General features: G+C 39.1%; 3 protein-coding genes and 1 pseudogene across 3 annotated transcripts in view; 2 read left to right on the top strand and 2 right to left on the bottom strand.

The window, feature by feature from the left end:
* LOC103117369 (HLA class II histocompatibility antigen, DQ alpha 2 chain) overlaps window positions 1-6,772 on the top strand; it is a 9,820-nt gene extending 3,048 nt beyond the window's left edge. Inside the window, exons 2-5 of the mRNA XM_007527409.2 lie at window positions 4,878-5,126; window positions 5,546-5,827; window positions 6,080-6,254; window positions 6,456-6,772. Coding sequence (XP_007527471.1) covers window positions 4,878-5,126; window positions 5,546-5,827; window positions 6,080-6,234 — 686 coding nt within the window. The 3' untranslated portion in view covers window positions 6,235-6,254; window positions 6,456-6,772. The remainder of the gene's footprint in view (window positions 1-4,877; window positions 5,127-5,545; window positions 5,828-6,079; window positions 6,255-6,455) is intronic.
* Window positions 6,773-30,018: 23,246 nt separating this feature from the next.
* Window positions 30,019-36,486, bottom strand: LOC103117418 (H-2 class II histocompatibility antigen, A-F alpha chain-like; annotated as a pseudogene).
* Window positions 36,487-39,755: 3,269 nt separating this feature from the next.
* LOC103117417 (DLA class II histocompatibility antigen, DR-1 beta chain-like) lies at window positions 39,756-54,247 on the top strand. Its single transcript, XM_016190117.2, has 6 exons — window positions 39,756-39,935; window positions 45,122-45,391; window positions 50,826-51,107; window positions 51,966-52,076; window positions 52,516-52,539; window positions 53,274-54,247. The coding sequence occupies exons 1-6, from the start codon at window positions 39,836-39,838 to the stop codon at window positions 53,285-53,287; spliced, it is 801 nt and encodes a 266-aa protein (XP_016045603.1). The 5' UTR covers window positions 39,756-39,835; the 3' UTR covers window positions 53,288-54,247.
* Window positions 54,248-68,318: 14,071 nt separating this feature from the next.
* The window catches only part of LOC103117368 (mamu class II histocompatibility antigen, DR alpha chain), a 5,679-nt gene continuing 1,908 nt past the window's right edge, over window positions 68,319-72,089 (bottom strand). The window contains exons 2-5 of the mRNA XM_007527407.3: window positions 71,354-71,599; window positions 70,494-70,775; window positions 70,071-70,236; window positions 68,319-68,726 (exon numbers count right to left, since the gene is read on the bottom strand). Coding sequence (XP_007527469.1) covers window positions 70,082-70,236; window positions 70,494-70,775; window positions 71,354-71,599 — 683 coding nt within the window. The 3' untranslated portion in view covers window positions 68,319-68,726; window positions 70,071-70,081. The remainder of the gene's footprint in view (window positions 68,727-70,070; window positions 70,237-70,493; window positions 70,776-71,353; window positions 71,600-72,089) is intronic.

Genomic DNA, 72,089 nt, shown 5'->3' with positions numbered 1-72,089 from the left:
CTGAAATAGTGCAAATGAAGGTTTGAGGGTCTCTGTTTTGTAGATAGTTAGTAGGCTTATTTTAGTTATATACCAAAGAGCCCATGACTTTACTAGTTTTTTTTTTTTTTTTTCTGAGCCTGACATCTGATATGTAGGTGGATCCAAGTTATTGTCTGGGGAGATTATGTCATGGCTGGAAAAAGGACCAGAAATCTGGATCAGGGAAGAGGGTAGGTCCAAAATATGGGAAAGGTGTATAAATATTATTGACTGTAACCCCCAGAGATTTGATCTGATCTGGGGCTCATATTTAGTTTAGGAGACTATATGACCTCTGCATCCCTGTAGATCTGAATTCACATTCTGTGGTCATGAGTAGGAACATTCCAAGCTGTCCCAGTTTCAAAACCCATCTTCCTCAGGTGGAACATAGAGTATGTTGTCCAGCCTCCCTTCAGAGGATGGGACATTCTCTGCCATTGTTGATCCATGTTGAGGGCAAGGTCCTATGCGGGATTACAAAGGGGTGATAGAGATGACCGGTAACAATGGAGAGAGGGATTTATTTGAGGTTTAGGCCCATCATGTCTGTTTGGGAATCTCAGGACTCCCTGACTAGGGCCCCAGCTGATGAGGTGGCTTATAGTGACTAAAAAGTCGTCCTTAAAGTATGACAGTCTCTTCACCTTATTCAGCTATTGCAGTCCTTATTTTGATAAGGTTAGCTTTGGAGTGAGTGAGGGAAGTACAATATGAAATAAGTGAGGAGGGTATCTAAATCTAAGTAGATACTATTTTTACAAACTTTATGGTATCTTTTTAGGTTTTTCTACTTGCTTGCTGCACATATTGACTCACTGCAGACTATTGTGCACTTTTACCCTAATTTATGGTTTCATATGAACATATGCCCTATCTCATGAGACCTGCTCTATATCTGGGTTTTGGGACTTTGTTAGGAAGAGAACTACCTGGAATGGAATTACAGAATACTATGAAAGGAAAGGTCTCACCTGAGTAATGAGGCTGAGGGGTTGACATTCCATGCCTGACGTCTCCGAACACAGTCTGAAGTGAAGCATGCTGAGGTGGTACTCGTTGCATTGACTAGGATGGGGTTGGTGGATGCAAGATCATTTGGTCTGAATTGAGAGAAGCATGAAGGAAAGTGAGCCCCACCCTAGAGGTTCCAGGACTGGGGGAAATATAGTTTCTATAGAGGAAGCGGAGGTTCCTGCTGTCTTAGGGTTTAAGAAGGCAATAGATAGTTATTGCTATAACCAAATTATTTGGGTTAACTTTGTAAAGTCCCATTATTAGGATTTGCTATATCATACACAACATCACCATAATTTATGTGCTGTGGCATTATTTATATATAGCTGTGTCTTATAGAGTAATGTCACTGGTTGCTTCTGTTCTCACTGGTCTAAGCTTTTAGGAGAGTCAACATTTCAAAGATTTAGCCTATGGTCTATGCATTAACAAGTTTGAGACATTCAATTAAGTTTTACCCTCTCATATTAATTAAATAGTAATTTATATGACGACAAGTTAATAGAAGTGTACAGAAACACCATTTCCACCACCAAAAGACTGTGTTCCATCCCATCCCCCACCCCTGAATATCTGCCCTCACCCAGAGATTTTTACTTTGGTGCCCTATTCCAAACTCAGCCAGATCCTGCTTTAGTTTCCCTTTCTGTTCTTCTTTCTCAACTTATGTTTATGAGTGGGATCATTCCATACTCGTCTTTGTCTTTCTGACTTAGGTCACTTAATATAATTCTCTCTAGCTCCATCTAAGATAGGTCAGAGAAGGTTGTTTCTTAATAGCTGTGTAGTAAATGTTTTCATTTTTAATACAACCTGGATTATATTTGTTTTATGTGAATATGACTGAAATGTATCTTTTATGATTTTTTAAATTAAGGAATCCACAAATATCACAGTGGTGAGGACTTACAGGTGATAATGCAACTTTGGTCACCTCTGCTCCCATCTTTTATATGATTCTACCACCTCTGTGTCTGCCATTATTCTCTTATATCTCTGTGATCCTGAGAATATTAACTGATAGTCTGTACTCTTCTTGAAATTTTTTTTCTCAATTTTATCTTATCTATAAAATGTATGTATTTGTATATATATTTATACAACTTTTGTTATTTGAGATATTTCTCCAATGATTTCCTCCATAATATTCAAGTCAACATTATAACAAAACTGAAACATCTGATATAGTAAATATCTAGTAATTATTTAAATGTGTAATGAATTTATTAATAAATCTCATTTCAATACATTTTTTAAATACACAGAAAATTAAGTTTTAGGGGTTCCAAGAAGAAAAGACATGATGTCTGCCTCCTAGAAAATGCTACAACTAGTGATGTAAACATGGCATAGGAAAACAAAAGGACATTTATTGAGTAGATAGTGGTCCAACTGAGGCTAAAACTATAAAAATGAGTTAGCTCTCTCTGGTCTAGCAGTGTGACATTCTTCATCAATAGATGATAGCCTAAGATAAGTACTAAATTAAAAAATTAACTGTGTGCATTTGTATTTGAGAAGAAAGTCAAGAAGATTCATTATAAGGATAAGGGATTTCTTTTGAGTGACCAACCAAGGTGGGTATTCTGGGTGGAGAAAAGCACAATATGGTGAGAAATTGGAGTGTAAGACACTGGGGTGTTGGAGGTAAATATGTGATTAGTATGTTTAAGGGGGAATTTGACTAAAAGGTTTATAAGTAGGGCTAGGTGGTGGAAAATCTGATTGAGCACACACATTATAGTGCACACGAACCTGGGTTCAAGCCCCTGGTTCCCATCTGCACTTAATTAATTTATTAAAATAAATAAAGTTTATTTTAGTAACAGAAGAGAAACAGGGGTGGGGGAGAGAGAGAAAGTTGAAGAGAGCTTTATGAACAGCGAAGTTGTGCTGCAGGTATCTCTCTTCCTCCTTCCCTCTCAATTTCTCTCTGTCTTTATCTGAAATAAATAAGTATGCATTTTAAAACAGTTTATAGCTAATCGGAAACATCAAGAATTAACTTAATATATTTGGGAAATCCTAAAAAGATAACTTCTTTTTTTTCAGGAATAAAACAGACTCCTGTAAAGAGCAAGGAGCATGAAAGGGCAATACGGTTTGGTTGATTGACAGATGAGGTATTTCTAGGGTATAATATTGTAATACTGTCAATAGCTTCATCACAGAACTCACCATTCTGAACTATTTTTGCTCCTTTACTTGTTGGGCTCTCCCAATATTCTATAAGTTCCTGCAGTGCTGACTGGTGTTTCTTGTCTTCCTCAATGTCTTGTTAATGCTCAGTAAGCAAGGAAGAGGAAGTAATAACAGTATTCTGACAGAGTTGTCCAAATAGGGTCATGTGGGTGGAATCATATTATACTGGCTGCCATTCTACTTTGACATCCTTGGGTTAGTATATTTTCCACTTGAGAAAAAGAGCCAGAGTTTACATTGAGTCTTCAAAAATATAAGTATTCAGTAGAAAGAGAAAATAAGATCAAAGAATAGAATAGTTCAAAGAAAATAAGATCAAAGAATAGAATAGTTCAGTATATAATAAAAATTTCATTTTAATTTATTCTTTAAAATTTATTTTAATGACAGAAGAGAGACTAGAGTGGGGTGGGGGGAGAGTCTAGAGCACTATTCAGCTCTGGCTTATTGTGGGGCTAGGGATTAAAACCGAGACCTCAGAGCCTCTTGCATGAAAGTCTTTTGCATAGCTATTATGCTATCCATTTTAGTTGCATAAAGAATGTAATCTGTTTTTCCCTCGTGTTTTTTTTCCCACTTTTTTAGTTGAAGTAGTGTTATACTACTAAAATGCTGTGTATTTTACACAAACCATTTCACTTCTCTTTAAGTTGTATATAGCCACAGAACCACTACTGTTAACAAAATAGAAATTGTAGAAGCACTGTTTAATATATATATGTATATATTTAATATTATTGTGGTCCTTATACTTTTTACTTATACTCTGTAGTAGTTAAAGAAAACAGCTTTAAAACCATAAAGTCTGAGGAATTGGAAGATGTCTTACCTGGACAAGCACACACTTCACTATATGAAGGAATCTGGGGGTGAGCCCCCAGCCACCTGCAGGGGAAGTACCTGCAGGGGAAGATTTCACAAGTGGTGGAGCAGTTCTGTAGTGTCTCTACTTCTCTCTCTCTCTCTCTCTCTTTCTCTCTCTCTCTCTCTCTCTCTCTCACACACACACACACACACACACTCTCTCTCTGTCTAAGCAATAAAATAAAATAAAAATAAGGGTTTGCCAAAGCAGTGAAATTGTGCTGGTGTGGAAACCCAATAGTAACCTTGGTGATAAAATAAGAAATGAAAAAGAAGATCCAATGTACTTTTTCTGTGTTTATAAATAAACAATAGGAAGAACTTCCTATGTAGAAAATGTTGTGCTCTGAGGCATTCAGAGAAGAAAATAATCATAACAAAATGTTAACTACCAATGAGATAAGCAAAAGAGAAAATGGACAAATCAGAGAGAAATAATTCAGATCTCAGGGGAAGAAAGATAGAGTCATTATAGTTATTTTTTCCCCTTTCCTATCACTAAAACATTTATTATGAGTCTACTATGCACTAAGTTCTAGGTACTCATGAGTAGCAGACAATAAGAGTCTCTCATTGTAGAGCACATATAGTAGTAAAAAGACAGACTAGAATCTAGCTACTTTTTTAACAACGAGGGCAGAGAAACATATGTAAGTTTGTCTCAAGACTATGCCAAAGATGAAGTCCACAGTGTTTGAAATTCAGTTTCTTATGTCATTTGGTATAATCAGTTCTTTTTTCTCCCTCTGCTTTCCACCTTTCTTACCCATCAGCTGATCACATTGCCTCCTATGGTGCAGAATTCTATCAATCTTATGGTTCTTCTGGACAGTATACCTTTGAATTTGATGGAGATGAGGAATTCTATGTGGATTTGGAGAAGAAGGAGACTGTCTGGCGGCTGCCTGGGCTTAGCACATTTGGAGGTTTTGACCCACAGGGTGCACTGTCAAACATAGCTACATCAAAATATAACTTGGAAATCATGATTAAACGCTCCAACTCTACTGCTGCCACCAATAGTATGTATCCAGCCTATCAAATTTTGTTGAACTTGTTCCTTCATACTAGGCTTATTCCATACTTCTTCAGTGACAGAGTCACTATTCTATAAAGTTCTTTCCTTCAGAAGTTCTCAGATCTCTTAGAACTGCTTACCCTCTCCCACATCAAAGTGTATATTTCTGTGTAACATAAGTTTTTTACTTTTGTAATACAATCCTTGAATCCTTTAAAGTGAAGTCCCTACTTCTTGCCGTAATAAGAATGACTACAAAAAGAAGGATATGGAGCTAAAGTATAGGCAGTTTAATGGCATTTACAAAACAGAAGGAAAACATTTTTTTCATTGTCCAGTAGGGAAATGCTGATGGGACGTATCTGCCAGGATTCCTGGGCATAACTGTTTGCAATTTAAATCAGTTTTATTTCTTTACCATAGAGGTTCCTGAGGTGACTGTGTTTCCCAAGTCTCCGGTGACATTGGGTCAGCCCAATACCCTCATCTGTTTTGTGGATAACATCTTCCCTCCTGTGGTTAATATCACATGGCTCAGCAATGGACACCCAGTCAAAAAAGGTGTTTTTGAAACCAGCTTCCTCACCAAAAGTGATCATTCCTTCTTCAAGATTAGCTATTTCACTTTCAACCCTTCTGCTGATGATATTTATGACTGCAAAGTAGAGCACTGGGGCCTGGATGATCCACTTCTAAAACACTGGGGTATGCGTGAGTTCTAATTATTTTTGTATCCTCTTTCATATATCATATCAAAAACAGACAGAAGTTTAGGACATAACCCCTTATGACTCAGCTCTTGGTTCCCACTTCAAATATTTCAATGATGGAATTTACTCTCCATTTTAAAACTAGTGCTCAGAGCCTGTAGAAACAACATCAACATTCCCCTCCCATCCCACACATGTAGAGAAACCAAAACTCTGTAGTCTTATCCCTACAATTTCATTTACACAGAACCTGAGATTCCAACCCCCATGTCAGAGCTGACAGAGACCGTGGTCTGTGCACTTGGTTTAACTATGGGCCTCGTGGGCATCATGGTGGGCACTGTCTTCATCATACAAAGCCTGCGCTTGGGTGATGCCTCCAGACAGCAAGGGCCCTTATGAGATGCACCTTAAAAGTGAAGGTAAGGGTCATGGTTTGTCAATACTGGGAGACAAAGACACAATACTAGAAGAAAGAAAGTAGGGGCAGGCTGTGAATATAAACTTCCTTGAAAAGTAGAAGGTTGAGGATTTAACAGTGGCTAGAGGGAAACTGGGAAAGAGTATGATGATAGCACAGGTGTTGTTTGGGATCCATTAATCTCATGCCTTCTCTGTTTTAGGTACACTGCCCATCTGCAAGAGTGAATGTGCTTTGTGAAACCATTTTCTGACTCAGTTCATCACATTTATTATCTTCTCCAACATTCTTCTTACCTTTTCTCTGGGAATTAAGATGCTATGACCTGTGGGAATTAATATGGCCCTTGGAATTCTGCCTGACTCTTGATTTTTTATTTTTATTTTTATTTTTGGTTGTTCTTAGTTCTTGCCTACTTTGGGGATTCCTGTATATTCCATTTCATTTACCTAGTCTTCATGATTCAATATCTGATGCAGCATTTGAATGGAAACAATAAATACCACTTTTATTAAAAAATTGCCTGTTCTTTCTTTTACCATAAGAATCAGTAGGAACATGTCCCTTATGTTTCAGACACACTTAATGTAATTTTTCCAGATCATGTTTCATACCAAGATACAGGAAATGTCATAGATTGATAATATCTTTTTATCATAGCTGTGATTAATATTTCTCTTTATCTTGTTTTCCCACCCTTGAATACTCTCATCACTTTAATTCAGAAACTTGATAAAATCTGTATAAATCATTTCTCCTTGGTACAGATTTGCAATAACAGACATTTAAAGATAAGAACTATGTCTGCACTCAATACAGATTTAAAAAGTTAAGGTAGAGAAATGTTAGGAGAAAGAAAATTTGAATCTTAAGAGTCAAAATAGAAGTTTATTCTTCCAAATTTAAATTTATGAATAATTAATGATGGTCATAGAAGCCTTGCTATCTCCTCATCTTTGAGGAGATAAGAATTCTCTATGTAGGAAAAAAAAAGAAAGATTGGAAAGTATCATAAAAGAATAAATAGATGAGGTTTACAGTCAACAATATTTATACCCCTTTCCCATATTAGGGAGCTACTCTCTTCCCTGATCCAGCTTTCTGGTCCTTTTCCCAGCCATGACATCATCTCCCCAGACAATAATTAGGATTCACCTGCATATCAGATTTCAGGCTCAGGTAAAAACAAACAAACAAACAAAAACACTGTATAGCTATAGGCCCTTTGAAATATAACTAAAATATGCCTAGTATAGCTATAGACCCTTTGAAATATAACTAAAATATGCCTACTAGCTATCTACAAAATGGAGGACCCCCCAACACTTCATCTGCACTATCCCAGCCTTTAGGCCCATGATTGTTCAACAATTTGTTTAGCTTTGTATGTTAACTCTCTTTTCAGCCACTAGGTTCCAGATGCTAGCAGGATGAGATCAAACTTTCCTGGACAGACAACCCCACCAATGTGCCTTGGAGCTCCGCTTCCCCAGAGATGTTACCCACTAGGGCTGGGAGTATGGATTGACCTGTCAAGGCCCATGTTCAGCAGGAAAGCTATTATAAAAGCTAGACCTTCAAGCTTCTGCATCCCACAAGGATCTTGGGTCCATACTCCCAGAGGGTTAAAGAGTAGAAAATTGGAGGGGTTGGTATAAGGACGTCTGATGGCGGGAATTGTTCAAAACTGTACCCCTTTTATCTTATGGTTTTGTCAATGTTTCCCTATTATAAATAAAAAATTAAAAAGAATAAAGACTAGATCATACATGCAAAAAACCCCCAAAACATTTAATAATAATAAATAAATAAATCTGAATGACCTTGAAAAAAAAAGAATATTGCCCTTGTCTGAGAAGGACTAAATACTTTGTCTTTACTTAGGATAGTAATTTTGTTTTTTAAATTTATTTTAGGGGGTATAAAGGTAGGATAAAAATTTTGTCTTATATATGTTGCCTCAGTATTTTTATGCTTCAATAACTAGGCCCCTATATTAATTACATCTGGGAAAGTATTGTGAAATAGCAGTAAAATGTGCCATTGTCTATGCTATCTACATAAGTAAACTTATAACTTAGTAGGAAAAAAAGATTCAATGTCAACATGATAATGATACACTATAGTTTTGTGCAAAGAACTCTAAATCCACATATAAGACTCAGCACTTTTTATCTAGTAATTTAAATGTTAGAACACTGGGTAGAGTATCAAGCAACCCTGAACCTTATTTTCCTTAACCATAATGTAGAAGGTAGTAATACTTATCTTGCAGAGTTATTGATAGAATTGAAATATCTCGATAAATATGAAATGACTTAAACATGGTACAAAACACATTGCAAACATTGTTAATTCTGTTCATAATTATCTTACTTAAAATAATGAACTGGTAGCAAGAAATAGCTCAATGAGTACAATCTATACCTTCCTATGAGTGATCCCCTCATTATCAGTACTTTTGTCTTACCTAAAGTGAAGCAATTCTTGTTTCTTAAAAGCTCCTACTTTGACATTCTCTGAATCTACTACCCTCTCAGCTTCATGCACTTAACTTTGAATTTCTTATTTTTGATAAATTTCTTTTTTTCTTTCTCTTCTTTTCTTATCTTTATAAAAAGGAAACACTGACAAAACCATAGGATAAGAGGGGTACAACTCCACACAATTCCCACTGTCAGAACTCTGTATCCCATACCCTCCCTTGATAGCCTTCCTATTTGTTAACCCTCTGGGAGTATGGACCCAAGGTCATTGTTGGATGCAGAAGGTGGAAGGTCTGGCTTCTGTAATTGCTTCCCCACTGAACATGGGCCTTGACAGGTTAATCCATACTCCCAGCCTGTCTTTCTCTTTCCCTAGTGGGGCAGGGCTCTGGGGAAGTGGGGCTTCGGGACACATTGGTGGGATTATCTGTCCAGGGAAGTCTGGTTGGCATCATGCTATCATCTGGGAACCTGGTGGCTGAAAAGAGAGTTAACATAGGCAAAAAAATTGTCTGCCAATCATGAACCTAAAGGCTGGAATAGTGTAGATAAAGAGTTGGGGAGGGGGTCCTCCATTTTGTAGATAGCTAGTAGGCATATTTTAGTTATCTTCCAAAGGGTTTGTGGCTGTATTAGTTTTTGTTTTCCTGAGCCTGAAATCTGATTTGCAGGTGGATCCAAGTTATTGTCTGGGGAGATGATGTCATGGCTGGAAAAAGGACCAGAAAGCTGAATCAGGGAAGAGATTAGCTCCCAAATATGGGAAAGGTGTATAAATATTGTTGATTGTAAACCCCATCAATCTGATGTGATCTGGGGCCCATATTCAGCTTAGAAGCCTGTGTGACCTCTGCATCCCTGTAGATCTGAGTTCATATTCTGTGGTCATGAGTAGGAATGTTGCAAGATGCCCCAATTTCTGGACAACATAGATTATGTTATATAGACTCCCTTCAGAGGATGAAACATTCTGTTGTTGTTGATCCAAGTTGAGGGCAAGGTCCTATGGGGGCCCACAAAGGGTTCTATTGTGTTGTTCCTGATAGAGATGACCAGTAACAATGGTGAGAGGGATTTATTCAAGGTCTAGACCCATCATGTCTGTTTGGGAATCTCAGGATGGAGTCATAGTAGCATCTGCAACTTAGTGGCTGAAGGGCAGTAAGATATATTAAGCAGGACAAAATGATTAATAAACATGACCCAAGGAGTAGGAATAGAGCAGATGAGAATAGGTATTTTAGGGTGGAAAGAAGCTATGTTAGGAGCCCATGACTTTATTAATTCTTACTTAATCATGGTATCTAACATAAAAGTGGATTAGAAATATTGTCTTGGAGGATGGTGTCAGAGTTGAGAATAGAACTTGAAAGCTAACTACTCAGCTACAGAAAATGATGAAAAATCACCTTTTTCAGCCGATCTTGGATGGACCTCGAAAAATTCTTGTTAAGTGAAATAAGTCAGAAACAGAAGAATGAATATGGGATGATCTCACTCTCAGGCAGAAGTTGAAAAACAAGATCAGAAGAGAAAATACAAGTAGAACCTGAACTGGAACTGGTATATCGCACCAAAGTAAAAGACTCTGGGGTGTGTGGGGGGGTTGGGTGGGGGGTGGATACAGGTGGATACAGGTTCAAGAAGGATGACAGAGAACCTAGTAGGGGTTGTATTGTTATATGGAAAACTGAGAAATGTTATGCATGTACAAACTATTGTGTTTACTGTTGAATGCAAAACATTAATTTCCCAATAAAGATATTAAAAAAAAACACCTGAAATCTAGATTAGGGCAAAAAGTAACTCCCAAACTTGAAAAAATATATAAATATAATTAACTGTTTTATCCTGCAATTTTGTAAATCAGTATTAAATCATTAATAAAAGAAAGTTGGCTAAAAATAATTAACTGTTTATTACATGAATTTGACTCAAGGCCCACATATATTCATAGTGAGCATAGGATTCAGTAAAACCTCTAAATCCCTGTCAGTGTGAGATCACAGTTCATGATCACAGCTGAGAACCTTCTAGGCTACACTCATTGCAGGGCCAGTTTTCTTTGAGTGGCAGGGTAGGGTTACCCAGTCTTGCTTTGGAGAGTGAGTTAGTCCTTACCATTCCTTCTTTACAGTGAGAGTAAATTCCTGGTGAGCCCCACAAAGGACTTATGGTGACATTCCTGATGGAGATGACTAGTGATGTTAAACAAAGAATCTGGTAGAGCTCTAGGCACATAGTATCTATGGGGAAATGCAAATGATTTGGATCCCTGGTAATGGCCTCGTACTGGCCCAAATGACCATCATTAAGCAAGTCAGTTACTTTCCCTTCTTTAGTTTTTGTGGTCTTTTCTTTGGCTGATAAGCTTAGATTTTCTCCCAGTAGTTAAAGCCTTGAATGCTATTTGTTATATCCAAGCTGGTATTATGTTTATGGAGTCTGGCTTTGAGTTAGGGAGAAGATAGACCTAGGTTTGAGAGTAGTTTAAATTAACCTGAAGACTTTTTAAAAAAATTTTCTCTTTCCTTTTAAAAAAGAATTTATAAAATAAAAAATATCAACAAAAATATGTTTATGGAGTCTGGCTTTGAGTTAGGGAGAAGATAGACCTAGGTTTAAGAGTAGTTTAAATTAACCTGAAGACTTTTTTTTTTTTAAATTTTCTCTTTCCTTTTAAAAAAGAATTTATAAAATAAAAAATATCAACAAAAATATGTTTATGGAGTCTGGCTTTGAGTTAGGGGGAAGATAGACCTAGGTTTGAGAGTAGTTTAAATTAACCTGAAGACTTAAAAAATTTTTTTTCTCTTTCCTTTTTTAAAAGAATTTATAAAATAAAAAATATCAACAAGACCATAAGATAAGAGGGGCACAATTTCACACAATTTCCACTACCAGAGTTCCATATGCCACCCTCTTCCTTGAAAGATTTCCTATTCTTTATCTCTCTGGGAACATGGACCTAGGGTCATTATGAGGTGCAGAAGGAGGAAGGTCTGGCTTCTGTAATTGCTTCTCCACTGGACATGGGCATTGTCAGGTCAATCAGTACCCTCAGACCATTTATATCTTACTCTTTGGGGAAGGGCTCTGGAGAGATGGGGTTTCAGGACACATTGGTGAAACTGTCTGCCCAGGGAAGTCTGGTGGATGTCATGGTAGCATCTGCAATTTGGTGGCTGAAAAAGAATTAAGATGTAAAGCAGAAGAAATTTTTTAATAATTAGAAAACTAAAGGCAAGAATATAGCAGATGAGATTTGGGGTCTCCATTTTGGAAAAAGCTAGTAGGTGTACCTTAGGTATATTACAAAGGGCCCATGACTTTAGTAATTTTTGCCTGAGCCTGATAGCTAACATGCAGGTAGATCAAAGGTATTATCTGGAGAGGTGGTGTTAGGGTTGGAAAAAGGACTAGAGAGCTAGATCAGGGAAGAGAGTAGCTCCCAAATATGGAGAAACTATATAAATGCCATTAACTATAAACCATATAGATTTGATTTGGGCCCCATATTCAGTTTAGGAGCCTGTGTAACCTCTGCATCCCTGTAGCTAGCATTCTGAAGTCATAGCTAGGAACATTCTAGGCTGCACTCATTGCCAGATCTATCTTCCTGGAGTGGTGAAGTAAGTTGACCCAACGTTCCTTCAGAGAAAGAATGAGCAGTCTCTACTATTGTTGATCCACATTGAGGGTAAAGTCTTGTAGGGGCCCACAAAGGGGACCATTATGTTTTTTCTGGTGGAGGTGACCAGTGACCATTGAGAGAGGGATCTGTTAGAGGTCTAGGTCCATCATGTCTGTGTGGGAATTCCAGGATTCCAAGACTAGGGTCCCAGGAGATGAGGTGGCTTGGTAGTAAGCAAAAGAGCCATCAATCACTAAAGTATGCTGGCCGCTCTTATCCTGCTTTTGTAGTCCTAACTTTGCCTGACAAGGTTAGCCTTAGAGTGATTGAGGGAAGTGAAATAGGAAGTAGGTAAGGAGTGTCTAAATAGAACTAATTAGAAACTTTGATTAAGTACTTTATGGTGTCTTTTTAAATTTTTTTTTTTTAGGTCTTTCTATTTACTTGCTACACTTACTGGGTCACTGAAAACTACAGTGCACTTTAGCTTTAAGGTATTTATTCCTCCTAACTTGTGGATACATGTGCACTTGAACTCTTATCTCTTGGACCTTGGCCTATATCTAGTTTCTGAGGCTTTGTTAGGAAGTGCACCAACTGGAATGGAATTAAGGAGTCCTGTGATCTAGGAACGGTCTCACCAGCATAATGAAACTGAAGGGTTGACATAGTTGTATACATATATTTATTATTATTATTTTATTATTATTATTTTTGGCCACCAGAGTTATTGCTGGGCTCAGTCCCTGTACTATGAATCCATTGCTCTGGGAGGCTGTTTTTTCCCTTTTGTTGCCTTTGTTGTTTATTGTTGTTGTTATTGCTGTTGTTATTGTTGGATAAGACAGAGAGAAATAGAGAGAGGATGGGGAGACAGAGAAGGGGAGAGAAAGATAGACACCAGCAGACCTGTTTCACTGTGAAGTGACTCCCCTGCAGGTGGGGAGCCAGGAGCTCAAACCCCAATCCTTATGCTGGTCCTTGTGCTTTGGGCCATGTGCACTTAACCCATTGCGCCACCAACCACCTCAGGTATACACATATCTTTTAGGATAGATGTGATTAGTCCATAGGATATGTCCCTAGGAGAGGTATTACTGGGTCATATGGAAAATCTATTTCTAGCCTTGTGCAGGTTCTCCAGACTGCTCCCCATAGGGGTTGGATCAATTCACATTCTCACCAGCAGTGTAGGAGAGTTCCTTTGTCCCCATAAACTCTCCAGTACTTGTTGCTGCTACCTTTTCTGATGTATGACACTCTCACAGAAGTGAATTGATATCTCATTGTTGTCTTTATTTGCAATTCTCTGACAGTCAATGACTTGGAGAATTTTTTCATATATTTTTTGGTCTTTTGTACCTCTTTTTAAAATTTTTATTTATAAAATGGAAATATTAAAAAATAGAAATATTGACAAGACCATAGTATAAGAGGGGTAGAATGCCACACAACTCCCACCACCATAACTCCTTCCCTTGAAAGCTTTCCTATTTTTTATCCCTCTGGGAGTATGGGCCCAGGATCATTATGGGATGCAGAAGGTGGAAAGTCTGGCTTCATTTATTGCTTCCCCACTGAACATGGACATTGACAGGCTGATCCATACTCCCAGCCTGTCTCTTTCCCTAGTGGAGCAGGGCTCTGTGGAAGTGGGACTTCAGGACACATTGGCGGGGTTGTCTGCCTAGGGAAGTCTGATTGGCATCGTGGTAGAATCTGGAACCTTGTGGCTGAAAAAAGAGTTAACATATAAAGCCAAATAAACTGTTGACTAATCATGAACCTAAAGGCTAGAATATTGGAGATGAAGATTTGGGGCTCTCCATTTTGGAGAAAGCTAGTAGGCCTATTTTAGTTATATTCCATAGGACCCATGACTATACCGTTTTTTTCCTTTGCCTGACATCTAATATGCAGGTGGACCCAAGGAATTGTCTGGGGGAGATAGTGTCATAGTTGGAAAAAAGACCAGAAAGCTGGATCAGGGAAGAGAGTAGTTCCCAAATATGGGAAAAGTATACAAATATTATATACCTTTCTGGAGCTCATATTCAGCACAGGAACATATGTAAACTCTGAATCCCTATAGGTCTGAGTTCACATTTTCTTGTCATAGCTAGGAATATTCTAGGCTGCACTAATTTCAGGACCTATCTTCCTGGGGTGGTAGGTAGAGTATGTTATCAAACCTCCTTTCAGGGAATGGATCAATCTCTTCTATGGTGAATATTCTGTTCATATCCTCTCCCCATTTTTGGATGGTGTCACTAGCTTTCTTGTTGTTGAGTTTGTCAAGCTCTTTATATATTTTGGTTATTATCCTGTTGTTTGATGTGTGGCATGTAATGATCTTCTCCCATTCTGTCAGTGGTCTCTTGGTTTGGGTAGTGGTTTCTTTTTCTGTGGAGAAGCTTTTCAATTTGATGTAGTCCCATTTCTTTTTTTTTTTTTTTTTTTTTTTTTAGTCTTCTTTGTAATTGTATTCATTTCATTGAAGATGCCTTTAAAATTTATATGGAAAAGAATTCTGAAAATGTTTTCCTCATAGTTTCTGGTCTAATACCCACGTCCTTGATCTGCTTTGAATTTATTTTTGTGTTTGGTGAAAAATAGTGGTTCAGTTTCATTCTTCTGCATGTTCAAACCAGTTATTCTGAGCACCATTTATTGAAGAGAGCCTCCTTCCTCTTTTCAATAATTTAGGTCCCCTTGTCAAATATTAGATGTCCATAGGTATGGGTGTTTATTCCTGGGCTTTCAATTCTTCTTTTCCACTGGCCTGTGTATCTATTTTTGTTTCCTTACCAGGCTGTTTTGATTATGATAACTTTATAATTTGATATCTTTGAGTGTGACACCTCCATTTCTGTATCTCTTTCTCCAGAGCCACCTGGTCCTGAACTTTTATTGTTCTAAGATTCTAAACAACTGTTTCTATATCTTAGTATGTGATTGTTCCATTTAGGTTCTGTAGTTCTTCTTGGTTCAGTTTTGGAAGGGCATAGGTCTCTAGGAATTCTTCTATTTCTTCCAGGTTCTCTAGCTTGGTGGCATATAATTGTTCATAGAAGCTTTGCATAGTTTTCTGGATCTGTAGTGTCTGTTGTGATAACTCCCATATCATTTACAATTCTATTTATTTGAATATTCTCTCTCTCTCTCTTTTTAGTGAGTTCGGCTAATGGTTTACCAGTTTTGTTTATTTTTTTCAAAGAACCAACATTTGGCTTCACTGATCTTTTGTGTGGTTCTCTTATTTTTGATGTTGTTTAATTTTGCCCTAATGTTAGTGATTTAAGTCCTTATGCTTGCCTTAGGGTGCCTTTGTTACTCTTCTTGTAATTCTTCAAGACATGCAGTTAGGTTGATTACTTGAGCTTTTTCTTGTTTTACTTGTTTTTTTTTTCTCTAATATTTGCTTGTATAGCTATGAGTTTACCTCTCACTACTGCTTTAGTAATATTCCAAATATTTTGATAGCTCATGTCTTCATTTTCATTTGTTTCCAGGAACATTTGAATTTCTTGCTTGAGGTCCTCTTTGGCCCAATGGTTCTTTTTTTTTTTTTTTTATTTAAGAAAGGATTAATTAACAAAACCATAGGGTAGGAGGGGTACAACTCCACACAATTCCCACCACCCAAACTCCATATCCCACCCTCACCCTTGATAGCTTTCCCATTCTCCATCCCTCTGGGAGCATGGACCCAGGGTCATTGTGGGTTGCAGAAGGTAGAAGGTCTGGCTTCTGTAATTGCTTCCTCGCTGAACATGGACGTTGACCCATACTCCCAGTCTGCCTCTCTCTTTCCTGAGTAGGGTGTGTCTCTGGGGAAGCTGAGCTCCAAGACACATTGGTGGGGTCTTCAATCCAGGGAAGCCTGGTCAGCATCCTGATGGCATCTGGAACCTGGTGACTGAAAAGAGAGTTAACATATGAAGCCAAACAAATTGTTGAGCAATCATGGACCCAAAGCTTGGAATAGTGGAGAGGAAGTGTTAGGAGGGTACTCACTGAAAGCTCTAGTGTACTTCTGCTTTCAGGTATATATTTTGCAGTAGTTTATAGATACGTGTGAAGATATGCTCTCTCTCACAGAAACTGGTGTATATCTAGGTTTTGGGACTTTGTTAGAAAGTGAACCACCTGAGATGAAATTAGAGTATACTATGAAAGGAAAGGTCTCACCGAGTAATGAAGCTGAAAGGTTGTCATTCCACACCTGAAGTCTCTGGACACAGTCTGAAGTGAAGCATGTTGAGGTGACAATCGTTGCGTTGGTTAGGTTGTGATCGGCGGATGCAATATTATTTGGTATGGATTGGGAGAGGCATACGGGAAAGTGGGCCCGATCCAAGGGTTCCAGGACTGGGGGATGTAGGGGCTCTATAGTGGAGATGTGAGGTTCCTCCTGTCTTAGGGTTCAAAAAGACAATCGATAGTTAATGTTGTCATCACATTATTTGGTAATTGGGTTACTATGAAAAGTCCTTTTGTTATGGTTTGCTGTACAGTACGCAGTATCTTGTATATAGCTGTGCTATTGGATGCTTCTAATCTACTTGGTCTAGGCTTTTGAGAGAATCCGCATATCAAATACACAGCCTATATATTAAAAAGATTCAGTTTGTGTTTTGAAAAACTTTGAGAAATACAATTGATTTCCCCCCCTCATACTAATTAACTAGTGATTTATATGTCTACATTTTGCTAGGAGTGTACATAAACACCATTCCCACCACCAAAAGACTGTGACCCATCCCTCCCACCCACTCCCACCCCCCACTGACCCAGGAAGCTGCATGTCTACCCCTCACCACAGGGTTTTTACTTTGGTGCCCTACTTACAATTTGATCAGGTCCTGCTTTGAGTTTACCTTTCAGATCTTCTTACTCAACTTCTGTTGATGAGTGGGACCATCCCATATTCATCTTTATCTTTCTGACTTAGCTCACTTAACATAATTCCTTCTAGCTCTGTCCAAGAAGGGTCAGAGAAGGTGGGTTCATTATTCTTGATAGCTGCATAGTACTCCATTGTGTATATATACCACAGCTTTCTCAGCCACTTATCTGTTGTTGGGCACCTGGGTTGCTTACAGGTTTTATCTATTATGAATTGTGCTGCTATGAACATAGGAGTACACACCTCTTTTTGGTTGGGTGTTATGGAGTCCTTGGGGTATAACCCCAGGAGAGGAATTACTGGATCATATGGAAGGCCCATGTCTAGCCTTGTGAGAGTTTTCCAGACTGCTCTCCACAGAGGCTGTACCAATTTACATTCCCACCAACAATGTAAAAGGGTTCCTCTGTCCCCACAGCCTTTCCACCATTTGTTGCTGCTGTCCTTTTTGATGTATGCCATTCTTACAGGAGTGAGGTGGTATCTTAGTGTTGTCTTAATTTGCATTTCTCTGACAATCAGTGACCTAGAGCAGTTTTTCATATGTTTGTTAGCCTTTTGGATCTCCTCTGAGGTGAATGCTTTGTTCATATCCTCTGCCCATTTTTGGATGGGGTCATTTGCTTTTTTGGTGCTAAGTTTGCTGAGCTCTTTATATATTTTGGTGATTAGTTTCTTGTCTGATGTATGGCATGTGAAGATCTTCTCCCATTCTGTGAGGGGTCTCTTTGTTTGTTTAATAGTTTCTTTGGATGTGCAGAAGCTTTTCAATTTGATGTAGTTCCATTGGTTTGTTTCTGCTTTAGTCTTCCTTGCAATTGGGTTTTATTCATCAAAGATGTCCTTGAGGTGTAGGTCGGAAAGTGTTTTACCAATGTTTTCCTCTAAGTATTTGATTGTTTCTGGTCTGACATCCAGGTCTTTGATCCATTTGGAGTTGATTTTTGTTTCTGGTGAGATAAAGCGGTTCAATTTCATTCTTCTGCGTGTTACAACCCAGTTTTCCCAGCACCATTTATTGAAGAGAGCCTCCTTTTTCCATTTAATCCTTTGGGCCCCCTTATCAGAGATTAGATGCCCATAGGTGCTGGGATTTGTTTCTGGGCTTTCAATTCTATTCCACTGGTCTGTGTGCCTATTTTTGTTCTAGTACCATGCTGTTTTGATGATGACGGCTTTATAATATAGTTTAAGATCTGGGAGTGTGATGCCTCCACTTCTGTTTCTTTTCCTCAAGATGGTTTTGGCAATTCTAGGTGTTTTCAGGTTCCAGATAAATGATTGTAGTGTTTGTTCTATTCTCTTAAAGAAGCTTGGTGGAACTTTGATGGGTATTGCATTAAATTTGTATATGGCTCTGGGGAGAATATTCATTTTGATGATATTTATTCTTCCAATCCATGAGCATGCGATATCTTTCCATTTCTTGGTATCAGTTTCTATTTCCTTGAGTAGCGACTCATAGTTTTCAGCATACAAGTCTTTCACTTCTTTGGTCAACTTTATTCCTAGGTATTTGATTGATTTTGCTGAAATAGTAAATGGGAGTGATTTCTGGATGTCTTCTTCTTCATATTTAGTGTTTGCACAATGAAATGCCACTGATTTTTGTACATTGATTTTGTAGCCTGATACCTTGCAATATTGCCTAATAACTTCCAGTAATTTTCTGCTGGATTCTTTAGGTTTTTCTATGTATACTATCATATCATCTGCAAATAGTGAGAGCTTGACTTCCTCCCTTCCAATCTGTATTCCTTTGATTTCTTTCTCTTGCCTGATTGCTATGGCAAGAACTTCCAATACTATGTTGAAGAGTAACGGCGACAGTGGACAGCCCTGTCTAGTCCCCGATCTGTGGGGGAATGCTTTCAGCTTCTGTCCATTGAGTATGATGTTGGCTGTAGGTTTGCTATATATAGACTCCACTATCTTGAGGAATTTCCCATCTATTCCCATTTTTTGTAGAGTTTTGAGCATGAATGTGTGTTGGATTTTGTCAAAGGCTTTCTCTGCATCTATTGAGATAATCATGTGGTTTTTGGCTTTGCTTTTATTGATGTGGTGAATGACATTGATTGACTTACAGATGTTGAACCAACCTTGCATTCCTGGGATAAATCCCACTTGGTCATGATGAACAATCTTTTTGATATGCTGCTGTATCTGGTTGTCCAAGATCTTGTTTAATATTTTGGCTTCTATGTTCATCAGAGATATTGGTCTGTAGTTTTCCTTTTTTGTTCTGTCCCTATCAGCTTTTGGTATCAGGGTGATGTTGGCTTCATAGAAGGTGGAAGGGAGTATTCCTGTTTCTTCAATCTTATGGAAAAGCTTAAGAAGTATGGTACTAACTGTTTCCTGAAAGTTTTGTAGAATTCGTTTGTGAAGCCATTCTGGTCTAGAACTTTTGTTGTTGGGGAGATTCTTAATAACGGTTTCAATTTCTTTGTCTGTGATTGGTGCATTTAGATTTTGTAGTTCTTATTGGTTCAGTTTTGGAAGGGCATATGTCTCTAGGAATTTCTTCCAGATTCTCTAGCTTGGTGGCATATAGTTCTTTATAGAAGTTTCGCAGGATTCTCTGGATTTCTGTGGTGTCAGTTGTGATATCTCCTGCATCGTTTACAATTCTATTAATTTGAGTCTTCTCTCTTTTTTGTTTGATGAGTCTGGCTAGGGGTTTGTCAATTTTGTTTAATCTTTCAAAGAACCAACATTTTGCTTCATTGATCTTTTGTATGGTTCTTTTATTTTCGATGTTGTTTATTTCTGCTCTAACTTTAGTGATTTCTGTCCTTCTGGTTGCTTTAGGGTTCCTTTGTTCCTCTTCCTCTAAGTCCTTGAGGTGTGCAGTAAGGTCGTTCATTTGGGCTTCTTCTTGGTGTTTAATATGTGATTGTATGGCTATAAGTTTCCCTCTCAGTACTACTTTAGCTGTGTCCCAAATATTTTGATAGGTTGTGTCTTCATTTTCATTAGTTTCCAGGAACATTTGAATTTCCTGCTTGAGTGAGTCTCTGACCCAGTAGTTCTTAAGGAGAATGTTGTTTAGTTTCCAAATTCTGTGTCTTTTAATAATTTTCTGTTTGTTGTTAAATGTTAGTTTTACTCAACTGTGGTCTGAGAAGATACTTGGGATGATTTCAGTGCTCTTTAATTTATTGGTGCTGTCTTTGTGGCCTAACATTTGGTCTGTCCTTGAATATGTGTTATGTGGATTTGAAAAGAAGGTGTATTCCAGGTTTTTGGGGTAGAGGAATCTGAAAATGTCCAAAAGGTCTAGTCTGTCAATCCCTTCATTCAATTCTCTTGTATCTTTATTGGTTCTCTGCTTTGTTGATCTGTCTAAGTGTGAGAGTGGGGTATTGAAGTCTCCCACTATTATTGTATTACTACTGATGTATTTTTGAAATTCTTTCAGTAGGTGCTTGACGTATTTAGATGGTCCCTCATTGGGTGCATAGATGTTAATAATTGTTAAGTCTTCTTCGCTGATTGATCCTCTAATCATTATGTAATGTCCTTGCCTATCTTTTATTACTTTATTTAATTTAAAATCTATTGTGTCTGAGATGTGAATGGGTGTTCCTGCCCTTTTTTTGTGGTCCGTTAGCCTGTATGATAGTTTTCCATCCTTTCACTTTAAGTCTGTGTTTATCTTGTTGTGACAGATGGGATTCTTGCAAGCAGCATATGGTTGGGTTATGTTTTCTGATCCATCCCCCCACTCTGTGCCTTTTGATGGGTGAGTTTAAGCCATTGACATTTATTGATATTATGGATTTAATGTAATTTAGTGCCATTGTTCAAAAAAAATTGTTTGCTCTGATATATTGCAATTATTATAGTAATGTTCTTATTTATAAAAGGTCTTTCAGAACCTCTTTCAGGGCTGGCTTAGTGATGGTTGCCTCCTTTAATGGTTGTTTATCTAACAAGGTTTTGATCCCTCCATCTAGTTTGAATGAAAGTCTAGCAGGATATATTATCCTTGGTTGAAACCCTTTTTCGTTCAGGGCTCGATAGATATCTTGCCATTGTCTTCTGGCTTTTAGAGTTTGAGTGTAGAAGTCTGCAGATAATCTTATGGGTTTTCCCTTGTATGTGACTTTTTGTTTCTCTCTTGCAGCCTTTAGGGTCCTTTCTTTATCCTTACTTCTTCTCATTGTGACTATGATGTGTCTTGGTGTCTTCAGGTCTGGGTTGATTCTGTTTGGTACCCTCGGGGCCTCTTGAATCTTGATGTCCTTTCTGTTATTCAGGTCTGGGAAGTTTTCTTCTATTATTTCCTCTAGAGTGTTTGCTTCCCCTTCCTCTCTTTCTTCCTCTGGCAGGCCAATTATGTGAATGTTACTTCTTTTGAGATTATCCCATATATCTCTGTTGTTGTTTTCAGTGTCTCTCAGTCTCTTTTTAAGCTCTTTCACCTCTTTCTTCGTTTTCTCTAACTCATCCTCTGTCTGACTAATTCTGTTTTCTGCTTCTGTTAGTCTGCTTTCCCTTGCCTCAGCTTATTTCTTCATTACAGCTATTTCAGCTTTCAGTTCTCTAATTGCCTTAAGATAATCAGTATTTTCCTTGGGGGTCTCAACTGTTGTTTCCCTAATACTTCCATTCCTTTCCTCCAATGTTGTTTTCATTTCTGTGATTAATAAGTTTATTATTGCCTGCATACTTTTCTTATCTATGGTTACTTCTGGCTGATTTGTAGTTTCTTCTGGGCTCTTGTCATCATTCATTGGAGTAGCAGTTTTATTTGTTTTTGATCTACCCATTTTTTTGATTTATGTGTTTCCTTTTTTTATGCTCTGTTGTTCCTCAGTTGTTGTGTCTTGAGTACAAGTAACACTGTACTAAATACCTTTATGACAATTGCACTCACCAACCTCAGGAATTACAGTACCAACTGAAGCAAGTATTGAAGTAGTTTAATCATTACCAGTTAGCCAAACAATTTCTCCAATCTGTGAAGAAATAGTAACCAAATCTCAGTGAAGTAAGAGAAAAGAAAGAAAGGATAGCAAGAATAGACAGTTATGCAAATCTACTATCCACTGTATATTCTAGGGTAACAAGAGGAGAAAGGGAAGTAGAGCAGAGATACACACATAGAGAGTCCACTCAGAGTCAGATTTCTTCCCCAAAATAATTCACAAATTCAGAAAGGCAAAGAAGAAGGAAGAAGTGTATGACAAGATTAAAAAGAGAGAGAGAGAGAGAGAGAGAGAGAGAGAGAGATAAGAGAGAGAAAAGGGAAAAGATAAGAAAAAGAGCTGTAATTAAAGAGCAGTGAGAGGAAATTCCCAAATGTGTATCAGTGAATTAAAAAAAGCACACTACGGTGTGGGGGCTGGGTCTGTGACTTTGGAAGCTGTAGGATTAAGGAAGAAGGGATGACAAGAATGAGAAAAAGAAAAAAAAGAGAGAGAAAAAAGAAAAAGATAAGAAAAAGAACAGTCATAAAAGGGCAGTGAAAGGAAAGGTTTTTTTTTTTTGTATTTATTTTTAATTATTTAATTAGCTATTTGGTGTGAGTTGGGGGGGTTGGCTACTTAGAAAGAGAAAAGGCCAGAGGTTTCAGAAGGGTATAGACCTAGAATTAATGATACTCCCTGGTGGGGCAGGAATTTGGTAAAGAAAAGGAGCTCCCCTCCTCTGCTAGGAGCAGGTCCCCAGGGACCGGTTATGGGGGGGGGGGGGCAGGAAGGAGGTATGCTTGAAAATTAAAAGGAAGAAAAAAAAATTTTCCCCCCTTTTTTCCCTACTCTAATTCTTAACCCAAATTAAGTTATAGTCACCACTAGGACCCCTTATTGGCTGGCCTGCTAAAGGCAGAAAATCCTACCATTTCCAGGAGATATGGTCAGAGCTCAGCCACTAGCAGCTTCTCAGTCCACCATCTTCCGGGAAACCCCCCCCCCCCCGAAGCTTTTTTAAGGATTTCTCAAAAATGAAAACTAGCTCCAAGTCCTTTTGATCCAATGAGAGCTGTACTCAAGGATGTCCTCGGATCCACCCTCAGGGTTGCAGTGGTCCCCGGAGACTCCCAAGAGAAAGCCCCTGAGCTACAGTGCTCCCTCCCGGTCCTCTGCCGGCTGCCCAGCAGCACTCTGCAACTGGCGGAGGAGCTGCCTTCCCGGGCTGAGGACAGTGCCCGGCACACCCGCCTTGCCCGCCACCACCTGGGAAGTCTGGAGCGGCCCGCCCGTTAGTCCACGCCACCTCTACTCTAATTCTTAACCCAAATTAAGTTATAGTCACCTCATTGGTGTCACCACTAGGACCCCTTATTGACTGGCCTACTAAAGGCAGAAAATCCTACCGTTTCCAGAAGATGTGATCAGAGCTCTAGCCACTAGCAGCTTCTCACTCCACCATCTTCCGGAAACCCCCCGAAATCACCATTTTTAATATCTGAGTAGTATTCCATTGTGTATATATATATATACTATAACTTGCTCAGCCACTCATCTGTTGTTGGACATCTGGGTTGCTTTCAGGTTTTGGCTTAAACAAATTGTGCTGCTATGAACATAAGTATACACAAATCTTTTTGGATGGGTGTATTTAGTTCCTTAGGATATATCCCCAGGAATGGAATTGCAGGGTCATAGAGTAGGTCCATTTCTAGCCTTCTGAGACAGTTTTCTGGACAACTTTCTACAGGGGTTGGATCAACTGATATTCCCACCAGCAGTGCAGGAGGGTTCCTTTGTCCCCACAATCTCTCCATCATTTGTTGCTGCTACCCTTTCTGATGCATGACATTCTCATAGGACTGAAGCGGTATTTCACCGTTGTCTTTATTTGCATTTCTCTGACAATCAGTGACTTGGAACATTTTTTTCATATGTTTGTTGGCCTTTTGGGTCTTGTCTGTGGTAAATACTCTGTTCATGTCCTTTCTCCATTTTTGGATGGGATCATTTGTTTTCTTGTTATTGAGTTTGGCAAGTTCTATATATATTTTGGTGATTAACCTCTTGTCTGATGTATGACATGTAAAGATACCCCATTTTGGAAGGGGTATCCTTTTGGGGGGTAGTGATTTCTTTTGCTGTGCAGAAGCTTTTCAATTTGATGTAGTCCCATTGCTTTATTCTTGTCTTAGTATTCTTTGTAATTGGATTCAATTCACTGAAGATGTCTTTACAATTTTTATGGAAAAGAGTTTTGCTGGAGGCTGGGTGGTGACACACTTGGTTGAGCACTCAAATTATAGTGCATAAGAACCCAGGTTCAAGCCCCTGCTCCCCACTGGTATAACTTCCAAGTCCCTGCTAAACTGGCCTCACATTTTTAAATATTTTTTTATTTCTTTATTGGGGAATTAATGTTTTACATTCAATAGTAAATACAATAGTTTGTACATGCATAACATTCCCCAGTCTCCCATATAACAATACATGCCCCACTAGGTCCTCTATCATCCTTCATGGACCTGTATTCTCCCCTCCCACCCACCCAAGAGTCTTTTACTTTGCTGCGATATGCCTCACAATTTGTGGTTGTCATAATTAAAAATTAAAAGGGGCTTTGGCTGTGGCACATAATAAATTAGGCTGAGGGATGGCTGGGAATAAGTTTAAAGGATTTATTAGCACAGTACAGAGGTATGGGACAGAATTTTAGGTACTGAAAAATAAGTAATTATCATTAGGGGTTAAGAATATGCTAGGTCCATAAAGTCTCTGAGTAGTTATCAAAAGTTCTGTCCCATGAGATAAACATTTATCGGCTGAGCTGCAGTTTGCTGAAGGCTGTAGAGGTGTCTTAGAAGTTACCAGCTGAGTCAGACATATTCAATTTCCAGGAGAAGTATCCATGGCAGTCACCTCAAATAGCCTCAGCCAAGATACATCTGTCCAGGAGAAGAAGCAGCAGCCAAAGAGACGGAACTTCTGGCTGGCTGCGCTTTTAATCTGTTAGGTCCACCCACAATGCTTTGTGCATTTGCACAGACCAGATCCAGCCACAGTCCATTGTGCATTTGCTCAGATCACTGTATGCTTTGTTGCCAGGGTTGACATCAGCTGCGTGTTATGGTTGGCTGGTATACATCACAACAATTCCCCACTTCTTAGTATAAAGACAGACAGAATGCTAGGAGTCTGTATGAGTACTGAAGAACCAGTGCATCGTCAATGTTTTCTAGGGTTTCTTCTGTAAGTCCTGCCTTTGTTCCCAAAAGTGTGGGCACAATAACTGGTTATAAGATAAGGCCCTGTTAGCCTAACGACCTGTGGTCTAGAATCTGTGTCTAACCCAGAGGTGTTCCATAACTTAAGGAAACTCAGAACAGAGACTTACAGAGGTGTCCCCAAATTCAGATGGCTATGTTCCATAACTTAAGGAAACTCAGAACAGAGACTTACAGAGGTGTCCCCAAATTCAGATGGCTATTGGGTGGTGACCATGGCATATCTAGAGTTTTGGACTGTTATAATTCAGACTTCAACTTGTTGCATTCTTATGAGGAATTTTCAGACAAAGAGGGTTTAACTGCTCAGCATGGTCCAAACAAGACTTATGAATGATAAATTAGAACAAACATACCCTATGCCTTAAATTAGTAATTTTGTTGACTTAAGTCACAAAGGCTAGACAAATCACAAGGCATCCTCTGGAGAAGGAATAGCTCAGTGGAGAAAAGTTAATGCTTACCAGCTGTCTGATTAGAATTATGCAGTACAAAATTTAAAATATATAAAGCTCTCTGTATTCTTCTGTTTATGACCGAGAAATAGCTCTTTAATGGTGTATTATAGCATTCCACAATTACTCATCTAGTTAGATAGTAAGGCATGCCTGTTACATGCTAGAAGAAACAAGCTATACTCTAGAAATACATTCAGGTCTGTTGTCATTCTAATATTATAATGAATACCCTTAGAAGCAAAGGCAGGAAGTTGGGCTGTAGTGCAGCTGGTTAAGTGCAGGTGGTGCAAAGCTCAAGGACTGGTGTAAGCATCCTGGTACAAGCCCTGGCTCCCCACCTGCAGGGGAATCTCTTCACAGGTAGTGAAGCAGGTCTGCAGGTGTCTGTCTTCTCTCTCCCTCTCTGTCTTCCCCCTCCTCTCTCCATTTCTCTCTGTCCTACCCAACAACAGTGACAATAATAATAACCACAACAATAAAATAACAAGGGAAACACAAGGGAATAAATAAAATAAATATTAAAAAAAAGAAGCAAAGGCAGTGGAGTATGCAAACATGCATTACCTTTTATGTGACAGGTAGTATGTATAAAGTATATAATAGTTTCCACAGAGATAGGAGCAAATTTCAATTTAGTAAACTGAGGGATGTGTGAAACATCCATATTTCAGAATCAATGCTAAAAAGTCTTCTGAGTAAAACACCCATAAAAGAGGGGAGGAAAAGCTAACTTTATCAAAGCAAGGACTGCAATAGCTTAATAATGGCAAGAGACTGGCATACTTTAATGATGACTCTTTAATCACTATCAGGCCACCCCATCAGCTGAGGTGCTCTTCAGGGAGTCCTGAGATTCCCAAACAGACATGATGGGCCTAGACCTCGAATAAATCCTTCTCTTCATTATTACCAGTCATTTCTATTAGGAAGAACACAACAGATTCATTTGTGGGCCCCCCATAGGACCTTGCCCTCAACTTGGATGACCAATGGTAGAGGATGTTCCATCTTCCGAAGGGAGGCTGGACAACATACTCTATGCTACACCTGAGGAAGATGGGTCGTTATTGGGGCAGCCTGGAATGTTCCTACTCATGACCACAGAATGTGAACTCAGATCTAGAGGGATGCAGAGGTAACATAGGTTCCTAAACTGAATATGGGCCCCAGATCACATCAAATCAATGGGGTTTACAGTCAACAATATTTATACCCCTTTCCCATATTAGAGATCTACTCTCTTCCCTGATCCAGCTTTCTGATCTTATTTCCAGCCATGACATCATCTCCTCAGACAATAACTTGGATCTATCTGCATATCAGATTTCAGGCTCAGGGAAAAAAAAAAAACCTCATATAGCCACAGGCCCTTTGGAATATAACTAAAATATGCCTACTAGCTATCTACAAAATGGAGGACCCCCCAACTCTTCATCTGCACTATTCCAGCCATTAGGTCCATGATTGGTCAACAATTGGTTTGGCTTTGTATGTTAACTTTCTTTTCAACCACCAGGTTCCAGATGCCAGCATGATGCCAATCAGACTTCCCTGGACAGACAACCCCACCAATGTGTCCTGGACCTCTGCTTCCCCAGAGCCCTTCCCCACTAGGGAAAGAGAGAGTCAGGCTGGGAGTATGGATTGACCTGCCAATGCCCATGTTCAGTGGGGAAGCAATTACAGAAGCCAGACCTTCCACCTTCTGCATCTCACAATGACCTTGAGTCCATACTCCCAGAGGGTTAAAGAATAGGAAAGCTATCAGGGGAAGGAATGGGATACAGAGTTCTGGTGGTAGGAACTGTGTGTTGTACCCCTCTTGTCCTATGTTTTAGTCAATGTTTCCTTTTTATAAATTAAAAAAAAATTAAATGAAAGAGGGGAGGAGTCATACCAGTCTAGGTATCAAAGAACAATGACTCTGTGCTTATACCAGAGAAGTATCATTTAACTAGAGCTTAGCACCTCAGTGAGAATATGAATGGGAATTAATAACTAATTTGTATGCACCATCATCCTAGGAGGATTATTAATGGTCTTTGCAAATAGGGTATAGGAATTATACTGTGCAACTCAGATGCCATGGAGTAAATGACAAATTTTATTTTACCCTACATGGTCTGTATCAATAATTCAAGAATGTGCTTAAACACCAGAGAGGTTAATTAGAGCACAGTGGCAAAACATCAGTAAAACCTTTGGGGAGAAGACACCCAAATACTGGAAGGTACAGTTTCTATTTTTTCTCTTTTGGTTAAAAGACACAGAAATGTATAATAGCATGCCATAATCAAAATGACTTATTGGAGTCAATACATACATATATATCTTATATTCTAATAAATAACTTCCTCATAGAAAGACTAGAAGGTTAAATTCATAAGTGACACAGTGAGGCTATACATTAAGATTCATGCTTGTATTAAGAGGCTATCCTTCAGAGTCATCCAATAGTCCTCATTGCTTTGTGGGCTGGAGGGCCAGGACCCTGCTTTTTGTTTTCTGGCAGAGAATATCTCCTACATAAGTTCTGGATGGACAGTGGATTGCCCAGTGCAAGCCTTTTTTTACAGAGTGGGCATTTGGTTAAGGGAGGTTTTGAATATCTGTGATCTCCAGATACCTTATAATTAAAGCCTTTGAGATTAACCTTGCAATTTCTGTACAAGTAACCTTCATTATTACATTATATATATATATATATACATATATATATATATATATTTATAAAAAGGAAACGCTGACAAAACCATAGGATAAGAGGGGTATAGCTCCATAAAATGTGGACAAATTCATCAATCCTTGGGTGATCACCTAAGCAGAGAGGGAGGCTTTGGCCTCTCACAACACCCACTGACCTCTGGGAAACCATGGAGTTGTCAACCTTTACAGAGTAATTGATTAAATCACAGTTTGTGCTAGTCTAATACATGTGTAAGTCCAGAATATCATGATACAGTATATATTGTATTAGATGTTCCCCAACAGTTACTACTTAGACCTAGATACCATCATTGCCTACTCTCTATTTTACTTTCCTCAATCATGGTAAATCTAACCATGTCAGATACAGTAAGGACAACCAAAGCTGGAAAAGGGCAAGACCAGCAGACTTTAATGATGGCCCTTTTGGTCACTACCAGGCCACCCCAACACTGGGGGCTCTAGTCAGGGAATCCTTGGATTCCCACATAGATATGATGGGCCTAGACATCTAACAGATCCCTCTCTCCACCCTCACTGGTCATCTTCATCAGAAACAACAGCATAAGCCCTTTGGTGGTCCTCTATAGGACCTTGCCCTCAATGTGGAACAACAGTGGTAGAAACTGCCCACTCTCTGAAGAAAGGCTGGGTCAACATACTCTGCCACTCGAGGAACGTGAGTGCTGAAATGAGTGTAGCCTAGACTGTTTCTAGCTGTAACCATGGAATGTGAGCTCAGGCTGACAGGGATACAGATGTTACACAGGCTTGTGTGCTAAATATTGTCATTAATGCTCAGGGCTCCAGCAGGCCGGGCTAGCTTCGTGGCGGTAGACAGAGATGACCAGAGACACACGGCTGAGCTGAGAACGCAGTTTAATCTTTATTCATGAGCGGGTCAACATATGCTCTCCTGTCTTTCTCCTCCAGCGGCAGAGAGAGACTCTTAAGCTAATCACCACACAGATCTGTCCTGCATCCTTCTTCTCTGGTGGCTGCGGCCATAACTCAGGAACTATGTAGCATAGGAGGCGGGGAAAAAAGAGAGGCGTGAAACTAGCAGGGGATAAACCACCACTTCCCAGAGGCGGGGTGGGGGGGAGGATAGGGGGTTGTGGGGGGGGATGACAAGACCAAACCAATGTGAAGCATAGCAACAAAATATGAACAAACATGGGCCCAAGGTCAAATAAATTGGGTTTATATACTTTCCTCATATTTGGGAGCTCCTCTATACCCTTATTCAGCTTTCTAGTCCTGTTCTAAACTCTGACACCATCTCCCGAGAGTATACTTTTAGCCCACATGCATTTTTGCTGCAAGGCTCAGCCAAAATGATTAAAGTCCTGAGCCCCTTGGAATAAACCTAAAATAGATGTTCTAGCTCCTTCCAATGTGAAGACCTCAAATTCCATCTGCTATATTCCAATCCATTTTTGAGCCATGTGATGTTGATTATGGGAGGGGCAATGTTGTCCACAAGACAAATGAGGATGTTGGGCTGACCCAGCGTCACAGGAGACTTGGGAAACACAGTTCTGACCTCAGGAACTTCTGTGGTGAGGAAAAACACTGGTGTGAATTATGAAGAAATTTGCAAGGTGACTCTGTATTTTCTGTTCTCATCAATATTTTCCCATCTGGTAATGGAAAAATCATTTACTTTCTGTTTGAGGAGTGCTATTACATTGCCTTTGCTTTATCTACATGCTTGTCTCCCTGTAGGCATGCTTATTATTATTATTATTATTCTATTTTATTTTACTGAAAGAGAGATACAGAGGGAAAGATAGGGAAAGAGAGACTGTAGCATTGCTCAGCTATTAATGGTGGTGTTGGGGATTGAGTCTGAGATGTCAGAGCCTCCAGAGTGACAATCTTTTGCATAACTATTATGTTGTCTCCCCAACCCAGGCATACTTTAAGATAAGAGGTAGGGATTCCTTTTAAAGGACTCAAGAATTGTGTTATATGAGTAAGAGTCTTATATTACATGAAAAGATATAATTTTTGAAATGGGAGTGGGGCTGGGGAAGTAGCATAAAAGTAGTATAACAGACTGTCAGACCTCAGGCCCCAGAGGTCTCAGGTTTAATCCCTGGTACCACCATAAATGGTTGCTGAGTGGTCTGGGAGCTAGTACACTAGATAAAACATTGGAATCTGAAGCATGAGGCTGCAGGCTTGATTCCTGCCAACATATATGCCAGAGTGATATTCTGGTTCTCCCTCTCTTCTTCACTCTCGTAAATAATAAGTAAATAAATCAGTTAATAAATACTTATGTATTTTTTTTGTATTTTATTTTTTCTTTAAATAATTTATTTCTTTATTGGGGAATTAATGTTTTACATTCAACAGTAAATACAATAGTTTGTACATGCATAACATTCCCCAGATTCCCATTTAACAATACAACCCCCACTATGTCATTCATCATGTTTCATGGACCTGTATTCTCCCTACCCACCCACCCACCCCAGAGTCTTTTACTTTGGTGCAATACGCCAATTCCATTTCAGGTTCTACTTGTGTTTTCTTTTCTGATCTTGTTTTTCAACTTCTGCCTGAGAGTGAGATCATCTCATATTCATCCTTCTGTTTCTGACTTATTTCACCTAACATGAAGTTTTCAAGGTCCATCCAAGATCGGCTGAAAACGGTGAAGTCACCATTTTTTACAGCTGAGTAGTATTCCATTGTGTATATATACCACAACTTGCTCAGCCATTCATCTGTTGTTGGACACCTGGGTTGCTTCCAGGTTTTGGCTATTACAAATTGTGCTGCCAAGAACATATGTGTACACAGATCTTTTTGGATGGATGTGTTGGGTTCCTTAGGATATATCCCCAGGAGGGGAATTGCAGGGTCATAGAGTAGGTCCATTTCTAGCCTTCTGAGAGTTCTCCAGACTGTTCTCCACAGAGGTTGGACCAATTGACATTCCCACCAGCAGTGCAGGCGGGTTCCTTTGACCCCACACCCTCTCCAGCATTTGCTGCTGTTACCTTTTCTGATGTATGACATTCTCACAGGAGTGAAGTGATATCTCATTGTTGTCTTGATTTGCATTTCTCTGACAATCAGAGACTTGGAGCATTTTTTCATGTGTTTCTCAGCCTTTTGGATCTCTTCTGTGGTGAATATTCTGTCCCAGTCCTCCCCCCATTTTTGGATGGGGTTATTTGTTGTCTTGTAAACTCTTATCTGATGTATGTCATGTAAAGATCTTCTCCCATTCTGTGAGGGGTCTCTTGGTTTGGGTAGTGGTTTCTTTTGCTGTGCAGAAGCTTTTTAATTTGATGTAGTCCCATAGGTTTATACTTGCCTTAGTCTTCCTTGTAATTGGATTTGTTTCATTGAAAATGTCTTTAAAATTCATGCGGAAAAAAGTTCTGCCAATATTTTCCTCTAAGTATCTGATAGTTTCTGGTCTAACATCCAAGTCCTTGATCCACTTGGAATTTACTTTTGTATTTGGTGAAATACAGTGATTCAGTTTCATTCTTCTGCATGTTTCAACCCATTGTTTCCAACACCATTTGTTGAAGAGACTCTGCTTTCCCCATGTAATAGTCTGGGCCCCTTTGTCAAAGATTAGATGTCCATACATGTGGGGCCTCATTTCTGGGCTCTCAGTTCTATTCCACTGGTCAGTGTGTCTGTTCATGTTCCAGTACCAAGCAGTTTTGATGACAATGGCCCTATAATACAGTTTGAGATCTGGGAGTGTGATGCCTCCGGTTCTGTTCTTTTTTCTCAAGATTGTTTTGGCAATTCTAGGTCTTTTCTGGTTCCAGATAAACATTTGTAGCATTTGTTCTATTCTCCTAAAAAATGTGCTTGGGATCTTGATGGGGATAGCATTAAATTTGTAGATGGCTCTGGGTAATATATTCATTTTGATGATGTTAATTCTTCCAACCCATGAACATGGAATATCTTTCCACTTCTTTGTGTCTTTTTCAATTTCTTTGAGTAGTGACTCATAATTTTCAGTATACAAGTCTTTCACTTCTTTGGTTAGGTTTACTCCTAGATATTTTATTGTTTTTGTTGCTATAGAAAAAGGAACTGATTTCTGGATTTCAATTTCTTCTAACTTAGTGTTTGCATAGAGGAATGCCACTGACTTTTGAATGTTAATTTTATAGCCTGACACATTACTGTATTGCCTGATGATTTCCAAAAGCTTCTTGCTGGATTCCTTAGGTTTTTCCATGTATACTATCATGTCATCTGCAAATAAGGAGAGTTTGACTTCTTCTCTTCCAATCTGTATGCCTTTCATTCCTTGCTCCTGCCTGATTGCTATGGCAAGAATTTCCAACACTATGTTGAATAGTAATGGTGATAGTGGGCAGCCCTGTCTGGTACCTGATCCTATTTGTGGTGGTCTGGTTGTTTATAGGAGACCTTTCAGAACTTCTTTCAGGGCAGGCTTGGTGATGGTTGCTTCCTTCAACTGTTGCTTGTCTGAGAAGGTTTTGATGCTTCCATCTAGTCTGAATGACAGTCTAGCAGGATATAGTATTCTTGGCTGAAAGCCTTTCTCATTGAGCACTCGATAGATATCTTGCCATTCTCTTCTGGCCTGTAGTATTTGTATGGAGAAGTCTGCTGCTAATCTTATGGGTTTTCCTTTGTAGGTGACTCTTTGTTTTTCTCTTGAAGCCTTCAGGATCCTTTCTTTATCCTTATTCCTTTCCATTCTAAGTATGACATGTCTTGGTGTCTTTAGGTCTGGGTTAATTCTGTTTGGGACCCTCTGGGCTTCTTGAATCTTTATGTCTTTGGTGTTGTCTAGACTAGAGAAATTTTCAGCTATTATGGCCTGGAGAATGCTTTCTTCCTCTCCTTCTCTTTCTTCCTCTGGTAAGCCAATAATGCGTATATTGTTTCTTTTGAAGTCATCCCATAGGACTCTGTTGTTGTTTTCAGCATCTCTTAATCTCTTTTTGAGATCTCCTACTTCTTTTTTAGTTGTCTCTAATTCATCCTCAATCTTGCTAATTCTGTCTTCAGCCTCATTGATTCTATTCTCTCTGCCCTCTACTGCTTTCTGGAGTTCATCTATTTTGTTGCCCTGCTCTGATACTGTTTTAGCTTGTTCAGCTAGTTGCCTTCTTAGCTCAGAGATTTCATCTTTCAGCTCTCTAATAACCATGAGATTATTAGAATTTTCTTCCATATTCTTATTTGTTGTTCCTGCAGTTCTGATTACAATTTTTTCAAATTCTTTACTCACTCCTGTTATTATTTCCTTAGCTAATGTTTGGATGTTGAACTCGTTGTTTTGTGCTTCACCCTCTGGAGGACTTTTAGCTGGACTCTTGTCCTGGTTCGAGTCTCCAATATTTTTTCTTGTTGTTTTAACCATTTTAGATATTATGTTATGAGTTCCCTTTATCAGTACTTTTCAAATTATTGATCACTATTGCCTGGATTGACTTGTGTCTAAGTAAGTTAATTAAAGGGTTCACAGTGGTGGAAGTTAACAGTTTTTTCAATCCCTGAGTTGGAGCTCAGTGGTGTAAAAGCCTCTTTTTTTTTCTTCCCTGTAGGCTATGGGAGCCTGAGGGCTTTTAAACTCTCAATAGGCTTCTTAGCTTAATCACTGACTCCTGACCAAGAGATAAAGCAGGGTGTGGCAGAGATAATCCAGTGGTTATGCAAAGAGACTTTCATAGCCCCTCAGCTATGCCACCGAGGCATAGGTCTTCTCCTGCGTTTCCCGGTTAGATCTCTGTGCCCTGGCGTCCCTCCCTGTTGCTGCTCCAGATTCTGAGGGTAGTAGCAATGGAGACTCAGAGTTACACTTGGTGAGTCTCTGGGGAGTCCTTTCCTCCCTTCAGCTGTCCCCTTGTTGGTGGAGAAGACTGGAGGTGGTGTCTCCACTGATAAACTGTTGAACTGTTAGCAGTCACTTAATCTCTCCTTAGCCCCCTCTCTCCTCTCTGTCCCCAGCCACACGTGTTTGTACTCACGGGTGATTTACTGGGTTCCTGTGGTCATTGTAGTCCTGTCTTGTTTCAGTCCGGGTGGTCTCCTTTGGTATTCCTAGTTGATCTGGGAGAGGAGAGGAGAGGAGAGAAAGCAATCTGCTGCTCATAGCTCCGCCTCCGGAAGTCGAATCTACTTATGTATTTTTTAAAAAAAGTTGAAGAGTGATTTGTTTTTTCTTGCTACAAATAAACAAATCTTTATAAAATAAAACAAGAGGGAGTCCTGCGGTAGCAAAGTGCAAGGACCTGTGGAAGGATCCCGGTTTAAGCCCCAGGCTCCCCACCTGCAGGGGAGTCACTTCACAGGCTGTAAAGCAGGTCTGCAGTTGTCTATCTTTCTCTCCCCCTCTGTCTTCCCCTCCTCTCTCCATTTCTCTCTGTCCTATCCATCAACAACGATATGAATAACAACAGCAATAACAACTACAACAATAAAAAACAAGGGCAACAAAAGGGAAAGCAAATAAATAATTAAAATAAAAATAATAGAACGAGAGAGGATAAAGGTACAATAAATACAATAATTATGAGAAGATCTAGGGACTTAAAGGAAGTACTTTTATAGGGCAATGAAGGCTATGTATCTCTACATAAAAAAGGAATCAGACCAAAGATAAATAAATTCAGTAAAGAGAAGGAGAATGGTGGGCACATACTATTGGTAATAGCAGTAGAATTAGAACATTGAATCAGGGGGAGTCGGGCTGTAGCGCAGCGGGTTAAGCGCAGGTGGCGCAAAGCACAAGGACCGGCATAAGGATCCCGGTTTGAACCCCGGCTCCCCACCTGCAGTGGAGTCGCTTCACAGGCGGTGAAGCAGGTCTGCAGGTGTCTAGCTTTCTCTCCTCCTCTCTGTCCTCCCCTCCTCTCTCCATTTCTCTCTGTCCTATCCAACAACAATGACAGCAACAACAATAATAACTACAACAATAAAACAACAAGGGCAACAAAAGGGAATAAATAAATAAAATAAATATTTTTAAAAAAACAAAAAAAACATTGAATCAGGGTGTTCAAGTTATGCTTTGTTGTAGCTATGGTTGTTAGTCCACCCTGTGGGTCAAAACTTGTAATTTGACTAAATGTAGGCAGTCTCCATATGGTCTCCATCTCCAGGTCAACGTAGAATATCTCATCTCCGTCAAATTCAAAGTAGTCCAGAGGAACCATAAGACTGATAGAATGTTGAGCCATAGATACCAATGTGATCAGCTGATGAGTTAGGGGAAGAAACAGGAAAGAGGTAAAATAAGTGAGAAAATAAGTATATAAAGTCAAGTGACAGAAAACACTGACTTTAGAACACTGTGGTCTTTCTGGGCACATTCCCTAGGCAAAATTCTCCAAATGCTTTTTCACTCCTTGTTGTTGTTAATCAAGCAGCTAAGAGTATAGCCTGTTTTCTATTACTACGTATGCTTCATGAAGGCAAAATTTCACAGGTCTTGTTCAATGCTATTCCTTGTATATTTAACAGCTGGTATGTGTAAGCTTACCATAAATATTATAATGAATAATGAATCATCATGACTCTCTTTAAACTTCTTCCCCAGAGATTCTCTTCTGATTAATAAGTTTTTCTCTCTCATTTCTTTCATCAGTCAATAGCACATTTATTATGATATTCTCTTCTCTTATAGGACTAAGTCATAGAAGAACATTTTCTGTGCAGGATTCTTTTTTCAATTTTTTTAAAACAAAGGATAAACACATACAACCTTATTATTTTAAAATAATTTCCTTTAACTACTACAACGTATAAGAATGATGAGAATAGCAAAATTGCAAACTATATAAAAATCAATCAGCTCTCCTAAGTTCTCCATTTTGTTAACAGTAGTGATTCTTATTTTTTTTATTTTTTAAATATTTATTTTATTTATTTATTCCCTTTTGTTGCCCTTGTTGTTTTATTATTGTAGTTATTATTGTTGTTGTCATTGTTGGATAGGACAGAGAGAAATGGAGAGAGGAGGGGAAGACAGAGAGGAGAGAAAGCTAGACATCTGCAGACCTGCTTCACCGCCTGTGAAGCGACTCCCCTGCAGGTGGGGAGCCGGGGTTCGAACCGGGATCCTTATGCCGGTCCTTATGCTTTGTGCCACCTGCGCTTAACCCGCTGCGCTACAGCCCGACTCCCTCAACAGTAGTGATTCTTAATGGAGTGCATCTGATACCCTGTGAAATTAAAAGTAGAAGCTTTGTTATGTATTGCAATATTTTTCCTCACCACTCTTGTTTTATTAAAGAAGTTTATTAAACCTCTCCTTTTCTTGACTCAGCACATATTTTTCTGAGGACCCATGGTAAACTATGATCCTTTTCCTCAGATGAGAACTGTAAGTACTGAAGATGCTAATGTAAAATGGCAGTCAGTGTAGTATGACCCAATGCAAACGAACCTATCTGGACAATTTTATCAAGAGTCTTCTACTATTTCCTTTTTTTGTTCCCTCCTTATTTATTGAGAATACATAGAATTATGGACATTAAGGAAGGCAAGGAGTAAAGCACTAGTCAGCGTGGTGTCTGCTGTCAAGGAACTCATTGAGTAATGGGAGAATCAAGTAAGTTAAGAAACAGATACAGAATATCATGGTGGGTTTTGTAATATGTGCATTTAACCAGGTGCGCCACCACCTGGCCATTGTGGTGAGTTTGTGATGAGAATATTGACTGCTTTCCCCCCCACCCCCCAGCATCTTCTGAAATGTCTTGTCTGTCAATTAAACTATATTGTCTTTTAGTGCTCCTTGGCTATTTTAGTAGTCTGGTTTTACACCTTGAAGTATGCTGTCTTGTAGAATTTCCCAGGTACAGTCAACTCATTCAAGAAGTTTCCTTAAAAAAAAAAAAGATTTATTTATTTATTGGAGAGAAGAGGAGAAAAAGAGCCAGAGCATCACTCGGGTACATGTGATACCGGGAACTGAACTTGAGACCTCATACTATAGAGTCCAACACTTTACACTGTACCACTTCCTGGGGAATTTGAAGTTTCTTTTTTTTAAAATTTATTTACTTACTTATTTTCCCTTTTGTTGCCCTTGTAGTTTAACATTGTTGTGGTTATTGATGTCGTTGTTGGTGGATAGGACAGAGAGAAATAGAGAGAGGAGGGGAAGACAGAGAGAGGTAGAGAAAGATAGACACATATTAGATATTAAACATAATAAAATTATACATTCTGTATAAATTAAAATTATAATATTAGAGTGTGTTAAATATCAATTGCTATTCTTAAAGATTCCAGAAATTATGGGCAAGTCTGGCAGACACAGTAATAGCAGAACAATATGGAAGTTGGAATCAACAATTATCAGAGCTACATTATGACTTGTGAGCCCTTAGCACTGTGAATTTTGAGGGTTCCTTCCTCCCTAAAAATAGTAAAAGTTACATTTATGGCAATATTGACATAAATATAAATATAATCCAGGTTGAATCTAAAATTAAAATACTTTTCACTCTAAATTTTCATCTTTTCTTCTGATTTTAAAATAAATTAAAACATTTTTAGGGATCCCTTATAAGTATCACAAACTCTGGACACTGATCCTAATAGGTAAGTGGAGTCTGACTAGGACACCATGATATGATGTTGCACAAAGTAAATAAGAAACTAGATAGGAGAAAATGTGTGAAACTCCTACTACCAAGCAAAAGTAGAATAGAAGTAGTCATAGTTAATAAAGTAGCTGAAAAAGAGTGAGTTCCATTTTTTAAAGATTTTATTTATTTATCCATGAGAAAGATAGGAGGATAGAGAAAGAACCAGACATCACTCTGGTACATGTGCTGCTAGGAATTGAACTTGGGACCTCACACTTGAGTCCAGTGCTTTATCCACTGAGCCACCTCCCAGACCACATAGTATTTTCTTTTTGATGATAATTCCCACAACCTTCTTTGTGTCTCTTTAAAGATGTTTCTTTATCTCAAATATTATATTAATTATATCATTAATTATATCATTATAATGGTGTTTCCTGTGCATTTTTATTTATATTTCTTGAGATGTTTGGAGCTGCTGGACTATGTGAATTGGTATTTCATAAATTCTAGAAGCTACTGTCAGAAGAATTTAACAATATCATTAGTAGTCACAAAATATTCTTCAGTATCTTTAGTAATTTGTATTAGCATCAGACTGACTATATTTAGTTCTTACTAAAGGACTAATAATAGTTACCACAGTAGAATTCATTACTTTCCATTGAATGATGACTATATATGGTATATTTTTTATGCCATTGGGATGATTAGGAATATTTGGGGGATAATAAGGCTGTAGAGATTATTGGTAGCTAATGGGTAGCTATTTAACATGGCTGCACTGGTGTTAAGACACTGGCAGCTGTCTTCCCAATTAACCAGTTTGGAATCCTCCTTGGTTAGCAGATGACCTCATAAGCATCAGCACACAGCAGAGAGGGGCTGTATAATCAACTGAACATAGACACAAGCTTCAAAAACAGTCTTTCTGCTTATCAAAATAAGATAATGGAAATAAGAATGAAGACTCCTGCAATTATCCAAATCCCTTGTCAGGTTAAAGACAGTGGTGATTTTAAATATCTAGCTTGAATCATCTCTATATAATTTGACATACTCTCTGCATTCATATAACTGAGTTTTAGGCATATGACTCTTTTTATGTTTGTCACATTTTTAGCTATATTTGAATATGTTCTTGATATAGAGTTACTTTTTATTTGCCATTTATTTTGTCATAGACAGTTCCATCTGTTAGACCACCAGCCTGCATACGTAAGGTTCCAGAGGCTACGGATTTAATTCCCAGCACCACCCTATGCCAGAGCTGAGCAGTGCTGACCCTTTCTTTCTTACATCCCTTCCTTCACTACCAGACTCTCTCATAATAAATACATAAATAAAATAATATAAATCTTTTCAAGTATTTAGAGCAATTCTCTTGATAAACAATTTTCTAAGTTTCAGAGGAGTACTCGCAAATTGAATCTCTAGCCAGCAACTGGTGATGGCATTCAGTTCTGATGCTGATTGGTTCTCAGCACTGAGATTATCCAATCCAGGCAAAAAGAAATAATTTTCTCTACTGGTATTATTATAGCGTGGGTGGAAAAGGGTCTTTGCCCTTCATTGAGTAAGAGTTGTCTGATTCTCTGCTTGTTCTCCTTATCTTTCTCCAACATGGTGTGTCTGTGGTTTGCTAGAGGCTCCTGGGCTGCAGCTCTGACAGTGACATTGATGGTACTGAACCCTCCCCTGATATGGGCCAGAGACACTTCACGTAAGTGCATACTTTGGGGGTGGGGTGGGTGAGCTTTTGTGGGGTTTGGGGATAAAGGGTGTTAGTTTGTCTTGAAGTCTCAGACACTGACCCATAAGAATTGTGATACTAGGGAGTCGGGTGTAGCGCAGCAGGTTAAGCGCAGGTGGCGCAAAGCACAAGGACCGGCATAAGGATGCCGGTTTGAACCCTGGCTCCCCACCTGCAGGGCAGTCGCCTCACAGGTGGTGAAGCAGGTCTGCAGGTGTCTTTCTTTCCTCCTTTCTGTCTTCCCCTCCTCTCTCCATTTCTCTGTCCTATCCAACAATGACAACAACAATAATAACTACAACAATAAAACAACAAGGGCAACAAAAGGGAATAAATAAAATAAAATAAATATTTTTAAAAAATTAAAAAAAAAGAATTGTGATACTTCCTTAATGAACAGGTTTAGCTATCATATGAATCCCAAATTCCACAAAGTAAACTTCATGTTGCCTCTCTGGATGAGAACTGTGTAAAGAATCTCTATATGGAGAACATTTATTTTCAGGTATCCTCTAGTAAAAACTCCCTTACATCCTATTCCCTTGGGGTCTTCTGAAGTTAAAAATAATGATTTCAACATGACTATCATCTAGTAGTTTTATTATGCTGAGTTGTACTAAGAAAAAAAAATTCCTTGAAATTGTTATAAGGAGATGCAGTAGAAAGATCTCCCTTAATGAACTTGTGTTGTATTCTTGACAGGATTTATATATACTGTCTTTTTCTCCCAAATAAGGAAAGATGTATCAAGAGGCCTTATTACCACCCTATGGTCTCCTTATTTGTTCCCTTAGTTTACAATGTTTATTAGACATCTGTAAATGCACTGAGGTTTCCTGACAGAAGTTGGGGTGAGTATTCTTTAATTTTCCCATAGAAAGAGCACCTTGGAGCTAAAGTAGAGTTTCTTAGTGCTAAGAATAACCCTGTAGAAAGGAAGTATTACAGTCTCTTCTTGGATGGCTCAAAGAACTTGGATTTTTAAAAGATTTTTATTAATTTATTATTAGATAGAGATAGAGGAATTGAGAGGGGATGGGGAGATAGAGTGTGAAAGATACAGAGAGACACCTGCAGCCCTGCTTCACCACTTGTGAAGCTTTCCTCCTGCAGGTGGCTTGAACCTGCATCCTTCTGCACTGTAATGTGTGCACCTAACCAGGTATGTCACCACCTGTCTCTTTGAGGAATCTTTTGAACCTGCCAATATTACCATTATCTCCTATTATATATCTCTTTTGACCCAAAACTAATAAGAATTTAGCTAATATAGGTAAGTTGTGTGAAATTATTTTATAAATGAAGATAGTCAAATTTCAGGTGACTCAAAAGTGTTTGCTTTGAGCAGGGTACAGAGAATACCGTAAAGAGAAGGTTGTTTACATCCCATATGGATAAAAATCAATAAACAGTTAAGGGAAGTATTCGGCTTAACTATGTCTTGCCCCAAATTTCATATATTCACCTACTATATAACCTGTTTTTCTAAATTTTCCATGTTGATTACCTCTACTTCCAGTTGCTTTTTATTTTTCCCTTAGTTCTGTGCTATTACTGAAATGCTCAAATTCTACACAGACCCACAACACTGCCACAGATCCTTTATATAAAATGAAACTTGAGAAAGGTTCCCTCTTTTCAAAATCACTTTTTACTTGCCTATGAATATTTTTTTTTCAGACTAGTAGGAGGGTAAAGAAAAAGTCTGAATGCCAATAGTTCTTGTAACTTGAAACTTAAAAGGGGCTTATGGCTGTGGTGCAGAAGGATTCACAACGGGGAGCTGAGAATGAGTTTAAACAATAGAGGATTTATTTGGGTGAACCCGGAAAAGACAAATATTTACCTGGGTGCTGTAAAATAAGTGGCTCCATTTAAGATTAAGCAAAAGAGGTTTATCCAATAAAATCACTGAGGATGTGAGGGAAGAAGTCTAGTTAAGAAAGTGGTCAAAGTCCAAAGTCTGCAACCAAGTTACCCAAGATCACCTCATGAAAAGACCAGGATCCATCAAGAGAGAGAGCTGCTCCAAGTCAGTGCTTTTACACATTCCCTTATGTGTCCCCGCCACAGTCTGACATCATTCATATGCTAATTGTTCCAAACTCCCTTTGGGGTCACAACACTACTGAAGTTGAAAGCAGGGGTTTATACTATGCTGCTTCTAAAAATTGACTCACTCTTTCTATACAAGTTTATCTTTCATCTCAGGCATTTTTTTTTCTTCCAGGATTATCACTGGGGCTCAGTGCCAGCACTATGAATCCACTGCTCCTGGAGGCCATTTTTATTGGATAGCCAGAGAGAAGTTGAGAGTTGAAGGGGAGGCAGAGAGACAGAGACAACTGCAGACCTAATTCATCGCTTTTGAAGCAACCCCCACCCCGCCCCTGCAGGTGGGGAGCTGGTGGCTCACACTGGGATCCTGGGCTTCATACTGTGTGCACTTAACCCAGTGTATCACCAAAGGCCCCTTTATCTCAGTCCTTTACAGTTTATTGTACTTTAGATAATTACAAAAATAATAGATGGTTGCATACATTTACCATTTTCTTTAGAGACCTTTGAGATAATGTAAGTTAAAGAACTTTTTTTTCTTATACAGTGTTTTTCAAAATTTCATGAGTTTGGTCATATGCTATTCTTATTTTCTCCCTTTAAACAACTTGCTTGTGTAAGACATAAATTGTGACTGTCACAAATAATTTTAAGTAAAATGTACAAGCTTCTGCAGTATTCCTTTTTTTTTTTTTGCCTCCAGGGTTATTGCTGGGTCTGGGTGCCTGCACTGAGTCCACTGCTCCTGGAGGCTATTTCCCCCCTTTTTGTTGCCCTTGTTGTTTATGGTTATTGTAGTTATTATTATTGTTTTTGTTGCTGTTGTTGTTGGGTAGGACAGATCGAAATTGAGAGAGGAGGGGAAGACAGGAGGAGAGAAGATAGACACCTGCAGACCTGCTTCACTGCTTGTGAAGCAAATCCCCAACAGGTGGGGAGCCTGGGGATTGAACTGGGTTCTGTATTGTTTTCTATCAGACCTGTTAGATACTCTCATTTACATTTTAATAAAAATATTTTTATTTATTACTGGACAGAGACAGAGAGGAATTGAGAGGGGTGGGAGGAGGTAGAGAGGGAGAGATAGGGAGACATCTGCAGCCCTGTTTCACCCCTTATGAAGTTTTCTCCCTACAGGTGGGGACCACGGGCTTGAACCTGGGTCCCTGTGCACTGTAATGTGTGCACTTAACCAGGTGAACCACCTCCTGGTCCCCCAGTACTCTCATTTATGTATCTAAATTTTAGTGAGAGTTATTCTTCATCTTTTTGAAATCTCAGTTCATTTGAACATAAAGAAAAAATGAACATATACCAATATATGTATCTGCACTACATAGATACTATATATTTATGTATACTGAAACACAAGTACAGGTGACCCATTGACTATTAAAAGTTCTGAGATATGTTTGGCTCTTCATCAAACCAGATTTGTCACATGAGGCTGGCATATATAGGTCTGCCTTTCTTTTCTAGGTTTGGAAATAGAAAAAAAAATTAGACAAAGATTTGTAAAACTGTCTTAGGATCATAGTTTTAATGGTCCTAAAACTCTTCAATTGTTCCTTTTTATATCTGGTATAATACACCCAAATCTTAACATTTCCTATAAGGCTTTCAAGTACCTAGCTCTCTCTGACTTCTCCAATCTAATGTTGTACCTTTCTCTTTGACTTATCTCTGCTTCAATGAAACATTTTCTTCTGGTTTCTTGAATTCTTTTAAACATCTGCACATGGTATTTTCTCTACCTGAAATATGCCTTCCTTTATACGAGATATGTATGCACATGTCCTACTTCATTTCTTAGCTTACATGAATTTAACCTTTCATGTTACAATTTTATTTTATAGAGACAAAAAAAGTGGAGAGGTAGGGAGATAGTGAAAGAGACCATAATGACTGAGCTTCCTTCAGTGAGTGTGTGTGTGTGTGTGTGTGTGTGTGTGTGTGTGTTGCTCTTGAACCTGGGTCTCACATAGTAAAGCAACACTCTGTTTAGTGGGCTGTTTTTCTGGCATTTGTGTCACTTCAGAGACCACATCCTAATGTAGTTTAGATTATCCTATTCGTCTCTATTCTAGAACTCCCCACCCGTCAGGACTGAGAAATGACATTTCTCAGTCCTGTATAAAGTTTTGTGTATTTGGTTTTTGTTCACTACTTGTACTAACCTTTAGTTGTAGGAATGGAAGGTTGATGCCTTTGTCGTTTTCTTTCATTTTTCAGTTGTCAGGAGGGAGGACAAGTTTTGCACAAGTGAGTGCTAAGGAAGTATTTACAGATAGACAGATGTGGGAAATGTTTAAGGAATGGAAAAGAACTAGAGTTTATTCTTTATGGAGGCTTCCAGGAAGCAGTGATGGGGTAAATACTCATTCAACTAAGGCATGAGTGTCTAGTGGTACACAGAAACTGATGCAGACAGCACTCTGAGACATGGGGCTGGGGCCGGCAGCGATGCGCCCAGCTGAAGTCATGTCAGGTCCCCCTCCTTCCCTGTGCTAGTCTCTCATTCTCTCTCCCGCCCCATGTTGGAGGATCCAGGGGCAAGACAGCCTCCCCCCACCCCCAACTCCTCACCTGCAGAGGAAAACTTCAGGAGAAGTGAAGCAGTGCGGCAGACTTGGCTCTTGCTCTCCCTCTGCCTCCTTCTCCCTCATCTCTCCTGACCTTCTTCCTCCTCCCCTCTCCCTCTGCTTCCTTCACCCTCCTTTTCCATCTTTCCTTCCCCACCCTCCTTTCTTCTCCTTCCTCCTTTTTCCCTCCTCCCCTTTTCTGGTCCATCATTCTCTCTCTCTTCTCCCCTCTTCCTCTCCGCCTTTCTTTCCTCTTCTCCGTTCAAATAAAAGGGAGGGAAGGGGAAGGTGAGTTGGCCCCAAGGAGCAGTGGATTCCTGCAGGCTAGGAGCCCCAGAGATAAAACTGGTGTCGAAATAAATAAAAAATAAAGTCAAGTCGCGGGGATCAGCGGGCCCGCGCGGTAGTGAGAGGCGCCTCCGGGGCGAGCAGGTGACTCGGGCCGAGCCCGCGGGCTGTGGCCGCTCAGGTCTCGGGCCGCCGCGTCCGCGCATTAGCGCCTCCCTCTCCCCGCAGCACACTTCCTGTTTCTGGGAAAGGCGGAGTGTCATTACACCAACGGCACGGAGCGGGTGCAGCTCCTGGACAGATACTTCTACAACGGCGAGGAGTTCGTGCGCTTCGACAGCGACGTGGGGGAATACCGGGCGCTGACGGAGATGGGGCGGCCGGACGCCGAGTACTGGAACAAGCAGAAGGACATCATAGAGCAGAAGCGGGCCGAGCTGGACACGGTGTGCAAACACAACTACGGGGTCGTTGAGAGCTTCACGGTGCAACGGCGAGGTGAGCGCGCGGAGTAGCGGGGGCAGGGGGCCGGCTGAGTGGGTGTGAGTGAGAGTGCGCGCCCCGGCGGGGGAACACCCGACCCCGACCCCGACCCCGCGCGGCCAGGTGTCTGCGGGCGCAGGTCAGGCGGCGGCGGAGAGTGTGAGGGCCCAGGGGGGCGGGAGAGACGGGAGGCGGGGCTTTGGGTCCCGCACGTGGAGGGTGGGGGCTGAGGAGCCCCAGCTGGTCTCGGGGGCGGCCAGGGTGCCGGGCAGAGGCGGTAGGGACCCTGACGGGCTGGTTGCTTAGCAACGTGTGGGACTTTGGGCGGCTGCGCCAGGTGCAGGTCTAGGGACCAGCAAGGGTGGACAAGGTTTCCGAGACCGGGAGCCCAGTCACAGACCTACTGTGCACCCTTAATCCTGAATCCCCTCGGAGATGTGTCCTGAGTTTGCATAAGCATTTCATTAAGAAAAAAAAGGTATCAGGAAAATTGTTTTAGGGTTGAGGAGGAGGGAAAGCTGAGACACTTTTGGTTCTTCAGAGGCTTTTTAAAGGTAGAGAACTTTTTTTTAGGAATGCATTTATTAATAAACTATTCAGTTGCATTGGTTTTGTTTACATTATTTGAAAATTATTTAATTCTGTGTCTACCGTGGGTAGACTGTGTCTTCCCTATATAGTCTAAAATAATGCCTTCTTTTTAGGTCTTCTTCATAAAACATAGATTCATTAATTAAACGTCATTATCCACTTCATAAAACACACTGTGAAGATAATATTCCTATGCATATTTTAATCTTTTTTTTGTCTTTCTGTTATTATTATTGATCAACCCCAGGTATTCATTGCTCTGTATTAACTTTTTTTAAAATAGAGAGACAGGGGAGTTGGGCGGTAGCGCAGCAGGTTAAGTGTAGCAGGTTAAGCGCAGGTGGCACAAGGACCAGTAAGGAACCAGGTTGGGGACTCTGGCTCCCCACCTGCAAGGGAGTCGCATCACAGGTGGTGAAGTAGGTCTACAGGTGTCTGTGTTTCTCTCCCCCTCTCTGTCTTCCTCTCCTGTTTCCATTTCTCTTTGTCCTATCCAACAACAATGGCATCAATAACAATAAAACAAGGGCAACAAAAGGGAATAAATAAGTAATTAATTTAAAAAGAGAGAGACAGATGGAAAGAGTGAAAGACGTCATAGCATGGAAGCTTCTAACTATGGTGGAGGTCTGGCTAGTGCCTGAGCCATGCACTTGGTAAAGCGGGCACCCACCCAGGCAAGCTGTCTTACTTGACATGTCCTGTGCTGGTTTCTGTTGTTATTTAGTTTGAGCATTATACTGAAACTTATGACATTTTTTTTGTTACATATGTTGTGTTTCTTCCCCTTTTGGATACTTTTATTATTATCATTATTTTAAAGTTTTTATTCTTATTATGCTGTTCTGCAGTTGCTACAGATGAGTATTTTTGCTTATTCATTTACTTGGTAGGTCTCATGAATATTCCTCTATCCTTTAAATTATAAAATGTTACATTAATTACAATTTTCTCTGAATTATTTTTTGATTACACAAAAATTTGGTTTACTTAGTTGTTTGTAACTAAAATTTTGACTTATCTTACTCAAAATTATTTTTTCAAAATCCTCCCAAGATAATGTGAAGGAGATGGCTTAAACATTTTTAACAGCTGAGTAGTATTCCACTGTATCTTTTTCCTTACTTAATTTTGCTCAGTAGTATTTTCAAAACTATATTGAACATTAATGATGAGAGTAAGGAACCTTGTCTAGTTCCTGACCCTAGGAGACAGAGTTTCATTTTTTTCACCATTGAATATGATGTTAACTATAGGTTTGTGAGATACAGCCTTTATTATGTTGATGTATGTTCCATGTGCTCGCTATTTTGATAATCTCTCTTTTTTTATTATAAATAGGTTTTGAATCTTGTCATATGTCTTTTTAGCTTCTATGATATGGTCATTTTTTATTTTGATATGACTTATTTCATCATGTTAGCATCTCTTGGCACTGCCTTGAATTATGCTTTATATCACATATATAAGGACAATAAATAGCTAGCATAATGACTATATGACATCTATTAATTCTACTTGTTGACTTACATACTCTAGTTGTATTAACCCTCACTTACCAGAGGGTAAGTAAATATTATCATCCCATGTATTAGTAGAAATATGGAGTACAGGGGACTGTGAGGTGGTACATCCAGTTGAGCAAATCCATTATCATATGTAAGAGCCTGAGTTCAAGTCCTGATCCCTACCTGCAATGGGGTGAAGCAGTGCTGCAGGTCTCCCTCTCTCTCTCTCTCTCTCCCTCTCTCTTCTCTAGCCCCTCTCAACTTCCTTTCTGTCCTGTCAAATAAAAAAGAATTTAAAAAATGGAGAGGGTGTAATGGCCATCGGGAGTGGTAGATTCATTGTATAGGCCCAGAACGACAGTGTTAGTTCTAGTGGCAATAAATAAATAAAGTATAGAGGAACTAAGAAAAAGTTGCCTGGCTCAATCACTTCTTCTTCTAGTGTTTGCCCTTCTTCCGTAGCCAGTCAACAGCGTCAGGTTGAGCCTGATGTAAAGTTTTGAGACCTCCTTTGAATCTGGAGAGGTGGCAGTCGTTGACTATGTGGGTCATAGTCTGTCTGGAGCCGCAGGGCAGTTCGGGTCGTCTCTGGCTCCCCAGCGATGGAACATAGCGGCGCACCGGCCATGGCCTGTTCGATAGCGATTGAGGAGGGCCCAATCATAACGTGCTAGGTCAAAGCCGGGTTGACGCTTGCAGGGGTCTGTGATGAGGTGTTTGTTCTTTACCTCAGCTGACTGCCAACTCTGTTTCCAAGAGTCTGGAACAGAGAATTTCAGTGTAGGCGTAGGGGACCAGATTGGGTGACGAGACATCAAGCGTTGGACAGGGTGGGCGAAGATATCTGCATATATTGGCAGGTCCGGTCGAGCGTAGACGTGGGAAATGAACTTAGATGATGCCGTATCCCGACGAATATCTGGTGGGGCGATGTTGCTAAGAACTGGCAGCCATGGAACCGGGGTGGAACGGATGGTTCCAGAAATGATCCTCATGGAGGAATATAATTTGGAATCGACCAAGTGGACATGGGGGCTACGGAACCATACTGGGGCACAGTATTCTGCAGTGGAATAGCATAATGCCAGAGATGATGATCGTAGTGTGGAAGCGCTCGCGCCCCATGAGGAGCTGGCCAGTCTTGCAATGATGTGATTCCTCGCGCCCACCTTTGCTGCAGTGTTTATGAGATGTTCGTGAAATGACAGAGTGCGATCGAGAGTAACGCCAAGATAGACTGGCTGGGCTTCATGCCGGATTCTCGTATCGCCAAGCTGCACATTAAGCTCACGGGAGGCCGAGGCATGGTGTAGATGGAAAACAGATGATACCGTTTTTGCAGTGCTAGGGATTAGTCGCCATTTTTTATAGTAATCAGATATCAGAGACATGTCTTTCGTGAGTGTTTCCTCGAGGATGTCAAACTTGGATGCCTGAGTTGCACAGCAGATGTCATCGGCGTAGATGAACTTCCTTGAAGAAGTTTCTGGGAGGTCATTGATGTAAATATTAAATCACTCAATCACTAAGACAGTGAGTCTCAACTTGAATCTAGAAACCACAGTTTAATAATCTGTATGCCTTTTCAAGATCTGTAAACACTTGAGTAACAGTTTACTGTTATAAAAAGAATATACAAATGTCCTCTAATGGGCTCATACTGGGAGGATTAAATTCAAAACATATAACACTACCTCCTGTTGGATCAGAGATAGTGACCTCTGAGGAAGACCTGGGTTTGGAGAGTGGTAGATAGGCTGCCAATGAAGGAGACTTAATATCTTTTCTTTCTCACTTAAATTTTTTATTGATTTAATTATGATCAATAAATCCATTAGATAAGAGGGGGTACAGTTCTACACAGTTCCCACCACCAGGGCTCCACATCCCACCCTCTCCATTGGAAGCTTTCCTATTTATCTCTCTAGAGTATGGACCCAGGATCATTATGGGGTACAGAAGGTGGAAGGTCTGGCTTCTATAAGTGCTTCTCCACTGGACATAGGCATTGGCAGATCAATGAAGACTCCCAACCTATTTCTGTCTTTCCCTAGTGGGGCAGGGCTCTGGAGAGGTGGGTTTCCAGGACTCATTGGTGAGGTCTTCTGCCTAGGGAAGTCAGATTGGTGTCATGGTAGCATCTGAAACCTGATGGCTGAAAAAGCATTAAGATATAAAGCAAAAAAATTGTTTAATAATCAGGAATATAAAGGTAAGACTCGAGCAGATGAGATTTAGGGTCTCCATTTTGGAAAAAACTAGTAGGTCTATTTTAGGTATATTCCAAGGAGCCCATGACTTGACTAATTTTTGCCTGAGTCTAACAGCTAACATGCAGGTGAGCTAAAGACATTGTATGGGGAGATGGTGTCGGAGTTAAGAATAGGACTAGAAAGCTGGATCAGGAAGAGAGTAGCTCTCAAATATGGGAAAAGTATATAAATATTGTTAATTGTAAACCCCATCTATTTGATCTGGGGCCTAGATTAAGCACAAGAGCCTGTATAACGTTTTGCATTCTGTGGTAATAGGAACATTCTAGGCTGTACTCATTTAAGGACCAGTCTACTTCAAGTGGCAGAATATGTTGACCCAACCAACCTCCCTTCAGAGAGTGGGGCAATCCCTACCATTGTTGATCCACATTGAGGGCAAGGTCCTGAGGAGAGACTCACAACAGGGCCATAATGCTGTTGATGATGGAGATGACCAATGACAGTGAAGACAGAGATCTATTAGAGGTCTAGGCCCATAATATCTACTTGGTAATCCCAAGATTCCTTGACTTGGACCCTGGATGATGGGGTGGCCTAGTAATGACCAAGAAAATCATCATTGAAGTATACCCATCTCTTGCCCTTATCCAGCTTTTGTAGTCTTTATATCTGATGAGGGTAGCCTTGGAGTGATTGAGGGAAGTGAAATAGGAAGTAGACGAAGAGGGCATCTAGGTCTAAAAAGAAGCTATTTGATTAAGTACTTTATGTTGTCTTTTTTACAGTAATCAGATATCAGAGACATGTCTTTCGTGAGTGTTTCCTCGAGGATGTCAAACTTGGATGCCTGAGTTGCACAGCAGATGTCATCGGCGTAGATGAATTTTCTACTTGCTACACTTATTGAGTCACCATAAACTATTGTGCACTTTTGCTTTAAAGTTTTCCCCTAACTTATGGAGACTTGTGCACATGTGCCCTGTCTCATGGACCCTGGTCTATACCTAGGTTCTGTGGCTTGTTAGGAAATGTGCCACCTAAAATGGAATTAGAGTGTCTTATGAGCTAGGAAAGTTCTTATCAGAGTAATTGAGCTGAAGTGTTGACATTCTATCTTTCTCACTTTTCTTCTAGTTATGCCTGTAGTGACTGTGTATCCTACAAAGACACAACCCCTGCAGCACCACAACCTTCTGGTCTGCTCTGTGAATGGTTTCTATCCAGGTCACATTGAGGTTAAGTGGTTCAAGAATGGTCAGGAAGAGGAGACTGGGGTCATCTCCACAGGCCTGATCTATAATGGAGACTGGACCTTCCAGATCCTGGTGATGCTTGAAACTATTCCTCAGAGTGGAGAGGTCTATACCTGCCAAGTGGAGCATGCAAGCCACACAAATCCTGTCACAGTGGAGTGGAGTAAGAACTTTTCTAAACTCATAAATGATACCTCCTCCAAGGAGGGGACTATGGTTATTCCTGAACATCAGGTTTATTTCCTTTATTCTTTGTTCTTGGTTCTTTCTCCAGCATAGGCTACTGGGGGAGAAGAATATTCTGATAATTTATAGGTGTCTTGTGGCTTCTTTCTTTCTTTCTTTTTTTAGATTTGATATATTTATTAATTAAAGGGAAAGAACCAGACATCACTCTGGTATATGTGCTGCCAGGGATTGAACTCAGGACCTCATGCTTGAGAGTCCAGTGCTTTATCCACTGAGCCACCTCCTGGTCCACATCCTGTGACAGTTTCTACAAATACCTGTGCCCCTCCTCTTGGATTGGTAATAATCCATATAGATAAAGAGATGTTGCCTCTATTTTTAACTTTCTCATGCTAACACAGGGTATGGTTAATTCTCTGAACCCTGGTCACCTGTTACTTGTCTATAGCTGCAATTTTACTTGTTGTGTTGCCACTATGAGTTATTCATTATTATATAAGAATCCTCTAAAATATATGGATCTTTCTGATATGGGAGGAACTGAATCTCAATTTTCTATGTTTATCCAGTCCTAATACTTTTAGTGAATCTAGGACCCTACTGCACAGATGGTAAAGTAATAGCACTATGTTGGGGCTGTGCTACTTAAATGAATTCAGTGTCTGAATTTTGCAATTATTCAATGTCATTTTTAAAGTATATTTCCTTAAAATTTTCAGTTATTTTAGTTTTTCCTGTGCTTTTCACTCAGTCTTGTAGCTTCTAATTACAAGTCTTAGTTAGAGAAATTGTATTTTGGGTGAAAAATCATTAAGATGGCTTCTTTTCTCAGGAGCACAATCTGAATCTGCACAGAACAAGATGCTGAGTGGAGTTGGGGGCCTTGTTATTGGCATACTTTTCCTTGGCGTGGGGCTGTTTATCTACTTTAGGAATAAAAAAGGTAAGGAATACACTGGTAGCTTGGGTTTCTCGTAGAGTTTTCTTAGGGAGGAAATATGGCATTGCTCAAGTTAACCTGAAATTTCCTAGAAATTCATAAATCAAAAGTCCATGTCTACTAAGTTGACACATAAGAGTTATTTCACATACAGTTGAGAAAAATCTCATCATAAATAAAGATCTCAGATTGAGAACCTGGAGCAAATGAGGGAAGAGTCACTAATCTGATGAAGTTATACTGTATTTTTGTAAGAGAAGCTTCATGAGTTGCATGTTCTCAATTTCTGCTCTCTTTCCTATCCTGGAATCATGTGATATATATGGGTTGTGGTGTTAGAGAAATAATGGAAGGGAGGTCTTGTACCTGGGATAGTGTGTTTGGCAGTAGATTTACCTCCATATCTTTTTAGTTAATATTTCCACCACTCCTCTCTTTCCAGGACACACTGGAATTCAGCCAACAGGTAATATCATTTATTTATTTATTTAAAATATATTTTTTCTTAGAACAGATTTTATAGGCGATAAGGCAGAAAACAAATAATAAGATGCATTTTGGATATATTTTTGATCAGGCTATTTATACGACAACTTCTTAGTATTTGTTCTCTAAAGTAGCTTTGTTTCAATATGACATATAAACCCATGACCTCTTCTTTTTTAATATATATTTTAAAATTTTATTGGTGACTTAATAATGATTAACAAAATTATGAAAAAACAGGGGTATAATTCTACAATGTTGCCAGAGTTCTGTGTCCCCATTCTCTCCACTGGAAATTGCAGTGCTTCTCCCAAGGTCACAGATATGGGTTGACTATTATTTCTATAACTATCTATATATGTATATATTTGCCTATTTTTTTCTCCTATGGTCCTGCCTTCTCTTCCTTTATAAGTCATACCAACACCTCTTACTACTTCTGAATGTCCTTCCTCTTATCTTTCTCTCCCTCTGGGCTCTGATGAAGTTGGAGTTCAGAGCCCTTTGCTCATGTTCCCCTAACATTTTTCCCCTTCTGGGAATATGGACCAAAACTCTTTATGGGGTACATAAGGTGGGAATTCTGGTTCTATAATTGCTTCTCTGCTTGACATCCATACCCTCTTCTTTTTGAAGTGATTTATTAGCATGAGATTTTAGGAAACGGAAGAAAGTTGCTTGTAAAGTTCAAAATATCACTCTAATCTTTTACAGGACTCTTGAGTTGAAATGGAGATGGTGACAACCAAGGAAGACCCTTCTGTCCAAGATTTTTTTTTTTTACAGTACGCCATGAAAAAATTTTCTGCTTGACTCTCATTCTTTCACAAAAGGAGTACTTATTCAAGATTTGGTCTGCTCCTGGCTCAGTGGTCAAAGAAAACATCTTCCCTGATAGTTTCTTCAGTCTCTCTGAAAGCTTCCATTATTGATTGCAATGTCTCACCTATATGTTTTTCCAGCTTCTTTTTTATTTGACACATATTGCTTCTTATGCATATAATGTTACTTTTACTCACATTTCTATATAAAGTTTTCCTCAAATAAACATAAAGTGAAAAAAATCATCTGTTTTATACAACATCGAGGGAATTAAGTATAAAGAAAATAATTAAAGGCATCTGATGGTGGTATACCCAGTTGAGCACACATATTACCATGTGGAAAGACCTGGGTTCAAGCTTCAGTCTCCACCTATAGGGGGAAAACTTCATGAGTGGTGATGTAAGTCTGATAGTGTCTATCTCCCCTCCCCTTTAAATTTCTCTCTGTCCTATAAAAAATAAGTAGATATTAAAAGAGAGAGAAAGAGAGAAAGGAAAGATTATTATTAATACAATAAAGGTTTTCATTTATATTCCTGAATTAAGTCACTGGTGAATTTAGGTTTCTTTGAGCATTTCCATTTTATCTCGAATTTTTTTGCATTTTAATTAGCAAAGACCTTTAATGAATCTTTCCTAGAAGAAACCTTAAGTAGTTCTTTAGGAGAGGACTCTAATGAGCTCATAGCATATTGTTTTCCCACATCTTTGCATTTTTGGAGACAAACTAGTCTTTGGACATCAAGGGACACCAAAAGGGAACAGTAGAAATAAGAAAATAGATAGCTTGTATGAATATGATTCGGTATCTTTTTGCAACCATGATTTTCTCTTACTCTTTAAAATAAAACATTGTAAACTAGATATCTAAACTCCTTTTCAGTTAGTATAATTATGATCTTTAACACTTAAATATTTTTCGTGTTCTTATGTTACATGCTGACACTGTTACAGAAAAAATAGGGACAGCCAGAAATTGAGAGAGATGGTCAGTAGGGAAGAGGGAGAGAGACAGACACCTGCAGATGTGCTTCACCACTCACAAAGCTTTCCCCTTGCAAATGGGGACTGGTGACTCAAACCTGGGTCCTTGCACATGGTAACATTGCCCCCAACCAGGTGCACCACCACCCAGTCCCCCATCATAGTTTTTATGTACCAAATAAAGCTTCCATGTTAGCTGACGAGATCGGGCGTGTTCAGGGTGGTATGGCCGTAGACAAGCTTCCATGTTAGAAACCCCACAGTGGAGCTCACAGAATTTAAAAAAAAAAACTATATAGTATGTAGTTCTAAATTCCATAAATGTAATAATATAGAGATCTAAGCAGTTTTACGATAAAGGTGACCAACTTGATTGAACCTGAGTCCTTGCGCACTTCAATGTGAGCGCTTAACCAGGTGTGCCACTGCATGGCCCCCCAAATTTCTTAGGAAAGATGACAGATACCTGATGGGTACATAATCTTAGGCTTAGTTTCTTTTATTTATTTAACATTGGCCTACAATATTATAATATTTAATATTATTTGTATATTACATTATTTATTATATTATAATATTATAATATTTTAGGAGTATAGTTTTCCATCTCCACATTCTCAACAGAAATTCCAGTACTGCTACACTAAGAGGCACCTCTCCCTTCCCTTTTCCCCCCACAAGTCTCTCCATTCCTTCTACCAACTGCAATAGTTTTCACAGTCTGAATCAGTTTGCTTATTATTTTTGCCAAGCTGTTTTCTACAGTTATTTATATTACATGTATAAATGGAACAGTCTGATAATTGTCATTTTCTTCTTTCTTTCTCTCTTTTTCCTTTTTTGCCACCACTGTTATCACTAGGATTTGGTGTTTGCATAGAGACTCTACCACTCCATTTTATTTCTCATAGAGACAGAAATAGAAAGTGAAGAAAAAGATAGCGAGAGGGAGAAAGAAATAGAGACATCTGTGTCATTACTCCACTGCTAGCAAAACTTCCTGTAGGTGGGGAGAAAGGGCTTGAACCTGGGTTTTTATGCATGGTAATGTGTGTACTCTGCTGGGTGCAACACTGCCCCTTATTTCACATGGCATAATCAACTCCAGTTCCATTCATTTTACCCCTAATGATATAAGGAACTTTTAAAATGGAAGACTAGCTTTCCACTAAGCATATTGCTATGTCTTTTTTTATGTAGTCATCTCTCCATGACCACTTAGGTTGATCCCTCTTTTCTGGCTATTGTTAATATGGAAGCTGTAAACATAGAGGAGCATTACCTATTTAAGTTAACTTTTTCATATCCTTCAGCTCCATGTCTTAGGAGTGGTACTGCAGCACCATTAATTTATTTATTTTGCCTCCAAGGTTATCACTGGGGCTCGGAGCCTACACTATAAATCCATTGTTGCCATTAAAAAAAAATCCTTCCTTTCTGGGTAGAACAGAAAGAAACTGAGAGGAGAATGGAAGACAGAGAGGGAGACAGAAAGAAACCTGAAGACCTGCTTTACTGCTTGTGAAGTGACTCCCCTGCAGATGGGGAGCAGAGGTTCAAACTGGGATCCTTTCAATTTTTATTTTTTAAAAGGAATCTCCATAAAGTTTTTTGTATGGCTGAATGAACTTGTATTCCTGATTATTACAGTGTGTCAGAATTAGTATTTATCTGCTACCAGTATTTGTTATTATCAATCTTTTTGATGCAGGTCAGCAGGTCATTCACACCAGCATAATGTGTTGTCTCACTTCTTTTAAATTTGCTTTTCCATTCCTAAATCTAGTTGAGTCTATAACAGTAAAACCTACAGCCAACATCATACTCAATGGTGATAAACTGAAAGCATTCCCACTTACACCAGATACCAGACAGGGCAGACCACTATCATAGTTATTTTTTGACAGTGTCAGAATTCCTAGTCATAGCAATTAGGCAACAGAAAGGAATTACAGGAATTAAAGGAATACAAGTTGAAAGAGAGTAATTAGGCTATGGGTTATAAAAGCCTGTGGCCAGTAAAGGCCTGGCATATGAAATATCTTTCCTGGATGTTCTCCTACACCAGTAATTTCTCTCTTAGAGTTATATCCAAATGAATTAAATACATATCTAAGAAGAGTCCTAGGCATACCTACGTTCATAGCAGCATAATTCATAGTAGCCCAAACTTGAAAACAATGAGTGGTGGTTAGAGTATGTTGTCCAGCCTCCCTTCGGAGGATGGAACATTCTCTACTGTTATTGATCCACATTGAGGGAAAAGTTATATGGGGCCCACAAATTTGAAGGAATCATGTTAAGTAATATAAGACAAAAATTAGAAGGCAGAATACCATATGATCTTACTCTTAGATTCAGAAACAAAGACAGAAAGGAAAAACACAAAGTAAAACTTGGACTGGGTGTGGTGTGTTGCACCAAAACAAAGGACTCTGAGGAAGGAGGGAAAGGAAGGCATGGTTGGGCATTGAGGTCCTGGTGCATGATGGTGGAGAGACAGTGGGGAGATAGTATTTTGCAGACACCTATCATTGATTGGATGGGAAATCATACTAAGCATCAGCAACTGCACTATAAACCATTAATCTCACAATAAAGTGATAACCTACTATCTATTTGTTATAGTCATAGGTGGCCTGTGTGTATGTTTTCTGGCAACAGTTAAAAAAGCTAGGGCACTAGACTGGACAAGATCCTTTATGAGAAAGTTTTTCAAGTGCTTTATTTATATTTCAGTATTTTCCCGATAAAGGATTATCTTCTAGTTCATTATTTTTACTTTATAATTCTAAGGTTGACCTTAGCTTGCCTTTCTCAGATTATCAAATCTTATTATCCCAGTTAGTTTCTGAATACACTATAAATTATAATTTTCTGTTTATCAAATGGTATGTGATACTCTTCTGGTTGTAGTAGAACAACTATGAATTGTATTATTATCATTTGAGTCTATAGACATAATTTCTTCTCAAACTCAGAGGCAATAGTAGCTTCTTTACAACTTCTTTGAGAAAGTTTGAGTTTTCCACATTAACTGAAATACATTTTCTCAGAGGCATGAGAAAAATTCCATTCTAAAATATTCAAATATGCACTAAATTATGCTGAGAAACCTGAAATGATGAAGAGAGAAATTGAGAGGGAAAGAGGTGGAGAGAGACGTCTGCAGCACTGCTTCATCTCTTGAGAAGCTTCCCCCCTGCAGGTGGAGATCAGCAGCTTGAGCCTGGGTCCTTGGTCTTGGTAGGATATGTACTCAACCAGTTGGCTCCAGGAATCTTTTAAACCAGCTAAAATTGCATACATGGTAGCTGGCCAAATTATGGCAATTTAAAAAATTTTCTTTATTGGGGAATTAATGTTTTACATTCAACAGTAAATATAATAGTTTGTACATGCATAACATTTCCCAGTTTTCCATATAACAATACAACCCCCACTAGGTCCTCTGTCATCCTTTTTGGACCTGTACTCTCCCCACCCACCCCAGAGTCTTTTACTTTAGTGCAACATGCCAATTCCAGTTCAGGTTCTACTTGTGTTTTCTCTTCTGATCTTGTTTTTAAACTTCTGGTTAAGGCGGTATTTTTATAAATTTAAGTTAGTAATCTTTTTCTGGAAGATAGAGTAAGAAGGGTACCATACCATACTTGTATGCCTGAAGTCCAGGGGTCTCAGGTTCAGTCCCCAGAACTACCATATGCTAGAGCTGATCAGTGCTCTGATATCTTTCTTTCTTGAAAAAGACTAAGTCAATCTCTAAACTAACTAGTAATTTTACTGACAACATATCAATGAATTAGTGATAAAATAATTTTGATATAAGGGACATTATTTTATTTAGAAATTAAATATGATGGTAGGGGTAGATAGTATAATGATTATACAAAGAAACTCTCATGCCTGATGCTCTGAATTCCCAGGTTCAATCCCCTGCACCATCATAAACCAGAGTTGCTTAGTGCTCTGGAAAAAAAAAGAAATTAAATATGAATTACTGTGACTTTATAACTGAGCTTCTAGGATTATAATCATGTATTCCATTGCTAGCTTTATGTACTTGAAAAATGTGTTTAACTTCCACCATTTATTTATTTTTTCAATCTATAGGAATAAAAATTTTATCTCACTGAGAATGTGGGAGACTTGTGTGTGTGTGTGTGTGTGTGTGTGTGTGTGTGTGTGTGTGTGTATGTGTGTGTGTGTTATAGTTCTGGATACAGAGTAAAATGTTAAAAATTATTTGATATATTTTGGTCATTCTTTTTTTTAAATACTTTTTTATATTTTTTATTTTTATTTTATTATTATTATTATTTATTTATTCCCTTTTGTTGCCCTTGTTGTTTTATTGTTGTAGTTTATTTTGGTCATTCTTATAATCATATGGCTAATCTTCCACTAGTAGAAGTAGTGAGGCATGTAAAGTATTACTGCATATTAGAACTGATGAGCACGAATTATTAATATAGAACTTTAAATAAAGACTTGTTATTTAAAGTCCCTTCAGAATTTGAGATGATACATTTATATTAATAAGGCACAAGAAGCACAACAGGAATTGTATGCTCAAAATTGCATTAATGAGTTCAATTCATAGTTTTCCATAGTATTCCTGAATACTCTAGAATATATTCAATAAAATGACAGCTTTCTTCAAGGGAAAGCAAGATAAGGTAAATAATAATGGAGTCTATACCCTAATAACATGAAAAACTGGAATCAGGGACTCACAGTAATGGATTGCATACTTTTTCCACATAAAACATTAAATATTGGGGCACACCTGGTTGAGCACACGTTACAATGCGCAGACAGGGGTTCAATCCCTTAGTCCCCTTGGAAAGCTTCCCAAGTGGTGAAGTAGTGTTACAGGTGTCTCTCTCCCTTTCTATCACTTATTTCCCTCTTGATTTATGTCTTTCTCTATCCAATAAATAAATAAATAAAGGTGATAAAAATTAAAAAATATATTAATTATTTTACAACATAATTAATAGGAAAAGGTTGATTTTGAGCCCTTTATCATTCTCTTAGCCGCGCGAGTACTTTGATTTCAATAGTTTACCTTATAAATCTTTTAGGCTAAGTATTATATAAATGAATTTTCATCTTCCAGTCCCTAGATCATCTTTTCTAATAATTTTTCTATCTATATTTTGGAGCTGTCCCTAAATTCAGTTAAGATACTTGAATAAGCTATTAATGTAAACTATTGATTTTCAATTTATTTTGGCTTATCAGAGACATTTCAACCTGTAAAAAGGTACAGACTGTATTTTCCAACCAACAGATACTATTTTGTTATATTATTAGTGGCAGGCAAATCTGCTTCTTGAGGTATACTGAGAATCACAGCATTTTCTGATATTGAAATACCTGAAGTATCTTAGTGGCTTAGTTTTTCTCTCCTTTTCATTTTATTGGGGGAGGGGAAATTGTTTACAGTACAGTTGTTAACACATGGCTACAGCAATTTATGTTTTTTAAATCTTAAAAAATTAAATCTGTATTTATTTATTGGATAGAAACAGCCAGAAATTAAGAGGGAAGGGGGTAATAGGGAGAGAGACAGAGAGCCACCTGCAGACCTGCTTCACCTCTTGCAAAGCTTTCCCCTGCAGGTGGAGACCGGGGGTTCGAACCTGACTCCTTGAGCATTGTGATATGTGTGCTCAACCAGTTGTGTCACCAGCAATTTATGTATTTATTTATTTACTTACTTGTGATACAGATAAAGATGGAGAACCACGGTGTCATTCTGGCACATGTGATTCTAGAGATTGAATTCGTAATCTCATGCTTTTAGACTCCATTATTTACTCATTGCTCCACCTCTTAAAGTACTTGGTAGTTTCATTTCCACTGAAAAAAATTAAGTAAATTTCCAAGATGTATAACACTGAGTTAAAAGTCTTTTTAATTGTAATTATTTTCCTATTCATTGTTAAACACACACACACACACACACACACACACACACACACACACACACACACACAAGACAGAAATTACCTGTCTTCAAGTGAGAGAAATGAATACTTACAGAAGACTCAAACCTGTGTGCTCATCACTGACCAGCCTAGAGATGGTAATGGTAGAGTCAATTAAAATATATTTTTTAAATTTTTTAAAAATGTTTTTTATACAGTTGAATCAATGCTGTGACATATTAATTAAAACTATATTTTTCTTTCTTAGCACTTTATTGTGAAAATATTAATTTATATGGTTATTGTTATCATAGTGCAGTTCTACATTTCCCTGAGATAGCTGTTAGTAAAATAATATATGTTTAAATTTTCTGTTTGTTGGAGAAATAATGGTTACAGGGCAGTTGTTGACACATGGGTACAGCCTTTCATTTCTCCATGCGTCTGTGTACCACTTCTACCATCCACCTGTCTCCACTGGCAAGCACTGGCAACATTTAGCCCTCTTTTGCCCCCAGTTTCAGGAGAGCATCAATATGCTGAATATCTGGTCAACAACTGGTGGTGTTGTTTATCCCTTAATGCTGATTGGTTCTCAGTACTGATATTGGCCAATCCAGGAACAAAGAAATGTGCTTCTTGGCTGGCATTATTTGGGATGCATGTAGAAGAGAGATCTAGTCGTCTGCCCAGGGAAGTCTGGTTGGCATCTCGGTAGCAGCTGGAACCTGGTGGCTGGAAGAAGAGTTAATATATAAAGCTAAACAAATTGTTGAATAATCATGAACCTAAAGACTGGATTAGTGCAGGTGAAGATTTGAGGGGTCTCCATTTTGTAGATAGTTAGTAGGCCTATTTTAGGTATATTCCAAACCAATGTGTCCTGGAGCCCCACTTCCCCAGAACTTTGCCCCACTAGGGAAAGAGAGAGACAGGCTGGGAGTATGGATCAACCTGTCAATGCTCATGTTCAGTAGGGAAGCAATTACAGAAGCCAGACCTTCAACTTTCTGCTCCCCATAATGACCCTGGGTCCATATTCCCAGAGGGTTAAAGAATAGGGAAGCTATCAGGGCAGGGGGTAGGATACTGAGTTCTGGTGGTGGGAATTGTGTGGAGTTTTATCCTTCTTATCCTATGGTTTTTGTCAGTGTTTCCTTTTTTTAAAAAAATAAGAGAGGTCTAGTGCTCACTGAGTAAGATTTGTCTGCTCCCCTACACCCTGTCCTTTTCTATTATACAGTATTTCATGTTTGTGGTTTCCTAGAGACTCACAGGTATTAACTCGGTGATAACTGCAGGTGTTCAGTTTCATACCCCCTCACACCTGTTTGGGCCAGGCACACTCCAAGAATATGAACCTAAAGAACACCTTGGGTAAACTTGGGCAGTAAGCTTATGCTGTCTTCAAGATTCTCTCTTTGTCTTTGGTCTTTGCCATTTTTTAAATTTTTTATTTAAGAAAGGATAAATTAACAAAACCATAGGGTAGGAGGGGTACAACTCCACACAATTCCCACCACCCAATCTCCATATCCCACCCCCTCCCCTGATAGCTTTCCCACTCTCTATCCCTCTGGAAGCATGGACCCAGGGTCATTGTGGGTTGTAGAAGGTAGAAGGTCTGGCTTCTATAATTGCTTCCCCGCTGAACATGGGCATTGACTGGTCGGTCCATACTCCCAGTCTGCCTCTCTCTTTCCCTAGTAGGGTGGGTCTCTAGGGAAGCGGAGCTCCAGGCCATATTGGTGGGGCCTTCAACCCAGGGAAGCCTGGCTGGCATCCTGATGACATCTGGAACCTGGTGACTGAGTAATGAAGCTGAAGGGTTGTCATTCCACACGTGAAGTCTCTGGACACAGTCTGAAGTGAAGCATGTTGAGGTGGCCATCATTGCGTTGATTAGGTTGTGATCGGCAGATGGAATATTATTTGATATGGATTGGGAAAGGCATACGGGAAATGGGCCCTATCCAAGGGTTCCAGGACTGGGGGAAGTAGAGGCTCTATAGTGGAGATGTGAGGTTCCTATTGTCTTAGGGTTCAAAAAGACCTAGAATTGCCAAAGCAATCTTGAGGAAAAGAAACAGAAATGTAGGCATCACACTCCCAGACCTTAAACTATATTATAAAGCCATCATCATCAAAACAGAATGGTACCGGAACAAAAATAGGCACACAGACCAGTGGAACAGAATTGAAAGCCAGAAATAAATCCCCACACCTATGGACATCTAATCTTTGATAAGGGGGCCCAAAGGATTAAATGGAAAAAGGAGGCTCTCTTCAATAAATGGTGCTGGGAAAACTGGGTTGTAACATGCAACAGAATGAAATTGAACCACTTTATCTCACCAGAAACAAAAATCAACTCCAAATGGATCAAAGACCTGGATGTCAGACCAGAAACAATCAAATACTTAGAGAAAAACATTGGTAAAACAGTTTCCCACCTATACCTCAAGGACATCTTTGATGAATAAAACCCAATTGCAAGGAAGACTAAAGCAGAAACAAACCAATGGGACTACATCAAATTGAAAAGCTTCTGCACATCCAAAGAAACTATTAAACAAACAAAGAGACCCCTCACAGAATGGGAGAAGATCTTCACATGCCATACATCAGACAAGAAACTAATCACCAAAATATATAAAGAGCTCAGCAAACTTAGTACCAAAAAAGCAAATGACCCCATCCAAAAATGGGCAGAGGATATGAACAAAGCATTCACCTCAGAGGAGATCCAAAAGGCTAACAAACATATGAAAAACTGCTCTAGGTCACTGATTGTCAGAGAAATGCAAATTAAGACAACACTAAGATACAACCTCACTCCTGTAAGAATGGCATACATCAAAAAGGACAGCAGCAACAAATGGTGGAAAGGCTGTGGGGACAGAGGAACCCTTTTACATTGCTGGTGGGAATGTAAATTGGTACAGCCTTTGTGGAGAGCAGTCTGGAAAACTCTCAGAAGGCTAGACATGGACCTTCCATATGATCCGGTCTTTGCCATTTTTATTACATTATGTCTTCTTACCAATCCTATTAAGTTTTCTTGGTTGTTCTGGCTTTGGATGTCAGTGTCCTTTCTTTGTTTAGGAGAGGTTCTCAGATACTATGTCCTCAAATATGATTTTTTCCTTATATGTATGTCTCTTCTCTTTCTGGAATCAGCATGATATGAAAATATTCTTAATATAGTCCCAAAGGCCTATAATATTTAAAATTGTTTTTACTGTCTTTTCTTTTCATTCAGATTCCTCTAGGTTATCCCCCAATGTTACTGATAAACCCTTCAGCTTCTAACACTCTTTTGTCCTGTCCCTGTATAATATATTTTAGTTCTTCTACTGTGTTTTTCTAAGTTAAATGACTTCAGTTTGGATGTTTTAAGTCCTTTGAAAATTTTTCAGAAATTCATCATATTCTTTTTCCTTGCTCTTCTAAATTCATCAAGCATCACTGATTTATTGCTTTGCAATCTTCATTAAGAGGCCTGGATGTTACTGTATTGGAGTTTATTTCTATGGTTAAGTCTTAGTCCAGGAGTGTTAGTGAGTTCCTATATTCTATTATTTTGCCTGGAGATCCTTGAGTACTTATATCAAGAGTATGTTCACCAGTGGACACAAGGAAGAACTGATTTTTCTGGCTCTTGTACTGTGAATTCTTGGCTCTTGTACATGTTGCATGTGACTTTCACAGCTGCAGAGTGTATAGTGCTTGGAAAATGATATCATGGATGAGGAAATGTAAGTTTCTCTCAGGAGGGGCTGTTCAGGCTATGAGGAACCTTTTAGTGAGGCTTGTAGAGGTGACATATAAGATATGTTGTATGGGACCTCTGAGAGAATATGTGTTTCCAAGTCTTGTGTCATTGTTGCCAGAACAGGAATTTAGTCATTTAGAGATGAATCACCTTTCAAAAACTTGGCAAAGTATAGACAGTACTTTGCCTAATATTCTATTTCTAGGAATTGAAAAATACACAGAATTGGGGTATATTGGGGTAGGTATGAAAGGGTTACCGCAATATCCCATAGCTCCTGTGGATCTTGCAGAGCTGAAGGGAGTTAGGTAGGTTTTGCTGATCTGTGTTGAGTGACTGACACTATAGAAAATGCATGTGTTTCTGCAGGACATACAAGCCTTTGTCTGTGGTTGGTTGCACTGGTATATATAAGTGATTGGCTCCTAGAAAAAGCTCTCTCTCTCTCTTTGCCTCCAGGATTATCACCTGGGGTTTGGTGCCAGCACTATGAATCCTTTGCTCCTGGCAGCTACTGTTTTCCATTTTAAGGAATAGGACAGAGATAAATTGAGAGGGGAGGGAGAGGTTGAGAGGGAGTGAGAAAGAGACACACTTGCAGATCTGCTTCACCACTCATGAAGCGTCCCCCCTGCAGCTGGGCTTGAACCCCGATCCTTGCACCTGTCCTTGCACATAGTACTTCAGGCACTACCGCCTGCCCCCAGAAAAGATCTCTACAAAGTGAAGTAACTATCACTAAAGAGTATTTAATCTCAAATTTCTTGGAACTAAGACAGAAAAAAATTTTCAAAGGTAGCAAAAGGGAAACTATACCTCAAGTATAGGGAGTAAATGAGGGAGCTAACAGCAAATTTCTCATGGGGAATTATAGAGATCACAAAGAAGTGGTACAAGAGTTATTAGTGTGTAGAGAAAAAACAGAATTAGTAAAAGCATTGACACAGACAACACACTTCCTTTTTCAATTTTCTAAATTAATCTGACATAAATAAAATATGATGGTTTTCAGTATGCATAAAAATTAAGCAAATGTGTTATATTTGAGGGAGAGACTAGGCAGCAAAGGTTGTAGATATTTCTTTGATAAATAAACTGTCAACACCATGCAATATATTTTAATGTTATACCCAGATAAAACAATAAAGGCAGTGCAGTGAGATAGTCTCAAAAATATAATAAGTAATGAAAATGGACTTATAAAAGTACTTAAATGGCCCATAGGAAAGCATAAATGGGTAAGCAAGGAGCAGGAGGAATAAATACAAAACAAAATGTAATATTAAGGGCAAAATCCCTCACATAGTAATCATTTCATTAACTAGAAATTTAAAACACTAGTCAAAAGATGAATGATGGAGTGGCATAAAGTAACTCAACTAGAATCAAGAAAGTGTCAAATAATATAAGTAACTAGTATTCAAGAAAATATTCACTTGTCTATTGCAAGGGATAGTTTGTTGAAGTTTGCTTTGATTTTTACTCACTTTTATGTAAATATTACACCATAACATTTTAATATATGATATGTTTATGTTCTTATCTACATGCATAGCATTATTAATAATAGACATATGAATTTATGAGAATAAAAATAAATTTTAAAAAAGTAATTTAGGGGCTGGTGAGATAGCTCACTTTGGAAGGTACCTGCCTTGCCCTGTGTATGAGGTTTGACCCTGCTATACAGCACATAGACTTACTCCAGCACTGAATCTCTGTCTCTCTCCCTCTCCCCCATCACCTATAACTTATTATCTGTCCTCTATCTCTGTATATAACCATTTCTATATCAATCATCTATATATCATTCATTCTTTATTTATCATCTATCTGAAAAAGCCTGAAGTGGTGAGGCCTTGGTAATAACAGAAAATAAGAGTAACAAAAGAACCTATCTGTATGATGTCAACAACAAACTCATTTCAAATATAATATATACATGAATTAAAGGGATGGCAAAAGCTAAATCATATTAGCAATTATCAAAGAAAGTTGGAATGGTTCAGGATGGGGAAATATGCAGCAGTGCCACACAGGACTTACTTGTGAAAGTAGGAATGGCTATATAATTTATAGTAATATAAATTATAGTAAAATTTGGTGCAAAAGTATTGCCAGTGGCATAGAGGAGTATTGTATAATGGCCTCGGTTTCACCCACCAAAACCATGGAAACCCTAAATGGCTCTGGGTTCAAGCCCTGGAACCATGGTGAGCAACACAGATGGTGTTGAGGGAGCACCATGCATGGTGGAGTGTTGCTGCAGCAGCTGCCCACCCTGCCACCCTTGTCACTAGGGTTATCACTGGGGCTTAGTGGCCACTTCTCTCTCTCTCTCTCTTTCTCTCTCTCTCTTTCATATACAGTGTGAGAAACAGAGGTAGTCAGGGATAGAAAAAGAGAGAAAGTGATCTAGAGGAGAGATATCTGCAGCAATGTTCTCCTTTCTTTTTTAAACTTTATTTTATTTGATAGAACAGAGAGAAATTGAGAGGGAAAGGGGGGACAGTGGGAGAATAAGACAGAAAGACACCTGCAGCATTACTTCACGGCTCATGAAGCTTTCCCATGTAGGTAGGGACCAGGACCTTAAATCTGGGTCCTTGTTCACGGTAATGCAGGCACTTAACTAGATGGATCATCAGCTGACCTTTTTAAATTTAATTTTTAATTTTTTAATTTTATTATCTTTATTTATTGGATAGAGACAGCCAGACATTGAGAGGGTAGGGTGATAGAGAGGGAGAGGAACAGAGGGACACCTCCAACACTGCTTCACCACTCTCAAAGTTTTCCTCTTGCAGGTGGGAACCGAGGGCTTGAACCTGGGTCCTTGTCCATTGTGACATGTGCGCTCCACCAGCTGTGCCACTACCCACCCACCCCCCCTTAAAAATTTTTTTAAAAAAAATTTATTGTATTTGATAGGACAGAGAAAGTTGAGAGGATTGTTCACCTTTCATGAAGCTTCCTTCAAGTAGTAGGTGGATTCAAGGGACTTGAGCCCAAGTCCTTCAGCATGGTAATGTGTATACTCTACTACTAATCAGCCCTGTGCCTTTCCAGTTTGTTTCTCCCCCTTCCCTCAAACACCTTTTCTTTTTCAAAGAAAGAAAGAAAGAACACAAAAATTGGATCAAGAAGGCTTTTCAGCACTGTTACTGTGTGTGTGTGGTCCTGGATTCATTGTCCCAGCACTATATTAAAAGATATAAAAGATATTATTAAAAGATATTATTATTATTAAAAGATATTATTCATTTTTCCCTTTGTAATAATACTAACCTTAGCTTCTCATGTAGTAGGGATTGATAAGAACCCAGTTAGTTCCCAGACAAGGTTCTTACTGTGGTTTATGTTAGAACATAAGGAAGCTAGCTCATGGCAGTAAGGTCATAGGGGCCCCCTGTAAAGGAGCCGGTTAAAGTATTTCAAAGTTATTTTTTTTTAATTTTAATTATTTGTGAGACTATAAGTTAATAGGGTGTATATTAACACCATTCCCACCACCAAAGTTCTGTGTCCCTCTCCACATTCCCCCCACACAATGAAGCTGAACATCTACCCTCACCCTCCACCCAGAGATTTTTTTACTTTGGTGCTATACTCCAAATTTAGTCAGATTCTGCTTTGAGTTTCCCTTTCTGTTCTTCTTTCTCAGTTATTATTTTCTAAAAAATGTAACAGAATAACCCATTTTTCATATATTGCTTTATAAAGAAAAACTGCTTAAGATAACTACTTAATTTTACTTTTTTGAAACTCTATTTTATTTATTTTAAAGATCCATTTGTTTGTTTTATGTGATAGAGAGACCAGAGCATCAGTCTGGTATATGAGGTGCCACAGACTGGTTGTTGAACTCAAGGTTTCCCTCAAGCAAGTCTTGCATCCTATCCATATGGAGACTCCTCTTTATCAGAGAACAAAGCCTGGGCTTAGATTTATGCTACTGAGGACCCAGATGCCTCATTGACATGGTGACTCAAGTATCAAAAATTGATTTTTTCCCAACTGCTAAGTAGAAATGTCCCTCCACCCCCTCAACAAGCCCCACTCAGGGGTTTTACAAGTCAGGACTGGTTTCCAAAAAATGAGTTGCTTATGGGTGCTCTGAATTAGACCTGTCCTAATAAATCCAGATGTTTTTTATTGATCTCAGAGTCTGAAATGTACATACAAGATTCAGATACTTTAAGATAAAAGGATCACATAATCTCAGGTCCTGAACACGTAATTCACACCATCCAACAGTTTATTGCATTAAGAGAGATCACAATCAAAGCTTGAAGAAATCACAAGTAATAAGTATACATGAATATCCAAAAGGTCCCATATCCGTGAAAGGGTCCTATGGGGCTTGTTCCATTATATGGTTCCATTATATGGCTTGTTATATTATATGGTGAAATAAAATGACAGTGGAAATGGATGAAAACCATACACAGATGGGAGAATAGACAACACTAGATGGGAGAATATGGAGATAGTGGAGAGGTATCAGTACTCTTAGGATAAGCAAAGAGCTGGAAAATCCGGAAGCAGGTTTGTCTTCACTGAGGTGAACAACAGGAGTATTGCCATGTTTATAAAACTGTTAAAACAGACATTTTTTCATTGGTTTTCTCTGTAGACATTCCATTGCCTATAACAAAATACACTTAGTTAATAAAGAGTTTAATATGAATATTCTAGTTTCTCAGAATCCTTGTTCTTTAATCCTCTGACCTTCGAAAAGTCTCCTAATTTCATATAACTTTCAGTAAATAAAATCTTTCCTGTATGAAGTGTACCTTATTCTTCAAGTGAGCAAGAATGCGTAGGCCGGAGTTTACATTATTTTAGAACTTTAGATGCATTTTTTAAGACTGGGGGAGAAAATAATATTTATATTTAAGAGATCTCCATTTCATACACTAAATCAACCTTAAGCATAAAGAGTCAAACTATGGAATTTCATCTTAATGGATGTTCTACTTCAGAAAATATAAGCTAGGACATGTTCACATGATGAGGCTGATGTTCCTGGATTGGATTAAGCTCTCTTTTTGTTTATTTATTTATTTTTAAATATTTATTTATTCCTTCTTGTTGCCTTTGTTTTATTATTGTAGTTGTTATCGTTGTTGTTGATGTCATCCTTGTTGTATAGGACAGAGAGAAATGGAGAGGGGAGGGGAAGACAGAGAGGGGGAGAGAAAGATAAACACCTGCAGACCTGCTTCACCGCTTGTGAAATGACTTCCCTGCAGGTGGGGAGCCGGGGGTTGGAACCCTGATCGTTATGCCGGTCCTTGTGTTTTGCGCTATGTGCGCTTAACCCGCTGCGCTACCGCCTGACTCCTGGATTAAGCTCTCTTTTAAAATTATTTTATTTTTACTAGTTAATTAATTAATTTTGCCATAAGAGTTATTGCTGGGGCTTCATGTGTGCATGATGAATCTACCACCCCTGGTGACCATTTTTAGGACAAAGGGAAATTAAGAAGGGAGAGGATGATAACCATGGAGAAAGAGAGACACACTTGTAGACCTGCTTTATCACTCATGAAGCTTCCCCCTTTAGGTGGGGAGCAGGGACTTGAACCTGAGTCCTCGCACACTATAAAGTGAGCCTTCTTTTTCGTTTTTTAAATTAAAGATGTATTTGTTTGGTCAAATGCATATAAGTCTTGTGCACTACCACTATGCTATCTGTTCATCCCCCTTGTATTTAACTGTCTTCTGTAAAGCAATGGTCTTAGGTATTGGAGATAATCTCCAAGACTGAAAGTGTGTTGTAGGGGCTAGTGTATTGAGAGGAATGTGTGGCCTTGAAGTTCTGAAATTCAACATAATATCAGTGCCTAGTTATACCCTAAATAAATACCCTAAGATAAATAAAGAGTCATGATTTTTTCTAAAGTTTTCCCCTTAGAGACATGTATTTTTTAAATGAACTCTGTTCTTATCCCTTGGCTATATCTCCCCCTGGGGACCTCAAACCCACCTGTATATCCCTTACAGAGGCCCTCGACGTTCAACAGCATTGCCTTTGCGCACTCCCTTGATGATGAAGATGGTCCCCAAAATGATGCCTGCCAGACCCAGAACCAGCCCCAGGACACACATCACGTTCTCTGTTGTCTCTGGGAGGGGGCTTAGTGCTTCAAACTCTAGGGAAAAATAAAATATAAGAAAAAAACAGTGCACATGGTGGTGAATAGATCTTAGAACCAAGTTTAATAAGAGTAAAACAGAATGGTACACTAATAGAACTGTAATTTAGAAAATGACAGAGTGCGAGAATGATGGGTCAAGACAAGAAACAAGAATTTTAGCATTTGTTACAAAACAGGGTACAGTGGGTACCCAAGGACCAGATACTTGAAGGAAATCAAAATAAGCGAGAATGAAAAAAAACCATCCATACCCCAGTGCTTTAGAAGAGGCTCATCCAACCCCCAGTGTTCCACCTTGCAATCATAGAAATCCTCACTGGAAGGCAGGAAGGTGAGATAGTGAAACTTGCGAAAAAGGTGGTCATCCCGGGGCAGGATGATTGTATCTGATACTCCTGTGGTGACAGGTTTTCCATTCTTAAGCCATGTGACATTGACCACAGGTGGAGAGAACTTGTCAATGAAACAGATGAGGATGTTGGGCTCTCCCAGCTCCACAGGCTTCTGTGGGAGGACTGTTACTTCTGGAGGTACTGTAAGATACATGACAGAAATTAACTTTTCCTACTTAGGCTTGACCCCACCCCTCCAATAAAGCTGAAAAGCAGCTGAATTGTGCCCTAAAAGTCTTTTGCTGCATTTCTAGGAGCCTAGTATGCTTCTCCATGAACAGGAAAAAATATTGATGTCTGACATATGAGGCAGGATCTTATCTCTGGCTCCCCCAGCACAGATTGACAACAGCAACTTCCTGAGTGACTGTGGTTAAAAAGACAAGATTACTCCAAGAAGATGATAAGTCAGTGATGTTCTATGGCCTGTGCTCTTAGAATATTGGGCTTACTTGTGGCAAAGTTGGTATGGATTTTGGGAAAGAAAGTCAGTCACTACAATTTAACACAGTGGCTGTGGAGATAGTGCAGTGGTAGAGCACAGGATTTACAAGAGTCAAGGTCTAGCCTTCTATTCCACTTATCATGCCCAGGCACCAGAGTGATACTCTGATTTTTTCTCCCTCTCATAAAGAAATATGGAAAATAATTAAGCAAATAATTGAATCATCTATTTGAGGTTATAAAAAAGTTACAAAAAAGTAAAAAGAGTTACTTACCATTGGTGTTTGGGGTATTGTTGGAGCGCTTAATCCAGATGTCAAGGTTGGCTTTGTCCACAGCTAGATTGGCCAGTGCACCCTGAGCCTCAAAACTGGCAAACCTCCCAAACTCTTCTAGCCTCCAGACTGTCTCTCTCTTTTTAACATCCACGTGGAATATTTCATCCCCATCAAAGTCAAACATAAACTCTCCTGCTATATCAGGTTTCATATAGGTCTCCATCTGGATGATCACATGTTTCTCTGAAAAGGCAAGAAAGGAAATTCAGGAATGGCAGTGGGAGCCAGGGGAGATAGATGAAGAAGAAGCTAGGATGTGAGACACACAAACACATAGATAGGAGGTGGTGGGAAGGGATGGGTAAATGGAATGTGGAAGTGGTGGAGAGGATGGATGTATGTGAAGACGAGACTTTGGTGGAGGTTATTCATGTTGAACATGGATGGGAGGGGAGAAACATAGAGAAAATATTAGGAGAGATATATTGAAGGCAACAAAGACTGAAAACACCATAGTATTGTTAATCGAGAAATCTAGAATTTCAGTAGCAACTCCTACATGAGAAATTCTCTCTCACTGTCCTTAGCCAGGTATTACATTACACATGCCAGCCAGAATCCCAGGGTCTCTCTCAGAGTACTATGACTCAGGAAGAAAACACTGTAAAAAATTGGGTTCTGAACTCTACAATCAAATTATTTTGAATTTTCATTCAGATACTTACCTAGTAGT

This window comes from Erinaceus europaeus, chromosome 4 (genome assembly GCF_950295315.1).
Source record: "Erinaceus europaeus chromosome 4, mEriEur2.1, whole genome shotgun sequence".
NCBI classification, from domain to species: Eukaryota; Metazoa; Chordata; class Mammalia; order Eulipotyphla; family Erinaceidae; genus Erinaceus; species Erinaceus europaeus.
Note: the sequence above shows the minus strand (reverse complement) of the source record. Positions and strands in the feature narration are given on the sequence as shown.

Bases quoted from the DNA above. Each gene is read 5' to 3' on its own strand.
- LOC103117417 (XM_016190117.2), top strand. From the start codon at position 39,836: ATGGTGTGTCTGTGGTTTGCTAGAGGCTCCTGGGCTGCAGCTCTGACA. The intron at 45,392-50,825 runs GTGAGCGCGCGG...CTTTTCTTCTAG, and splicing joins CTTCACGGTGCAACGGCGAG to TTATGCCTGTAGTGACTGTG. The intron at 51,108-51,965 runs GTAAGAACTTTT...TTCTTTTCTCAG, and splicing joins TCCTGTCACAGTGGAGTGGA to GAGCACAATCTGAATCTGCA.